General features: G+C 38.7%; 1 protein-coding gene and 1 non-coding gene across 8 annotated transcripts; one reads left to right on the top strand and one right to left on the bottom strand.

The window, feature by feature from the left end:
* Positions 1–6,064: 6,064 nt before the first annotated feature.
* On the bottom strand, positions 6,065–6,171 carry LOC135271919 (U6 spliceosomal RNA). The gene has a single exon (XR_010340041.1). It is a non-coding gene; the product is annotated as a U6 spliceosomal RNA (small nuclear RNA).
* Positions 6,172–18,855: 12,684 nt separating this feature from the next.
* CNGA1 (cyclic nucleotide gated channel subunit alpha 1) lies at positions 18,856–45,812 on the top strand. 7 transcript variants are annotated; one of them, XM_064366885.1, is made up of 12 exons: positions 18,856–19,120; positions 21,826–21,894; positions 23,767–23,854; positions 29,056–29,176; positions 30,286–30,402; positions 31,875–31,937; positions 38,375–38,416; positions 38,499–38,606; positions 39,596–39,703; positions 40,874–40,980; positions 43,956–43,978; positions 44,150–45,812. In XM_064366885.1, the coding sequence occupies exons 4-12, from the start codon at positions 29,058–29,060 to the stop codon at positions 45,362–45,364; spliced, it is 1,902 nt and encodes a 633-aa protein (XP_064222955.1). In that variant the 5' UTR covers positions 18,856–19,120; positions 21,826–21,894; positions 23,767–23,854; positions 29,056–29,057; the 3' UTR covers positions 45,365–45,812. The 7 variants fall into 7 exon arrangements, with proteins under 7 accessions (XP_064222955.1, XP_064222948.1, XP_021526051.1 ...); XM_064366878.1 differs by having other exon boundaries at positions 44,141–45,812; XM_021670376.2 differs by having other exon boundaries at positions 43,956–45,812.
* Positions 45,813–54,607: the final 8,795 nt, after the last annotated feature.

Genomic DNA, 54,607 nt, shown 5'->3' with positions numbered 1-54,607 from the left:
CTTTAAGACTTGTATGGCAGGTTGAGAGTATAATAGTTCTCTTTTATCTGCAGGGAATATGTTCTGAGACCTCCATTGGATCCCTGAAATCATGGATAGTACAAAATTTTATATACACTATGTATTTTTACCTATGACAAAGTTCAATTTATAAATTAAACATGGTAAGTGATTAACAACTGACAATAAAATAGAACAATTATAACAACATATTTTAATAAAAGTTATATGCATGTGGTCGCTCTCTCTCAAAATATCTTATTGTATTATATTCACCTTTCTTGTGATAATGTGAGATGATACAATGCCTATGTGATGAGATGAAGTGAAGTGAATGACTTGGCATTGTGAGATAGCATTAGGCTATATTGACCTTCTGATAATACATCAAACTTATGAATTGTTTATTTTTGGAATTTTGTATTAAATATTTTCAGACCATGCTCCACTACAAGTAAATAAAATTGTTGAAAGTGAAACCACAAATAAAGGGAAACTGTATTCTTTAACCTAGAGTTAGGTAAGCCCTGCTATTAAAGTGTAGTTTTTCGTGTGAGCATTATTATTTTTATTAATTAATTAGTTAATTTACTTTTAAGTCAGAGTCTTGCTCTGTCATTCAAGCCTGGTGTGCAGTGGCATGATTTTGGCTCACTGCAACTTCTACCTCCAAGGTTTAAGGGATTCTCCTGTCTCAGCCTCCTGAGTAGCTGGGACTACAGGCATATGCCTCCATGCCTGGCTAATTTTTTTGTATTTTTAGTAGAGACAGGGTTTTACCATGTTGGTCAAACTGGTCTTGAACTCCTGACCTCAAATGATCTGCCTGCCTTAGCCTCCCAAAATTCTGGGATTACAGGCATGAGCCACGGTGCCCAGCCCATGTGAGCATTATTAATGCCTGGGGTCCTCACTGAGTCTCTCCAGTCTACAGGTAGGAACTTGAATATCTCCAAAGTCTGTGTGAGTTCTAGGATTATTTAACTGTTAGTTATTTGCCAGTTATTCTTTGTCCAGTCTGTGGAGTTTTAGTTTATGCATGTCCAGACTAGCAATCCACGAAGACTGGAAAAGACCTCACTACAGATTTCCGGCTCCTTCTCTACATAGCTTCCTCTTCTCTTGTACTTTGCTCTGCAAATTCTAGCTGCTTTGATCTCCAAGATCATATTTCTGACTCTTTAACTAAACAAGACTGCTGAGCTGTGCTCGGTTTCCTTTTTCTAATGTCACAGATTAGAAATGGTCTCTGGACAGGGCTCAACTCATTTTTCCCCTTTTCTCTAGTGCCATACTTCTGCTTTTGTTATTTTGTACTTTTTGTCCAGTTTGAAGTCAAGCTACTTTTTCATGAGCAAAAATTTAGACTACAGTATACAGATGTTCCTCTACTTATGATGGTTCATCTTATAATTTTTCTACTTTATGGTGGGTGTATTGGGTATTAAACACATTTTCAACTTATGATATTTTCAATTTATGATAGGTTTATTGGGACATAATCACATTTTAAGTCAAGAAGCATCTATAGTTGATTTGTGGGAGCCCATTGCAATGTTTGAATATAATATTTAAAATTCATGATTTAGTTCTGAAGCTGTCTCATTTTATAAATTGTGTTGAGACAATGCAAAGTTTATACAAGTAGGAATTGATGAAAATGACTACAATCTACAATGACTCAAAGTGTTATGTAACAGCACTACCAACAAATAATTAAAATCTTGATTATCACAATATATTTAGTTATTTTTTTGAGAAGGCAGAAAAGTATATTATATAGAATACATAATAACTTACCATTTATGTATATCTCTATTTTATTACTAATATGAGTATCCCTGCCCCATCAACAGACCTAACCAGACATGTACAATAATAATTAAATCCAGTTGTCTTTGACATTTTGCTAAGTTTTATCATATCAAAATCATTGTTTTATAGATTACTGATTTTTTTTGTTATGAAGGTTTGTTTTTAAAGCTGAGGACAAAAACTCATTTTAATAGCTCATTAGCTTCATTTTAAATATTTATTATTGTAGCACACAGGTATCCATTTGTTTACTTGCCCCAGTTCTGTTAATGTTAGGGGAAGGTGTGTGGAAGAAGTGGCAGCAGCAACAAAAATTAGGAAGCTTGTATCATATAGATAGTCTGTCATGTCTGAGAAAGCTAAATCCAAAGCCAGTTTTAGAGAAGTGTAATAAGCAACAATATTTCCACTACAGACTCTGCAAAAGTCTCCAGGCATATTTAAGGCACAAAGTTATACAGTTTAGCATTATTTCATATTTACCTAAGGTGTTTTTTTTTTTTTTTTTTTCAATTTTTTGCCTTTTTTTTTGGGGGGGGGAAGTAGAGTCTCACTCTGTTGCCCAGGTTGGAGTGCAATGACACAATCTCAGTTCACTGCAACCTCCATTTCCTGTGTTCAAGTGATTCTCCTGCCTCAGCCTTCTGAGTAGCTGGGACTACAGACACGTGCCACCATGCCCGACTAATTTTTGTATTTTTTGTAGGGACTGCGTTTCACTATGTTGGCCAGGCTGATCTCAAAGTCCTGACCTCAGGTGATCCACTCACCTCGGCTTCCCAAAGTGCTAGGATTACAGGCATGAGCCACTGTCCCCAGCCCCTAAAAGATTTAAAATCTTAAAATTTTCTGGTACAACCATTCTCTCTTCCCCAATAATTTTTCCCCTACTCTGAATTTCTTTGAATCTTTTATATTTGATTATGTTATTTAACTAGAAATTTAATACAATTATGGTGAATTATTAATTTAATATAAGCTCCAGGGACTATCTCATAGGAAAATAATAACCTTAATATTCACTGTAATTGAGGACCCAATTTATGCCAGGCCTGGTGTGAAGTCTTATGTCAATCTTTTCTATTTACCATACCATGATTAGAAGAATCTGTTCCTATTATGCTGATGAAAAACAACAACAAGGTTCAGAGTGAAGTGGAAATTTTGCCCAGGATTTTGACAGCATGTAGTCAGCAATCATCCCTATTTTAAAACTGCCCCTATTTTTGTTAGTAACTGCCTCTTTCTGCTTCTGTATCTCAGCTTATTGCTTACTAACTGAAAAGCCTTAAGGAAAACTGCCGCGTTGTCTAAAACCTGCTGCGTTAACTAAAGTCCTGAGTTACTTCCCCTGCCCCTTTACTTATAAAAACTGTGTACTTTTCTTAGCCGGGGTCCAGACTTTTGGGTGTGAACCCTTCTGGGCCTGCTGGCTTAGTAATAAAGTGTGTTCCTCCGATCCCCTGAGTGCTGCTTGGGTTTCTTGTCAGGTAAGATTTTCCAGAACAAGGGAAGTTAAATAATTTTCCCAAGGCTATAATGCTGTCGGTAATTAGCAAGCCAGGATGCAAATCTAAATTAGTTTGACTCTTTTTTTTTTATTGCATTTTAGGTTTTGGGGTACATGTGAATAACATGCAAGGTTGTTGCATAGGTGCACACGTGGCAGTATGATTTGCTGCCTCCCTCCCCTTCACCTATATCTGGCATTTCTCCCCATGCTATCCCTCCCCAACTCCCCAACCCCCGCTGTCCCCCCCTCCCCGCCAACAGACCCCCGTGTATAGTGCTCCCCTCCCTGTGTCCATGTGTTCTCCTTGTTCAACACCCACCTATGAGTGAGAACATGTGGTGTTTGATTTTGTGTTCTTGTGTCAGTTTGCTGAGAATGATGTTTTCCAGGTTCATCCATGTCCCTACGAAGGATGTGAACTCCTCGTTTTTAATGGCTGCATAATATTCCATGGTGTATATGTGTCACATTTTTCCTGTCCAGTCTATCATCGATGGACATTTGGGCTGGTTCCAGGTCTTTGCTATTGTAAACTGTGCTGCAATGAACATTCGTGTGCATGTGTCCTTATAGTAGAACGATTTATAATCCTTTGGATATATGCCCAGTAATGGGATTGCTGGGTCAAATGGAATTTCTATTTCTAGGTCCTTGAGGAATCGCCACACTGTTTTCCACAGTGGTTGAACTAATTTACACTCCCACCAACAGTGTAAAAGTGTTCCTATTTCTCCACATCCTCTCCAGCATCTGTTTTCTCCAGATTTTTTAATGATCGCCATTCTAACTGGCGTGAGATGGTATCTCAATGTAGTTTTGATTTGCATTTCTCTAATGACCAGTGATGATGAGCATTTTTTCATATGTTTGTTGGCCTCATGTATGTCTTCTTTTGTAAAGCATCTGTTCATATCCTTCGCCCATTTTTGAATGGACTTGTTTGTTTTTTTCTTGTAAATCTTTTTTAGTTCATTGTAAATTCTGGATATCAGCCCTTTGTCAGATGGGTAGGCTGCAAAAATTTTTTCCCATTCTGTTGGTTGCCGATTCACTCTATTGACTGTTTCTTTTGCCATGCAAAAGCTGTGGAGTTTGATTAGGTCCCATTTGTCTATTTTGGCTTTTGTTGCCAATGCTTTTGGTGTTTTGGTCATAAAGTCCTTGCCTATGCCTATGTCCTGAATGGTTTTGCCTAGGTTTCCTTCTAGTGTTTTTATGGTGTTACGTCTTATGTTTAAGTCTTTAATCCATCTGGAGTCAATTTTAGTGTAAGGTGTCAGGAAGGGGTCCAGTTTCTGCTTTCTGCATATGGTTAGCCAGTTTTCCCAACACCACTTATTGAACAGGGAATCCTTTCCCCATTGATTGTTTTTTTCAGGTTTGTCAAAGATCAGGTGGTTGTAGATATGTTGTGTCGCCTCTGACGCCTCTGTTCTGTTCCATTGGTCTATATCTCTGTTTTGGTACCAGTACCATGCTGTTTTGATTACTGTAGCCTTGTAGTAGAGTTTGATGTCCGGTAGTGTGATGCCTCCCGCTTTGTTCTTTTTGCTTAGAATTGACTTGGCTATGCGGGCTCTCTTTTGGTTCCATATGAAGTTTAAGGTGGTTTTTTCCAGTTCTGTGAGGAAGGTCATTGGTAGCTTGATGGGGATAGCGTTGAATCTGTAAATTACTTTGGGCAGTATGGCCATTTTCACGATATTAATTCTTCCTAACCATGAACATGGAATGTTTCTCCATCTGTTTGTGTCCTCTCTTATTTCGTTGAGCAGTGATTTGTAGTTCTCCTTGAAGAGGTCCTTTACGTTCCTTGTTAGTTGTATTCCTAGGTATTTTATTCTCTTTGTAGCAATTGTGAATGGCAGTTCGTTCTTGATTTGGCTCTCTTTAAGTCTGTTATTGGTGTATAGGAACGCTTGTGATTTTTGCACATTGATTTTGTATCCTGAGACTTTGCTGAAGTTGCTTATCAGTTTCAGGAGATTTTGGGCTGAGGTGATAGGGTCTTCTAGATATACAATCATGTCGTCTGCAAATAGAGACAATTTGACTTCCTCCTTTCCTAATCAAATACCCTTTATTTCTTTTTCTTGCCTGATTGCTCTGGCTAGAACTTCCAGTACTATATTGAATAGGAGTGGTGAGAGAGGGCATCCTTGTCTAGTGCCTGATTTCAAAGGGAATGCTTCCAGTTTTTGCCCATTCAGTATGATATTGGCTGTCGGTTTGTCATAAATAGCTTTTATTATTTTGAGATACATTCCGTCGATACCTAGTTTATTGAGAGTTTTTAGCATAAAGGGCTGTTGAATTTTGTCAAAGGTCTTCTCTGCATCAGTTGAGATAATCATGTGGTTTTTGTTTTTGGTTCTGTTTATGTGGTGAATTACATTTATAGACTTGTGTATATTGAACCAGCCTTGCATCCCCGGGATGAATCCTACTTGATCATGGTGGTTAAGCTTTTTGATGTGCTGTTGTAGTTGGCTTGCCAGTATTTTATTGAAGATTTTTGCATCTATGTTCATCATGGATATTGGCCTGTAGTTTTCTTTTCTTGTTGAGTCTCTGCCGGGTTTTGGTATTAGGATGATGTTGGTCTCATAAGATGGTTTGGGAAGGATTCCCTCTTTTTGGATTATTTGTAATAGTTTCAGTAGGAATGGTACCAGTTCCTCTTTGTATGTCTGGTAGAATTCGGCTGTGAAACCATCTGGGCCTGGGCTTTTTTTGAAAAATATGGAACGCTTCACGAATTTGCGTGTCATCCTTGCTCAGGGGCCATGCTAATCTTCTCTGTATCGTTCCAATTTTAGTATATGTGCTGCCGAAGCGAGCACTAAATTAGTTTGACTCTTAAGTGCACTGAATTTCCTATATTCCAAGGAGCGATCAACATCAGGTGCGAGTCTCTGAGGCCAGCTCTGACCATGCTGAGGGCTGGAGGACTTACTCTCCAAGAGGAGGGATCTTGGTGGATGGGAGGCCGGACTGGATTGCAGCTCCAGCTCAGACAGACAGAGCAGTGTGTGGAGGCCTGTATCATGAATTTTTGCTCCAGAATGACTGCAGGAATAGATCAGAAAACCTGGGAGGACCCACTGACTCTCTGAAGGAAGCATATTGCTCCTGCAGCACCCAGGAAACTCTCCATACTGTGCTGGTATCCTCAGATGAGAGACCCACAGATGGTTCACATCACAGGACTCTGTGCAGACAACCCACCGTACCAGCCTAGAGCCTGGTAGACTTTCTGGGTATCTAGATCCAGAAGAGAGACAACGATCACATTGAAACAAAACCTCTTTAAAGCATAAGTCTCACAGAACCTATAAAAACAAAAATACAATTTAAAAAACAAAAAACCAAAGTGTACAGGCAACAGGTAGTACAATGGATAGAATGGTACCTCACATCTCAACACTAACATTGAATGCAAATGGCCGAAATGCTCCACTTAAAAGATAAAGAATTACAGAATGGATAAGAATTCACCAACCAACTCTCTTGATGCCTTCAAGAGACTCACCTAACACATAAGGACTCACATAAACTAAAGATAGAGGGGTGGTAAAAGATATTTCATGTAAAATGACACCAAAAGGAAGCAGGAGTAGCTATTCTTATATCAGAGAAAACAAACTTTAAAGCAACAGCATTTATAAAAGATAAAAAGGGGCATTATAATAATAAAAGGCCTTGTCCAAACAGGAAACTATCACAATCCTAAACATATATGTGCACATATATGTGCCTAACACTGGAGCTCCCAAATTTATAAAATAATTACTAATAGACCTAAGAAATGAGATAGACAGAAAAACAATAATAATTGGGGACTTCAATACTTCACTGACAGCACTAGACAAGTCATCAAGACAGAAAGTCAACAAAGAAACAATGGATTTAAACTACACTCTGGGACAAATGGACTTAACAGATGTATACAGAACATTTCATCCAACAACTACAGAATATATATTCTATTTGACAGCACATGGAACTTTCTCCAAGATAGATAATATGATAGGCCACAAAATGAGCCTAAATAAATTTAAGAAAATTGAAATTATATCAAGCACTCTCAGACTGCAGTGGTATAAAACTGGAAATCAACTCCAAAAGGAACCTTCAAAATCATGCAAATACATGAAAATTAAATAACCTGCTCCAGAGTGATCATTGGACCAAAAATGAAATCAAGATGGAAATTAAAAAATTCTTTGCACCGAAAGACAATAATGACACAATCAACGATTATCTCTAGGATACACCAAAGGCGATGCTAAGAGAAAATTCAAAGCCCTAAATCCTTACATCAAAAAGTCTGAAAGAGCATGAACAGACAATCTAAGGTCACACCTCAAGGAACCAGAGAAACAAGAAAAAAACCAAACCCAAACCCAGTAGAAGAAAGGAAATAACCAAGATCAGAGCATAAATAAATGAAATTGAAACCCACCCAAAAATACAAAAGATAAATGAAACAAAAAGCTGGTTCTTTGAGAAGATAAATAAAATTGATAGACTGTTAGCAAGATTAACCAAGAAAAGAAGGGAGAAAATCAAAATAAGCTCAATAAGAAATGAAATGAGAGATATTACAACCAACATCACAGAAATACAAAAGATTATTCAAGGCTACTATAAGCAGTTTTATATGCATAAACTAGAAAACTTAGAAGAGATGGATAAATTCCTGGAAAGATACAACCCTCCTAGCTTAAATCAGGAAGAATTAGATACCCTGAACAGACCAATAACAGGCAGCAAGATTGAAATGGTAACTTAAAAATTACCAACAACAAAAAAGTCCAGGACCGGACAGATTCACAGTAGAATTCTACCAGACATTCAAAGAATTGGTACCAATTCTACTGACACTATTCTACAAGATAGAGTAAGAGGGAGGGAACCCTTCCTAAATCATTCTATGAAGCCAGCATCACCCTAATACCAAAACCAGGAAAGGACAAAACCAAAAAAGAATACTACAGACCAATTTCCCTGATGAACTTTGATGCTGAAGTTAACAAAATACTAGCTAACTGAATTCAATAAAATACAAAAAAGATGATCCACACTGATCAAGTGGGTTTCATACCAGAGATGCAGGGATGGTTTAACATGTGCAAATCAATAAATGTGATACACCACATAAACAGAATTAAAAACAAAAATCACATGATCATTTCAATAGATGCAGAAAAAGCATTCGATGAAATCCAACATCCCTTTATGATTAAAACTCTCAGCAAAATTGGCATACAAAGGACATACCTCAATGTAATAAAAGCCATCTATGACAAACCCACAGCCAACATAATACTAAATGGGGAAAAGTTGAAAGTATTCCCTCAGAACTGGAACAAGACAAGGATGCCCACTCTCATCACTCCTCTTCAACATAGTACTGGAACTCCTAGCCAGAGCAATCAGACAAAAATAAACAAATAAAAGGTATCTGAATCAGTAAAGAGGAAGTCAAACTGTTGCTGTTTGCTGATGATATGATTGTTTACCTAGAAAAACCTAAAGGCTTCTCCAGAAAGCTTGTAGAACTGATAAAAGAATTCAGCAAAATTTCTGAATACAAAATTAAGGTACACAAATCAGTGTATCCCTAACCAAGGAGGTGAAAGAACTCTACAAGGAAAACTACAAAACACTGCTGAAAGAAATCACAGGCAACACAAACAAATGGAAACACATCCCATACTCTCGGATTGGTAGAATTAATATTGTGAAAATGACCATACTGCCAAAAGCAAGCTACAATTCAACTCAACTCCCATTAAAATACCGTCATTCTTCATAGAACTAGAAAAAACAATTCTAAAATTCATATGGAACTAAAAAAGAGCCCACATAGCCAAAGCAAGACTAAGCAAAAAGAACAAATCTGAAGGCATCACATTACCTGATTACAAACTATACCATAAAGCCATAGTCACCAAAACAGCATGGTACTGGTATAAAAATAGGCATATAGACCAATGGAACAGAATAGAGAATGCAGAAATAAGCCTAAATACTTGCAGCCAACTGATCTTCAACAAAGCAAACAAAAACATAAAGTGGGGAAAGGACACCCTTTTCAACAAATGATGCTGGGATAATTGGCTAGCCACAAGTAGGAGAATAAAACTGGATCCTCATCTCTCACCTTATACAAAAATCAACTCAAGATGGATTAAGGATTTAAACATAAGACATGAAAATATAAAAATTCTAGAAGATAACATTGGAAAAACCCTTCTAGACATTGGCTTAGGCAAGGATTTCATGACCAAGAACCCAAAGCAAGTGCAATAAAAACAAAGATAAATAGTTGGGACTCAATTAAACTAGGCAGCTTTTGCCTGGCAAAAGGAACAGTCAGCAGAGTAAACAGACAACACACAGAGTGGGACGAAATCTTCACAGTCTATACATCCGACAAAGGACTAATATCCAGAATCTACAATGAAGTCAAACAAATCAGCAAGAAAAAAACAAACAATTCCATCAAAAAGTGGGCTACGGACATGAATAGACAATTCTCAAAAGAAGATATACAAATGGCCAACAAACGTGAAAAAATGCCTAACATCACAAATGATCAGGGAAATGCAAATCAAAGCCACAATGCAATACCACCTTACTTCTGCAAGAATGACCATAATCAAAATATCAGAAAATAATAGATGTTTGTTATGGATGCAGTGAACAGGGAACACTTCTACACTGCTGGTGGGAATGTAAATTAGTACATCACTATGGAAAACAGTGTGAAGATTCCGTAAAGAAATAGTAGAACTGCCATTTCATTCCATAAAGAAATAGAACTGCCAGCAATCCCAGTACTGGGTACCTACTCAGAGGAAAAGAAGTCATTTTTATTAAAAATTATATATATATATATATATATATATATATATTTAAGAGACATATATATTGGCCAGGCTGGTCTCGAACTCCTGACCTCAGGTGATCTACCTGCCTCAGCCTCCCAAAGCGCTGGGATAACAGGCATGAGCCATCGTGCTTGGCCTGGAAGATAAGTCATTATACAAAAAGGATACTTGCACATGCATGCTTTTAGTAGCAAAATTTGCAATTGTAAAAACATGGAATCAGCCCAAATGCCCATTAATCAACGAGTGGATAAGAAAATTATTATATATATATGAATGATGGGATACCACTCAACCATAAAAAGGAATGAATGAATGGCATTTTCAGCGACCTGGATGAGATTGGAGATTAGTATTCTAAGTGAAGTAACTCAGGAATGGAAAACCAAATATCATATATTCTCACTTATAAGTGGGAGCTAAGCTATGAGGATGCAAAGGCATAAGAATGACACAATGGACTTGGGGACTCAGGGGGAAAGGGTGGGAGGGGTGAAGGAGAAAAGACTACAAATAGGGTGCCATGCATACTGCTCGGGTGATGGGTGCACCAAAATCTCACGAATCACCACTAAAGAACTTATGTAACCAAACACCACCTGCTCCCCCAATAACCTATGGAAAATTAAAAAACAATCAGGTGCTAAATTTTGATTATTTAACTTTTTCTAGATCTTTAAGAGTGACCAAAATTTTATCAGTTTTCAAGGTCAGTTAAATTCAGACACAATAGTAAATAGTTTACTTATTTTATAATGCCTAATAATTTATGGGGGGGTGCTTTAAATTTCAGTTGCCATAGAATGATGGTACCCTGGTAAGTGTACAGCTCCCAGAGGTAGAATTGTGTGGAATCGAAATTTTATTTTATTTACTTGTTCAGTGATGAAGGGATTCTGGGGACTGATTTCATATAAATGTAACTTTCAAGGGTCTCATTTTACAGATTGGATGCTCATGTTCTGTAACTAGTAAGCTTCCCTGTAAACAAATCTACCTGAGAAGCTGAATTATAATCAAGGTAGTTTGCTCATCAGCAGAAATCTAGCCATAGATGGAGCACCTCGTTTTTGGCAGACAGTTTACACATTAGGTTGATCATTTAATTACGAAATCACAAAGTGATGTAACTTGACCTAGGTAACACAGCTAAGCAAGCAGAAAATTTGAGATTCGAGATTTTAACCAAAGTTTGTCTAGTGTCCCAAGGTGATCCTCTTGACTATGCAAATTGCTTTTCACAGTAGGTAATCTAATGAATACTCCCTTGTCCAGTGTCTAGCATGTAATATCCTTTTCTTTTTAAACTAAGAACAATAGCATTTTCTTAATCTTGTACATTCTATTTACAGTTGACTCTTGAACAACTTGGGCTTGGACTGTGTGGGTCCACTTATATGTGGATTTTTTTTCAACCTAACCAATCTCCAAGTATACCGAGGGATGACTGTACTGTGGACTCAAATTGAGGTTTCTAAAAGAGGAAGAGCTAATAGTTACTAAATGTACATTGAATGAATGAATATATTGACTCACATTAGCTATTTTGAGGAGGGAATTTGATGAATTTTCTCAGAAAAGAACACATTTGTATATAATTACTAAATTATGATATTATACTAAATTACAATATGACACTAAGTATAGTATCATTGAGTCCTGGACCCCCAGACTCTGCCAATGAATTCTGTATGAGAACCTTTGCACTCAAAGGGCTGTGGAAGGCAGTTTTGTTTATTTCATTATTGTTATTTTTTTCCTCATTCTATTTAATGTGGAGTTTATCTCATTATTAATGTTGCTACTCTGAGAGCTGTACAGCCTCCATTTCCTCTTGTTTGGAATCCTAAGTACAAAAAAAAAATACAGAAATGTTTCATTCATTCATTCCAATGAATATTACTGAGGCACTGACATATACACTGTCTTATTTCCCTCTTCCTTCTTTTTTGTGTGAGGAAAAAAAGCATACAATGCTTTATTTTTCAAACAGAACTCCTAATTCTCCTCTACCCCAAGCCTGCTTTTCTTTGTGTCCTTCCTGTCTCATCAAATTGCAACCTCTTTTTTAGTAGCTTTAAGTCAGAAAATCTACAGTCATCCTTGACTTCCCTCTTTCACGCACACCCCGCAAGCAATCAATCACCAAATCTGACTGCCTCTGTCTTACAAATATATCCAGAATCTGACCTGTTCTCAACTTTCTGCTTGTACCAACCTGGTCTGAACCATGGTCACCTCTTACTGAATGAATTACTACAGTTGCCTCCTGACTATTCTCTACCTGATCTGTCTTCTAAGACCTTAACTCCTTAAATCCCTCTTCTTGCTTTCTCTGCCTTAGCCACAGTAGTGTCTCTGCTTTTCGTTAAACACTCCAACACAGTCCTGTCTTTGCACGTGTTGTTTTCTTGCTGGGCAAACTCTTCCCCTAGAAGTGGGCATGGCTACCTCTGTGTCTATATTCAGGTTTCTGCTAAACGAGGCCTTCCCTGAAAACCCCATCTAAGATAGTCCTTGGCAACCCATATCATTTTCTATTTCTTTACCTTGTTTTCTTCTTTATCATATCAATAATCAATATCTGACTGCTTATATATTTATTACTTTATTTATTATCTTTCCCACCTTATTAGAGTGTATGCTCCACAAGGGCAGAAACTTAGTTTTATTACCTATTGACTCTGCAATGCTTAGAAGAAAGCCTGTCACTTAATAGTCACATATTTGTTGAATGAATGACTATGCATGGTATCAAACTGCATGCTAGAGATACGGTAATGGACAACATAGACACAGTTTCTGATCTCATGACATTTACAATTCCTGCAGGGAACATAGATATTAAACTATGAATTATAAAACATTTAATTATTATGGTTATAAACATGAAGAAGACATCGTTGACCACTCTGGCTGAAGGTCTTGGTGTGTAGCAAGACTATCAAATATTTAATAACTTAGGGTCAAGAGCCAGAATCCCTCAAATCATATAATTTTTTGAAATAAAAATACAGAGAATCAGTGTCATGCAAATGAGCTTCTATAGTTAGAGGCAGTTTAAATAGGATTGTAAAGATTTAGAGGGAGCTGACAAAGCGAGACAGGGAACAAGATTAAAAGTAGCCCACTAAATAGATAATCCAATGCAGCTGTGTTCTTTCTATCAGTCAAGGTTACTGCAGGTACCAGGAAAAGAAATCCAGTGATAGGTAGACAGGGGCAAGCTAATTGTACTTTGGAGGGGAAAACACAACGCAATACAACTCAACATGACACAGTACTCTTACTCTTTTAAACTTAGAGATATCAGAAAAATATTGTAGTATGTAAGTTTTATATACGCACATGAAATTCCTACTTACCTTCAATTTCAGCAAAAAGACGATCTTCCCAAAGCCTTCCAGTTCAGTTCCTTTCCTCCCCAAATTTTTGGGCTTCTTGTATGTAACCTCTCAGCTCTTTATCACACTGTTTTATGATCATCTCTCTCTCTCTCTCTTTTTTTCTTTTTGCCTGTGTCCTTCCTCTGAGGGAGGAACTTCTGTTTATGCCTCGTAGAAGAGTGCCCAGCACACTGTAGATACTAAGAATTACATGTGAAATGAATGCGCAAACATTTGAGCAAATTTTTTACCTTTATGAAGGATTATTATTTTGCATCGTTAAACAGTCTACACACATGAAAACACAGATTTTCATTTAAAAAATGAAATTACTGAATAAAAATTGAAATTATTTCACCTGGTTATATTTTGCTAGAATTATATAATAAATTACTTAGAAACAAGGTATAAAAAAGACACCTTTGTGTGTGGGTTTTTTTTTTGGGGGGGGGGGACAGAGTCTCACTCTGTCACCCAGGCTGGCAGTGGCACAATCTTAGCTTACTGCAACTCCGCCCCTGGGTTTAAGCCATTCTCCTGCCTCAGCCTTCCAAGTAGCTGGGATTATGGGCAGGTACAATCATGCCCAGTTCATATTTGTATTTTAGTAGAGATGGGGTTTCACTATAGTGACCAGGCTGGTCTCGAACTCCTGACCTCAAGTGATCTGCCCACCTCTGCTTCCCAAGGTGATTATAGGTATGAGCCACCACACCTGGCATAATTTAGTTACTTAACAGCCACAGGTATTTGCTTATGAAAACTCCCATTACAGCATATTGGGTACAGCTAAGATCTCAGCAGTATGCTGCAAAGCTCCAGTTTAGGTGCTCCACAGTTGGAAGGAAGGAAAAGGGGGAGAGAACACAATTATGAAGTGTCCTCTTTGTATTCTGACAGTGTGTGAAATGCTAAATCCATTTAAGTCTCATACAAACCTAATGAAGTAGGTGTTATTATTTCAATTTTACAAATAAGAAAATTAAGCTTCTAAAAAGCTAAGTAATTTTCTCAACTAATACACATGATCCCAGGAATCCAGAATACTCAGTTGGCTGGAGGAAGAAAGGTTTACTAGAATCATTGCCCTTTATTTAATTCATTAAAGTCATTTAAGAAAGTTTCAAAAAACAAGCAAACCATGAGAAAAATGAACATTAATGACTACCTATGGCATGAATTCTGGATCTTGTTATTTTGATTTCTTTTTAGATATGTTTATTGCAATTACATCATCTGTGTATGAGGTAGGTAGGACTGCAAGCAGAATGCTCTAATTAATGCCGGCATATTTTCTTTTCTTTTTTCTTTTTTTTTTGTTTTTGAGACGGAGTCTTGCTCTGTCACCCAGGCTGGAGTGCAGTGGTGAGATCTCAGCTCACTGCAACCTCTGCCTCCAAGATTCAAGCAAATCTCCTGCCTCAGCCTCCTGAGTAGCTGGGATTACAGGTGTGCACCATCACACTTGGCTAATTTTTGTATTTTTAGTAGGGATGGGGTTTCACCACGTTGGCCAGGCTGGTCTCGAACTCCTGACCTCATGATCTGCCTGCCTCAGCCTCCCAAAGTGCTGGTATTACAGGCATGAGCCACTGCCACCAGCCAACGCTGGTATATTTTCTAACCAGAAAATATATCTTCAACTTTAAAAAGAAACCATATAATTTAATAAAGACAATGCAATTATTGTAAAACAAAGTTTAACTTTGATAATTGTCTTTTTAAAATTATGATAGCCACTTCTAAAGTATTTACAATGCTTTAGGAACCAGAATAAATGCTTCATATTACTATGTCTCATTTTAATCATCACAACAAACCTACTAGATATTATTATGCTCATTACATGAAAACTGCCACTGAGGCCCAACAGTTCATTGTCATGCTCCAAATCCCAGAGCTAGCGAACAGCAAAGCTGAGATTCAAACTCAGGCCTGGGACTCCAAAACCCATATATTTAAGTCCAGTGTGGTATCTCAGAAAACTCCCCCAAAGCGCGTAATAACAGGTGGCATTGGAGAGGCTGAAGTAAAGTGAACACTGAATCTAAGAACAAAAAGGTCTTTCACATACAACAACAGGCAGTGATTTTCTAAAGGCCTCAACTCCGCAAGAAGCAAAATCAAGTTGAAAATATTAAGAAGATCCACAGAAGTCTAAGTACTTTCATGAATGCTAGATGTAAATTGGGTGATTAAAAAACATTTATTAGATGTGAGGGAAAATTATATATATTATATATATGTATACATATGTGTGTGTGTGTATATATATACATTTTTTTTTGAGGCGGAGTCTCAATGCCTTGCCCAGGCTGGAGTGCTGCAGTAGCACGATCTTGGCTCTCTGCAACCTTTGCCTCCTGGGTTCAAGTAATTCTCCTGCCCCAGCCTCCTGAATAGCTGGGATTACAGATGTGTGCCACCACGCCTGCCTAATTTTTGTATTTTTAGTAGAGATGGGATTTCACCATGTTGACCAGGCTGGTCTTGAACTCCTGACCTTATGTGATCCGCTGGCTTCCGCCTCCCAAAATGCTGGGACTACAAGCATGAGCCACCGCATGGAGCCTCAAGGATAATAATGGGCATTATCAGATTTTGCATTTATTTGAGGTGAAGTGCTAAGGGGTTTAAGGTGCATTCAAAAGTGAAGATGAGGAAATTGAATTACAGTTGGTGAAAAAAATTTTTCTGTACAAGTATTCTTTGCTATCACTGTTAGAAGCAATTTCTTGAAATAGGCGACTTGACTCATTTTCCATGTTTTTACCTTCCAGATGGCAAAAGTAGTGTGGTGCCCTGAAGTCAGACAGGCCTAGACGTAGAGGTGTCAGATTAAAAAGCAGAATACCCAGTTTAATTCGAATTTCAGATAAAGACCATTTTTTAAAAATAGGTTTGTCTCACGCAATATTTGATATATACTTACACTGCGTTTTTAGTTGCCAAATCTAGTAACCCTGTCTGGGTGTGAATTCCAGCTAACTCTGATATGGTGGTAGCCATTGTGACACTGGGCAAATGACCTAATCTCCCAGCCTTCATTTTTTTCTTCAAAAGACAAAGTAGATGCCTTATCTACTTCACAGGATTGTTTTAGGATTTAAGGAAAGTTAAGTTCGTTCTCTTCTTGAGAATTTCTTGATGTGTCTGTTGATTACTTCATGGGTTTCCAAATAGTTACCATTAATTTCATAGAGATAGATTTAAGAGACTGCCATGGTATTCAAGGCAAGGGGCTTATTTTCTTAAGCAGATTATGTAGCTTAGAAGCATAATATAAAGGGACAGACACAATAACATTTTAGCATAAAGCTAAATTGTGACACGAGAGGCCACATGTTAATTTGGGAATTTTTTTTTTTTTTTTGAGACAGAGTCTCACTCTAATTTGGGAACTTTTATAACAGAAATGGATTTATCAAAAACATGCATTCTAGGTGCTTAAAGGGTATCTGTTTAAGTACAAGATTGCAAAAAATTAGAGAGAAATGATATATTTGGTAAATTTTGATTTACCAAATTTACAATTAATTTCATAGAGATAGGTTTAAGACACTGCCATGTGAGTTGAAAGAAGGCAATAAAATACAAATGCTGGTGATTTATTTAACTTTATAAAGTCAAACAGTGGTAAACATAAATTTTCTGGAAGTTATATTAACAATATTAATTTACAGTCATAAAAATGTTAATACACTTTAATCCAGTGATCTAATTTTTAAGTAAACACTAAATAATCACAGAGGTACATAATAAAGAATAAGAATACTCACTTTGAGGCTGGGGCGCAGTGATTTACGCCTGTAATCCCAGCAGTTTGGGAGGCCCAGGTGGGCGGATCACTTGAGGCCGGGAGTTCAAGACCAATCTGACCAACATAGTGAAACCCATCTCTACTAAAAGTACAAAAATTGCTGGGTGTGGTAGTGAACATCTCTAATCCCAGCTACTTGGGAGGCTGGGGCAGGAGAATGGCTTGAACCTGGGAGGTGGAGGCTGCAGTGAGCCGAAATGGCACCACTGCACTACAGTCTGGGTGACAGACCAAGACTCCATCTCAAAAAAAAAAAAAGAAATTTTTTAGACCAGAGGATAAAATACCCAATAATAAGAAAATCAATTAATGAATTATGCTGTAATGAAATATGATAGATTATGTAATCTTAAAAAGAACACATTAGATAGATATTTAGCAATATAAAATTATCATAATATAATATAACATAAAGTCAGAATAATTTTAATTTAAAAAATATAATGGTAGATATAAGAAAAATGTTTATTATATTGGTGATCCAAAAATGGTAAGACTATGTTTTCATTTTCTTTTCTTTCTTTCTGTAATATCTTCTTATGAAGCATGTTTTATATCATAATTAGAAATAGAAATTTATTTTTAAAATTCTGGAACTCAGAAGTCAATCTTCCCAAGGTACACAGTACTCCTCTCATTTTCTCGGTTAGGAATCTTGGGGTGTCTCCTCTCTTGAGAGCCTCCTCCCTCACTGGGAGCTGAAACCATTCAACTGAGGCAGTAAGTGTTACTGGGCTTTTCATTGCTCAGCAGAAAACATATTGTAAGTATTGGAGAATGCATGATGTGTTTTTGGAGCTAACAGATGGAAATAAAGGTAATTTTGCTAAATGAAGACAGTATTTATTTAATGTCATTCTGACTTTCAGCTATAAGCAAAAGTTTTGTGTGTATGTAGCCCATCACGTATTGCATAAAACAGTTCTTAGGAAAATTTACTTTTAGGTCATTAGAGTAACATTGAGACACTAACTGAAATATTGTGATGATTTTTGTACATCTTAAGTATGAATTATTCTTTCAGGCAAGCTCAACTTTTTCCTATTTTATTTCTTGACCAGACGTATATCAAATATGCAATTCCTCCATAAAATACACAATAAAAAGATCAATGAATAAGGAAGGGCACCCTATTTATATTTTAAACAGCTTTTAATATCATGGCATTATATTTGAAAATGTAATTATACTTTGTAAAAAACCTAGACGCTTTTTTCAAAATTGTGACCCTGGGTGAAGTTGGAAGTATAAGTTTAATAAAATTCATCAGACAATATTACCTTTGGTTTACTTGCAAGTTTGTTGAGAGGTGTAGCTTCGAGAACCCCTCTTTTATTCCTAACTCTTATGCATATTAATAGGCTCAGGCTCAAGCAAAGGATAATGATGATTTGGTTGCTGTTATTTTCATCCATGTGTAAATCCACAAATCCAATGCCTGGTCATGAAAATCCTACTTTGACCATGTCACGGAACGGTTTCTTTCCCTGGGAAATATTTTGAAAACTAGCCATTTGTGTATCTTTTAAGGAAAGGGAAAAAAATCAATCAGCACATTTATTATTTTTTAAAATTAGGGCCTGGATTTTGACAATGTCAAGATTTACAGTATATCCCTGTTTGTTTTGGATACACCAGTGACTTCTACTTCTAGAAGACAAAAGATATATTACTTAAACAACCAAAGGTAAGAACCCAGTGATATTTAGAGTTATATTTTTCACAAATGCTTATACCTCTGTTTTGATTCATTAAAATATCAGCTTTTGCTTTGCTTTTCATGTGATGTGCTTTCTTGATACAGCCGATGATTGTATTTTTATTAACTTGTCTGTCTTTTTGACAGATAAGTGAATACTCCACCTGGCAAGATGATTCTGCTAATCTGAATATCACAACATAGTGATTTGCTTTTCACAAAGTTTAGTTTTATTTTTAGAAGTCAAAAACAATACCTTTGGCAAGTATGCTTTTCTCCAAAAGGAAGTATCGTATACTGATTTTTCTTCCTAAAATATTTGGAGATAGGACACTATCAAACTCATGTAAATCTTAAAGAACCCCTAAAAATAAGAGCTCCAACTCAGTGGGAACTTAAGTATCAGCTACTTTATCAACATCATTATAACAACCTGTATATCTCCTTTTAGAGATGAATAAGTGGTCTGAAGAGATTAAGTGCCTCACCCAAGGACACAGTAGAATTTAAATCACCTTGCCTTCTTTTAAATAACTCTCTGTGATAAGTGTGTGTATTTTAATCAGAAAAAAAACTGTTATTGGCTGGGCCTGGTAGGTAATCTCAGCACTCTGGGAGGCCAGAGTGGGTGGATCCTTGAGCCCAGGAGTTCGAGACCAGCCTGGGCAACATGACAAAACTCCATCTCTACAAAAAAGGCAAAAATTAGTCAGGTGTGGTGGTGTGTGTCTGTAGTCCCAGCTACTCAGGAGGCTGAGATGGGAGGATCACTTGAGCCCAGAATGTCGAGGTTGCAGTGAGCTGAGATCACACTACTGCACTCCAGCCTGGGTGAAACAGAGAGACTCTGTATCAAAAACAAAAACAAAAACAAAAACAAAAACAAAAACAAAAACAAAAAAAAAAAGAAAGAAAGAAAAAGAAAAAAGAAAAAACTGTTATGAATTACTGTCATGTTTTTCTTTAATTAAAAAATGAGTACTGCATTTATCATATAATAAGATTACATGTTTTAAAATATCAGTGATTTCATTCTATATTGGAAAGCTGAACATTCTTAAACCAACATTTTAAAATGTTTCTATCAATAGAGATACATGTTATAACTGGCTTTTTACATTTTGACCTTTCTGTTTATATATCCTTTAATCAATTTGTTCAATTACACTCATTCTTTCACTTGGATAACATCCATAAACACCAATCACTCATTTCATTGTCATTTTCCCATTCAGCAAATAAAAGAGGGTGGGGAGTGAAGTATGAGGGTGTCAATGAAATTAAAAGGCCTATTATTTACCTGTTATATCTTATGTCCCATAGAGAATATACCCTCTTTTCTCCACTCTGGGAACATTAACAAACATTGTTAATGAAAATAATCTCATAAAGCAAAAAATTATACAGGCCACAGTCAAAGTTAGTGTTTTGTGCAATACAATAATTTAAAAAAAATTGTTGCTTTTTATGAACCTGTATAAGGCACTGTATAAGGTGCTGGAGACCTTAAATTAACTCTAATAAAAATTAGAGCTCACTGTGACCTGTCCTCAAGTCTGGGGGAGAGACACTGACATAAATGGATCATGATAAAATAATGGGTCAGTTCACTGATGATAAGCTGTTTATATTATGTGAGTGTTGAGGAGGAACCACCAGCACTCAGACATCCTAATTCCAACTATATTAGTCTGCTAGGGCTGCCATAACAGAAGATTGCAGACTGGTGGTCAACAGAAATTTATTTCTCTCGCTTTTGGAGGCTGAAGTCCAAAATCAAGGTGCCAGCAGTTTTGGTTTCTTCTGAGGCCTCTCTCCTTAGCTTGCAGATTGTCATCTTTTCACTCTGTCCTCGAATATTCATTCCTTTGTGCACATGATCCCTCCTGTCTCTTTGCATGCCCACATTTCCTCTTCTTACAAGGACACCAGTCAGATTGGATCAAGTCCACCCTAATCAAATGGCCTCACTTTGGCTTAAGCATCTCTTTAAAGGCCCCGTCTCCAAAAATTGTCACATTCTGAGATATTAGGAGTTAGAGCTTCAGCGTATGGATTTTGGCGGGGACACAATTCAATTCGATTGATTTTATGGACTTTTTTTTAGACTTTTCAAAACACCTGAATTTCTAGAGAAATTCCATTGTGAAACAGATATTGGGGTGAGGAACCCTAAGATAAAAGGCAGAGACTACTTCAGTTCATCAACATTTACTAATTTTTATAATGAAATATTCAGAATTCTGAATATTTTCTGAGTCAGTGGAGGTGGAGAAGTGGGAAGAATAACACATTAAGTCTCCAGTCATTGTGCAAAGTCTTTGTTCTTACTCTTGATTGTATAACATATTGGTTTTAAGGAAAACTTTCTTTGATGACAGAGGATCTTGTGATGTCCCAGGATCATAATTAATAGATATGATTTTATAGTTATAATCAATTTTTTATGTTTTTCAACCAATACTTATTGACAAATATTCCCATTTCTAGATACTGGGATTATAATAGGGCACAAAACCAGAATCCTTGCTCTTATTATACTTACATGTTCTGGTGTTTAAAACACTCTTATATTACTCTGTGTTCTTATAAAATATTTTGCTTAAAGAAAGGAGTATTGGAAAATATATTGGGTTATTTGATGGTTTCAGTTAATTGACTTTTGATTAATTGAGCTTTTTGTTTTATAATAGATACTACTTTAACATTTTCTGTGAATTGTGAAGATGATGATCACGATTATGATAACAATGATCTCTTTGGTAAAATTGTTTCTTCCTGAGCAAGTATTGGATTTTCTTTATATGTTGATAACAATTTGACTTACCAAGTGTGGCAGATCCCTGTGTTTGCTGGGCCAACATAGCAACAGTGTTTTGTCAGCTCTGTTTTCGTTTTTCATGAGAATAACAGCTGGCTTAGGAGCCTATAAGGACAATTATTATTTTCTTTATTAGTTGCTTTGACGATTTTAAAGTCTCAAAGTGATGTTTCAGGGGAAGAGATTAAAGAAAGATTAATCATTTTAAGTTTGTCCCTTTAAAAAAGTTGATGGTTCTCTCTCTCTTTCCAAACTTAGAGATCATATAAGAATATCATCAGCTAGTATTTATTAACTTTTCACAGCCTTCAATATTGCTTTACACATATTTTTCATTTCCTCCCCCTAGAGACTTATTACAATAGGCAGGGCAGGTTTTATTATTTCCACTTTACAGAAAAGAAGACCCTGAAACTCAGAAAGATTTTTTTTGTCAGGGTTTCACAGGTAATTTGCTAAAGAGCTAGGGCTAGAAACTAAGTCCTTATGGAAGAAGTGATTGCTATTTTCAGACACTGGCTGTTTCTCTTTTGCAGAGCAGGCAAAGCCCAATCTAGAAGTTATACAACTCCCTGAACATTGTTAAATGTCAAAAAACACAAACTTAGTTCTGCAATTAAATACTGAGATGGAACAAGTGAGATGAAAAACATTATTATGGAAATTGTTTATTTTTTATTTATTTTTACCATGTTATACAACAGATCCCTAGACCTTATTCCTCCTAACGGAAACATTGTGCCCTTTGACCAACATGTACCCTACCCAATAATGGAAAACATTATTTTAAAGCAAAGGTACTGACACAAATGATTTTTAATATTAAATAGATCCCTGTTTTAATTTTAAAAATGTGACTTTTTCATGAAGAAATATATTAGTAGAAAATACAGATAAACACAAAGAAGAAAACAAAAATACTGATGATCCCACACTAAAAACTTATTGTTTAACATTAAGATGCTTATTATTTCTATATACATATACACACTTTTAAAATAAAATGGTATGATACTATAAATATTACTTCACAATTTGCTTTTTCTTTTTTTAATTTTTAAATTTTAGTTTTAAATTTTTATCTATCTATCTATCTATCTATCTATCTATCTATCTATCTATCTATCTATCTTCTATCAGCTACCTATCTATCTGAGACCAGGTTATGAGACTGGCTACTTTTTGTGTCTTTTGTAGAGATGGGGTTTCCCCATGTTGCCCAGGCTGCTCTTGAACTCTTGGGCTCTAGAGATCCACCTGCCTCAACCTCCCAAAGCACTGGGATTATAGGTGTGAGCCACTGCACCAGGCGACAATTTGCTTTTTCTACTTAGCAATACATCATGAACATTTCTTCAAGTTGTGCAGAAGAATATGAGAAAAAATACCAGGTGCAGTGGCTCACGCCTGTAATCCCAGCACTTTGGGAGGCTGAGGCAGGCTGATCACTTGAGGTCAGGGGTTCGAGACCAGCCTGGCCAATATGGTGAAACCCCATCTTTACTAAAAATACAAAAATTAGCTGGGCGTGGTGGGGGACACCTGTAGTCTTAGCTACTCGGGAGGCTGAGGCAGGAGAATCACTTGAACCCAGGAGGTGGAGGTTGCAGTGAGCTGAGATTAAACCACTGCACTCCAGCCTGGGCAACAAAGTGAGACTCTGTCTAAAAAAAAAGGAAGAGATAGATATGATTTTATTATAAAATTAATATGTTCATTCTGCAAAATTAATATAAAACAGAAGTATATAATCCCACTGTCCAGAGGTTGCTATATAGTTTAATGCCTACTCTTCTGCACTTTTTTTATGAAGCCTGAAGTTAACTGGTTGATGGATTAGCATGCTTTCTTTGGAAAAAGTTTGAACAAATCAAGAAGGGAGCATCATTTATTTTACAAAGGTATATATTTACTTTAAATTTCAATATAGCAAATTATATGTAAATAACAAATACATCATTTGTAACAATCTTTAGGGGCATTCACACAAAATACTACTCTGGAAACCACCAGCATACAGGAAGGCTTCTACATGTTGAAAAATCTTTGGCCATCTTCAGCGGTGTGTGAGTGCTCTGAACTGCATACTATATAATTGTCCTTGTTTATAGATGGTGCTTTAGGCCGGATGCGGTGGCTCATGCCTGTAATCCCAGCACTTTGGGAGGCTGTGGCGGTTGGATCACCTGATGTCAGGAGTTTGAGAACAGCCTGACCAACATGGTGAAACCCTATCTCTACAAAAATATAAAAATTAGCAGGGCATGACTGTGGATGCCTGTAATCCCAGCTACTTGGGAGGCTGAGGTGAGAGAATCACTTAAACCTGGGAGGCAGAGGTTGCAGTGAGCTGAGATCACGCAACTGCACCGCAACCTGGGCGACAGAGCAAGACTCCTTCCCAAAAAGAAAAAGAAAAAAAAAGATTGTGCTTTAAAGTCTGTGTACTATATCAGCCTTTCAAACTGGATTCCTCAATTCAGTTTGTAATTTTATCCAGAAGTAGTTCACTGCTTGGGTGATGTAATACAGCCTATATGTGAGCAATAAACTGGTAAACAAATACTCATTGTGAAATGACTTACGGGGTTTACAGATTAGTACGTTTACAGATTAAATTACTATTAACTGCAATTTAATTTTACCTTTCTGAAGCATAAAATCCTGCCATCTGCTAAAGTCATTTGTGTATGACTTTAGCAGATGGCAGGATTGTGTATGATTTTAGTAGATGGCAGGATTTTATGCTTCAGAAAGGTAAAATTAAATTGCAGTTAAGAGTCAGAGAACCATAGTCAGAGGTACATAGTTACTTGTGGGACAATATGAATGCTTGACACCTACTAGGCATTTCTTAAATATGTGTTAAAATATTGAATGGATTAAAAAACTCAAATCAAAAAAGCAGACCAAGAATATAAACACGTAATTCACAGAGAAGAAATCCAAATGACTAATAAACACATGATTGTTCGTCTAACTTCACTAGTAAATGTGAAGACCAAACCATAGTGTAAAAAATGTTCACTCATAGAATTGAGGAAAACTTTAAAATCTGACAATATTAAATGTCGGTCAGGGTATGGGAAAAAATGATGTACTTCTATGGGTCTAGTAGAATGTAAAATGATAAAGTAACTTTGGGCAGCAATCTGGTTGGCTCTGGTGAACTGAAACTAGAACTAGCAGTTCCACTTCTGGAAACATACATGAGAACCACTCTTGCACATGTTCTACAGCACTTCATGTATCAAAAATCAAGAAAAGAATTTGTTCATTTGCAGAAACCGAATTGTACTCTGGCCTTTTTCAATAGAAAGAGCTTTAATTCGTGGAAATAGATGCTCACAGTCATTAGAAGGGCTGGGGCAATAGGCTCTAGGCTGAACCACAGGCACGACCCCAGAACAACATCCCAGAATTAGCCAGCAGGGAAGTTTCTTCCTCTCTTGTAATCTGAAAGTGGGCAGTGAGGAAGCTCCCACTGGAACTGTCAAGAATGTACCCCCTTAACTGTGAGCCACTTCCGTTGCAACCAGGCACAAGTCACCCTACTCCTGATAGATGCATTCCAGCATAAACTGGATGCCCTTCCTTTGACATCAGGAAAACTATTGACCAGTTGGGGATAGCTGCCTCAGAATACCCAATGTGTCCCTTCCCGTTCTTGCTGGCAGCCATAGCAGAAATGGAAGAACCGTTGTCTTCACGTCACTTACACCTTTCAAATCTCATACAAATGCACTTAATTGACTAAACCTGAGCACCGTAAGTGCCATCCAGAATCTGAGCTGCAAAGCAGACTGGGTAATGTAGACTTTTAGCTCTTCCAGTTTTTGCAGATCATGAAAGCATACTAGAAGGAGAGAAGAATGGATGATGTGGGCCAGTTCACCACATCTGTCACCCTAAGAACCATTTCAAAGTCATTGTAAATTCAGTGAGTTTTCACGACTTCTAATGAAATGTTTTGTGAGTATAGTTTTTAAAACACAAAGCAAAATTTGTTCATTCCGTAAGCATTTCTTAAGTACCCATTATGTGCAAGCACTCTATGGTTACAAAAGTCTCTGTCCTAGAGGAGGTTGTAGCCTTGTGAAGACAGAGTGTGTAACAATTTAGCTAGTGGAAAATAATTGAAATGTGGACAAAATGCAGTGGCAGAGAAGAGAAGGAAGCAATTACCTAGGTCAAAGGTGAGGAGTCAGTGGCTTGGACTTGAGCAATGGATAACACCTATTTGGACTCAAGAGAAGTGGGCTTTTGAAGCCCAAGGAGAGCACATGCAAAGGCACAGAGGCGTGAAACAGCATGGCTCAGGCAGGAAACTGCAGCTGGAGCACCACTTCGTAGCTTAGTAATAATCTGTTCTCATAGCATAGCGCAAGCATTAAAAAAATTGTTATATGGGTAGGCACAGTGGCTCACGCCTGTAATCCCAGCACTTTGGGAGGCTGAGAGGGAGGGCGGATCACCTGAGGTCAGGAGGTCGAGAACAGCCTGATCAACATGGTGAAACCTCGTCTCTAGTAAAAATACAAAAATTAGCTGGGCGTGGTGGCAGATGCATGTAATTCCAGCTACTTGGGAGGCTGAGACAGAAGAATTGCTTGAACCCAAGAGGCAGAGGTTGCAGTGAGCCAAGCGTGCGCCACTGTACTCCAGCCTGGGTGATAGAGTAAGACTCTGTCAAAAAGAAAGAGAGAGAGAGAGAGAGAGAAAGAAAGAAAAAAATTTTATTGGATTCCAAGAATTCATATCTTAATTGAGTCACTGAGGCATGTACACAAAACCGTTAAGTAATAAAATTAGGAAAAAGTGATACTAAAATATTTAACAACTATTACAGTTGTTGAGTACTTACCGATCAGAAAAGGATAGTTATAAAGGATGGTTATAAACAACTGGTCTAGCTGTATTGGTGGGTACCTTAAAATAGCAGCCCTGTTTGAATATAACCTAAAGCTTCCTGGGCCCATGGAATCTTTGGATTCAAATAAATTTGCGTAGTCATCAATGGCACATAATTCTGGCTCCACTTACACCCAGAGGGCCCCGAGCCTTACCCGCTCAAAGAGGCTGGCAAGGTTTTCCAGGGAATCCCTCAAGGGATGCCTCACATGTCTCCTATGTTCAAGTGGCTGGCTCTTTTAACAGCAGATATCGAACTCCAGGCCTAGCTGATCAAGGCCAGTAGGAATTAAGGGGAGGAACATTCTCAACTCTGCAGTCAGAACCATTCTGGCACCGAGTATTGGAAGCCAAGGGAGCAGCAGGCGATGGCATCTTTCACGTGGTTATGAAGTGGGAAGGTTCCCTGATTCCCCTTGCGGGACGTGTGGCAGGGGTGTGGCTCGCCTGTTCGGTCGCCCCGCTGCTCAAACCCCAGAGGGAAGGGGAAGCACCCAGACCGACAGGTGCCGGAGCCCAAGTGGGCACGTGTTAGCGTGCTCCTTTAGCCTTGCTCTCCCGGGACAGCTGTGTTCACTTACCCCCGCTCCCGCCCCATCCTTTTCCTGAGTCCTGGACAAATCAGGTCACACGAACTGTTTGAAAGGTGATGAATGCGGAGACTTTGTTGAACATTCGAGGTGACTTTCAGCGGATGGGGAGCTGGAGTGGGAAGGTGGAGGGGGGATAATCTACCCCTGGAGTTCCGCCATTCTCGATGGAACTCCTCTTGATGTTCAAACGCCACTTCCCTGTGCCGTGCCGTGCCGCCCTGCTGCTCTCCGCCACTCTGCGCCGCTCTCTGCCACTCTGTTCCTCTGCTCCTCTCGACATTCAGCCGCTTGTGTGTGTGCCCGCTAGGGTCTCAGGTTTATACGGGCACAGAATCTGGGGCCAGAGTGGTCTCTCGGAAAAGGCAACATTGGGACAAAAACAGGAGTGCCTGTTTTCACTTAGGTCCGAGGGCCCAGACCTGAGTGTGGAGCCCTCGCCAGGGACCCCGCCCTTCTCAACCCAGTGCTTCCCTGCCCCCACCTCCCGTAGCTGTTACTGGCATTCTCAAGGTGGGTACCCTCAAACAGGAGAGGGGATCCTCCCTGAGGACCATGAACAGAAATCACAGACAGTAGGAAACTGAAGCCAGTGAAGAAAGCAAAGTCTCAGACAGCAGCCAAAGAAGCATGGCGTGCGCTAGAGCAGCTGGAAAGGGAATTGAATTCCACCGGGCCTCCTCTACCTTCACTGAGGAAATAATACGCCCTGACTAGAGTTTAGGCCAGTGTTTCTAGTAAGTTGCTTGGGTATACATGCATTTAATAATTTAGGGGACTTGCTGAAAATGTGATCAAGTTTATCTTTATTTCCTCTAAAGTTTGAATACCACTCAAGACGATTTTGTCTAAATGTCTATAGAAATTCACAGCTGATTGCCTCCATTACATCTGCTATTTACTGTTAGTTAATTGCTTGATGGGTATGTGAGGTCCCTATGGTTTTGTTCTACAGTTACATTGCTTGAATATTTTGAAACTGGGATCAATCCAAATTTTTAAATGTTTTAAACCTCTTGTACATTCTTAAATTTAAAAAAATTTACAAAAAACTGGTCAATGGAAATTAGGGGAATAGGTCATGCCTGTATTCTATTAAAGAATAATTCCTATGTAAAACTGCAAATAGCTGCTATTATAGTCTAAGAAAAATGTCGGGGTTGATATGGTTTGGCTGTGTGGCCACCCAAATCTCATCTTGAACTGTGGCTCCCATAATCCCCATGTGTCATGGGAGGAACTCAGTGGGTGGTAGTTGAATCATGGGGCCAGGTTTTCCCATGCTATTCTCATGATAGTGACTAAGTCTCATGAGATCTGATCGTTTTATAAAGGGGAGTTCCGCTGCACAAGCTCTCTTGCCTACTGCCATATAAGATGTGACTTTGCTTCTCCTTTGCCCTCTGCCATGATTGTGAGGCCCTCTCAGCCATGTGGAATTGTGAGTCCATTAAACTTCTTTCCATTATAAATTACCCAGTCTCAGGTATGTCTTTATTAGCAGCATGAGAATGGACTAATACACAGGATGAAACTTTTGATTATATATATATAAATATATAAAAATAGTCTTCCCACTAATAAGACTTCTTTCTTCTCAGATATGAAACTAACCATGAAGAAAAATATTATCAATACACAGAGGTCCTTTGTAAACATGCCCAATGTGATTGTACCAGATATTGAAAAGGAAATACGAAGGATGGAAAATGGAGCATGCAGGTAAATGCAAATATTTTCCCATGCATTTTTAATGTTAGCCACAGTTCTCTAATTATCTAGGTTTAATTTCAATTTAGCTTTATAATTTGTAATCTTGAACTTTGTAGTATATTTAATTTAGCAAATTTATTTATACTTTGGAACAGCATGACTTGTCTAACAAATGAGCATAGATTTTATTTATTTATTTATTTATTTATTTATTTTGAGGAGGAGTTTTACTCTGTTACCAGGGCTGGAGTGTTAGTGGCCCGATCTCGGCTCACTGCAACCTCTGTTTTCTGGGTTCAAGCGATTCTCCTGCCTCAGCCTCCCAGATAGCTGGGACTACAAGTGCATACCACCACACCTGGCTAAAAATTTTTTTGTGCTTTTAGTAGAGGCAGGTTTTTGCTGTATTGACCAGGCTGGTCTTGAACTTCTGACCTCAAGTAATCTGCCGACCTCAGCCTCCCAAAGTACTGGGATTACAAGCATGAGCCACCATTCCCGGCCTCAACATAGATATTCTTGTGGTCACTTTTTTGGAAGCACGTATTAAGTACCTATGCCAAATATTTCTTTAGTCACTGGCAGGGCTTTTCCTCATGGGACATTTAGAATCTAAGCAGATGACATTGCCATAGGTACATATAAAAAGTATGCAGAGTATGAAAGGCTGGCAATGTGATTTAAAAGTATAATTTAAAGTGCTTATCCTATAAAAGAATATAATATATATGAATACGGTTGAATTTACTTTCAGTGGGAGGAAACATTAGTTAGAAAACAAGTTAGTTCACACAACTGTGTAATATGATCTAAGTCGCAGATATCACACTTGCTATTTGATAAATATTAACATCAACCAATGCATCAAACAATAGGAATGTGGAAATCTAGAAAGCAGTTTCTTTGTTAAATGTGTTTTACTGAATTATGCATACGTTCTATATAATTCTATGTATTCTGTGTAGTTCTAACTTCACACTAACTAAAAATTGTTACGTGTGTTAGTTTGAGAAGAAAAGAAAAGAGGTGAGGTAATGATCCCCCTAGTGAGGAATGTTGCTCCTCCCCAGTGGTTGAAAACATTAACTCATCTCTCTCTGCTGCCTGTTGAACTGTAGCTCCTTTTCTGATGATGATGACAGTGCCTCTATATGTGAAGAATCAGAGAACGAAAACCCTCACACAAGGGGTTCCTCTAGTTATAAGTCACACAGAAAGGGAGGACCGTCACAGAGGTGAGCAATATGATCCATCTCTCAGTACTTGTCTTTAACCATTTATGCCTAAAGTTGCAGTGTTTTAATTTTTTGCAATCAAACCATGGCAATGACCTTGAGCAGTAGGATAGAAATAACACCCATGTGCTTGGCGTTCTAATAATCGCACACTAGGCATAAATGAGTTTGTAAAGTGTTGTTTAGATAAAAGGTCTTTTACTTCTTCCACAGAGCAAGCTTGGCAAATGCCTCTATTATCTAGACACGATGTGGGATCTCAGCAGAAGTTACTTCTGTTCCTTACCCATGCTCTCTAGGGAAATATTGCCACTGCCTGATGATTATTCACGACTGTGGGGTTCCAAGTCGTACACACTCTTGCTTCATTTTTCCTGAGACTGATGTCTGTTCCTTAAGAAACCCAGTCCTCTCTGATTTCTTGTTTCTCTCTGATTTTTCTTTCAGGATCCGGAAGCAAGTACATGTGAGAGGGTTGGCTGTTATTCTCTAAAATGCTCCATCCCATTTGGTCCTACTTTTAGGAAATAGAGCACTGGAGAGAGGTGCTAGAAGTAAAAAGCAAAAAATCCTTAGTAGGAAATAAAGAAGTTGCAAAAACCTCAGATATCGCACTTGAGATTGCAGAAGGGGTGTGGTGTGGTGTTTGTGTGGAGCAAGGGTTCCCACTCTATTTGACATAATTACTTTTTCTTTGCTTTTTTCCTCCCCTCTTTTTCCTCTTTCCTATTTTTCTTCCCACTGACTACATCCAGCCTTCCCATTGTTTTTATTTATCTTTTCTCCTCATTTTATTTTCTCTGACAGGTTTCTTATTGGAAGTTATTGGCATTGAGGTTGGTTCACTTAAGCTAATTCTTGGTATGAACATTGACTGATATGCATTTACTAATCATGTGTATTATAGTCCATTTTCATACTGCTGAGACTGGTAATTTATAAAGAAAAAGAGGCTTAATGGACTCACAGTTCCACATGGCTGGGGAGGCCTCACAATCGTGGTGGAAGGCCAAGGAGGAACAAAGTCATGTCTTACATGGCGGCAGGCAAGAGAGCACGTGCCGAGGAACTACTCTTTATAAAACCATCAGATCTCGTGAGACTTATTTACTAGCACAAGAATGGCACGGGAAAAGCCCACTCCTATAATTCAATTACTTCCTATCGGGTTCCTCCCATGAAATGAGGAGATTATGGGAGCTATAATTCAAGATGAGATTTGGGTGGGGACACAGTCAAACCATATCACCATGTTTGTTCAAGACACTGGTATTTGGCAAGTCATACTTCATGGAGGCTTACGACATATTTTTCTGTTTTACGCTTCATGATATGTTTTTGAAATATCATCTAGACAGTCTTTAGTAATGAGTAGAAACTGAAAAGAATTGTTCTTTCGGACCATTTGCTTACCATGGACATTATACAGATGGTGACTGTTGTGATTTCACTGCATGTTTTTCATTCCCCAGGGAGCAGTACCTGCCTGGTGCTATTGCACTTTTCAATGTGAACAACAGCAGCAATAAGGACCAGTAAGTACATTGACAATAGAAAACCAAAGCTTTGGTTTAAAGAAAACCAGTAAAAAGATGGGAATATATCTGAATCTGTTATAGAGCAAATATTTATTAAGCAAATGATCTAATACAATGGCAATGATAGTCTACCATTTTGTTGTTTGGTTATCTATGTTGGAAAAATTCAGCTACCCATGTTAAAAGTAGTATTTATCTATTTGTTCATTTAGTTGAATACATGTGGAAAAGTCTTGTCTATAATGTATGTGCAGTTGGCTTTCTTTGTGGATAGAGTGACTGACAAAAATAAGTGGAACATATTACTCCTTTCCAGTTTGAGCCAATGTGTCTTAGATGAAGTTCCTCAGGAGACAGTTTCTGAGATGAAGGCTCATATACAGAGGTTTGTTGGAAATGGTCTTGGGAACAATATCTGGAAGAGACTTGGGAGTCTGTATTGGGCAGAGGGAGAAGTTGAACTTCAGAGAATAGGGCTGATGTACAATGTGATTCTATAGGGAACTCTCGAGCAGGGATGACCTTTTAGAGTTGTCCCATATTTAGGTAATAGATTTGGGCCTTTATACTCATGCACAGTTATTGGAAAAAGGTTGGCCCTAGAAGATGGAGCATAACCTTGAGCATGGTGGTTTCCTTCAGTCAAGGCCAGCCAGGGGAGAGGAAAAACTGTGAGCTGCCAGCAACCAACACTCTTGGCAAGTGGGGAATGAGTGCCTGGATTTTGTGCACCACCTGCATAGCCACTATACAGCCCACCTGTGTGCTGCTCAGATCCATTTTGTTTATATAGAAAATTCATCCCATCTGGGAATACCTACTCCAGGATCCTGGTTATTCCTTTTTCCTGAGAAAGCTTATAAGAGGAAAGTTAATGGGATTAAACTAAGGTCTCTGATAGCTCCAGGTGGTTTTGTGGCCGCAGCTGAAATTCTTCACCCTGTCCTCTTCTACTTCTTTTAGAGTCCTCTCACTCTTGGCCAGCATGTTTGCTGTTCTAGATGACTTAGCTGGTGGAACAATACAGACACAATCCCTGAAGGACTTGAGTCCTGGGTCACCATGCCTTTCTTGAGTCATGGCTACAGTACTTGCCCATTTACCACCAAAACTGGGCTGGAACATACCAAAATACACCACAGTGGACCACCGGGGTGCAAATACATCTCCCCTTCCTGCATTGTATAACAGCAGCACTGCCTGCTTCTGATGATCAAGGTCAATAACTTTTGCCAGTGAGGTGACTCTCTTCCGTGCCTATTGGTTTCTTGGCATGAGGGGCCCAAAGTGGCTGGGGAGTAGCCATAGCTTAATGTTTAATGGAACTCTGGCATTCCCTGGCAGATGCATCAGTCTTCTGGAAACCAGGACCTCTAGACCCACAGATCCTTAAGTTGCAGAAATGGGAAGCAAACCTTTCCTACATTTGTCAGTCCTCCTTAGACCTCTTAATTCCCAGACCAATGCATTCTCTATAAGCATAGAGAACCATACAATGATCATTGTTTTAGCATATATACAGTATCCTAGAGGATGGCATCTTATCTTTCTAGAGTATACACTTTATGATAGCACCTCAGCTGTGCCTTCAAAAGGTCACTCCTTAACTATCATGTCAGTAGCTGATAAACAGTGTGCAGCAGTTGATAGGACCATTGGATCCCATACTCAGGGTCTAATGCCACATTTCCTTTGCCTTAAAGTGGGTCATTGGTCCAAAGTGATCTTAAGTAATGTTTCCTATTAGTGATCATGCTTCATATGCCCCTAAATAACGGAACTGGTCAAAGTCTTGTGGCAGAAAAGCACATAAATAGCCATACATATGTCAATTCATATCAATATGTTTAATGCATCTTCTGTGGTGTCAGGAGTCCAATTTAGTTAACTTGCCATCAAGTGACTGATTACTTTCTTCAATAGAAAGGACTGTATTGGAGTCATAGCATTGATCTCTGTAACTGGCAGGTTCACTAAGAGCAAAAAACAAACAAACAAAAACAAAGATTTTCAAACTTTGTGCTGATACTCATAATATGTTCATTCAGTCCGCCTCTTCTCCAGAAATATTTTCCCTGATCTTTCCACCATTTCCCATCCAGGTCCCTGACCACCAGTCAGGGCATTTGTGACTGCACATGAATCCTTGTATATTCTTAATTTGGACTATTTCTTTTTCCTTTTTTTTTTTTTTTTGGAGAAAGGGTCTCATTTTTTTGCCCATGCTGGAGTGCAGTGGTGCGATCTCGGCTCAATGCAACCTCAGCCTCCCGGGCTCAAGTGATCCTCTTGCCTCAGCTTCTTGAGTAGCTGGGAATATAGGCGTGCTCCACCACACCTAGCTAATATTTGTATTTTTAGTGATGGGGTTTCGCCATGTTAGCCAGGCTGGTCTCCAACTCCTGGCCTCAAGTGATCCTCCCACCTCAGTGTTCTAAAATGCTAGGATTACGGGCATCAACCACTGCACCCAACCTGGGCTATTTCTTTTTCCATACAAACCAGATGACTGTATACTGCTTGAAGCTGGAGAAATTAACCTCATATTATCTTCTAAGACCACCTCTAAGTGAGGCTGTGGTGCAGATACAGCCCATTCTGGCTTGCATCCACATGCTAAACTGACCCTTCTATGCAACATGCTGTATCAGCTGCTACTAAAGAACCCCACATATGGCCACAGGTGGGAGCTGAGAAATAGGTGATGAGTGGAAAGTGACATAGTGGAAAATGAATGGAAACTTCCAACAGTGGAAAGTGACATAAAAAAGGTCACTGAAGTTTGGGCATGGTGGCTCACACCTGTAATCCCAGCACTTTTGGAGGCTGAGGCAGGCAGATCACCTAAGGCTAGGGGTCGAGACCAGCCTGGCCAACCAACATGGTGAAACCCCATCTTTACTAAAAATACAGATATTAACCAGGTGTGGTGGCACATGCCTATAGTTCTAGCCACTTGGGAGGCTGAGGCAAGAGAATTGCTTGAACCCAGGAGGCAGAGGTTGCAGTAAGCCGAGATTGTGCCACTGCATTCCAGCCTGGATGACAGAGGGAGACTCCTCAAAAAAAAAAAAAAAAAAAAAAAAAAAAAAAAAAAGAAGGATACTGAGCCACCTGCCTGGGTAGCTTACTTATTCCCTCTGGTTCATGCTCAATCTCAGAGAGCTTACTTCATCATATGATGGATTGCTACCTTATGACTTGTTGCTGACAGAATCCATGTCATGATGGGCATTCATTTTATGTCCATGGTTAGGTACTCCTATTTCAGGGTCTGATTAACAGAATGCCATTGATACAGATATAGTGGACTAATGTGTTGCTCTGAGAAATGTCCATATGATCCAGGTTGCTCAAGGCTGTCATGACAGTAGGAAGGAGAATTAATAGAGCCTTGGAAAAGAGTGGAGATGTGTATAGTTTTTCATCCCATGTGAGTGTGAGTTATTTCTATCCTCTTTCCTGAGAGTAATGAAAAATGACATCACATGACTGACCCAGAATCTCAGGCATGCAGTGTATATCAGGTGAATGCATTATTTTCCACATAACACAGCAGCTGCAATTGGGGCTACTACTTGGTTGATTTTTGCAATAGTCTACTGCTGTCTGTTAGGATCCATTTGGTTTTTGCAGGGATCTGATGATGAATTATGTGGGGAAATGAAGAGGGATCACCACCCTGCATGCATTAGGTCTTTAAGGATGACTTTGTTTTTTCTCCCCAGGATGCAATGTTGCTATTGGCCAGAGGGTGGGAAGCAGCTTAAGGGCTTCTACTTGGTCTTATCCCTCTTTCCTCACAAGCCAAGGAACTAGTGGGGGTAGGGGTGGGAGTTCTGCCCATGAGCAATTATATACATTTCCCTTTTGTATTCAGGAATTATGAACATCTCACTTTTACATTTAGGAACTGGAAAAATGATCAGAGTGGGTCTTTGTGTTATTTTCCACATAGGACACGGCAGCTGCAATTGGGGCTACTACTTGGTTGATTTTGCAATAGTCTACTGCCATCCACTAGGATCTATTTGGTTTTTGCAAGAGTCAGATGATAAATTACATGGGAAAATTAAGAGGGACCGGCACTCCTGCATACATAATTTTATACAATTATATACATTTCCCTTTTATATTTAGGAACTTATATACATTCTACTTTTATATTCAATAATTACGTACATTTCACTTTTACATTTAGGAATTGGAGAAATGATGACATAGTAGTGGGTCTGTGGACCCAGTGGAAACACCATAAGTCTCCTCCAGGAATCTATTATTACCAGGACATCATATGCCCCTCAAGTTTAACTGGTCCCTAGGTCTGATGATGCTTCAGTCCCTAGGTCTTAACATCTGCTTGGATCCTGTGCCAAACAGTCTTCCATGTATCTATGTTTTCTTTTTTTTTCTCCCAGAGTACAGTGATCTAAGTAATGGCCATAGGTTCTTTAGGAGAAAGACTAGGGAAATCATTACTGAATATATTTGTCATAGTGTTGCAGAGTCTTTTTTCATGGGGTCTTGGCTTCTCCTCTAGTCAGTGATTTTAGGTCTAAGTACTGGCTTAGGTCTGGAAACTGTTCAAAGGATTCTGATTACTTTTTAACTTAAATTTTAATTAATCAATTTAGTTTTTGAGATGTGGATCTTGCTATGTTGCCCAGGCTGGTCTTGAATTCCTGGGCTCAAGTGATCCTCCCACCTCGACCCCCCAAAGTTTTGGGATAACAGGTGTGAACCACAGTGCCCTGCCAGGATTCTGATTTTTTTTGATGGAATAAGTTGCCCTCAACCTCCTAATTATTCATTCCTGGTTTGTTTTGGTTGTATGCATTAAACAACACCCTAACTAGCTAACAGGCTTCCCATCTGTCTAGGAATACTGTATTCTATTAACCTCTTCCATAGCTGTCTATGGGTTAAGCCCTTTGGTTGCCATACCTACCTTAATGCTCAATATAGTTACTGGACCATCCTTACCTTTGATGGGTAAGCACTGACATTAGTCTCAGTTATTTCTAGATCCTATTACCCCTATTGCTCTCAGAGGACCCAGTTCTGTAACGGCATCTCCCACCATCAAGCCTGGCCTACAGAGGATGGCACCACTGAGCTTCTCAAAGCTGCTAGTGCCCCTCTCACCAGCACATTCCACGTTACTTTTGCATCCTTTAAGCTCCCTTTGGGAATAACCAGCTGGTAGGCTATCTTCCAAATACAGTGTGTCCACTTCAAGATGCCACTTTTCTGGGTCTTTTGATACCTTCCCCCACCATCTGCCATGGTGTTGTTTAATGTTTATTTCATCTTGTGTGGGCCATTATCTTTTCCAGGCTTCCAAGAGCCATTTGTGTAGTGTGTCAACATCATCCTTCAGAATCCATTCTAGGCTGTCAAATGTTGATTCATAGACATGTACTCCCACAATAGTAAATTCTCCCTTATCCAATTTTATGGTCTGTCCCTGTTTGTACATGACCATCTTAGATGTTAAGCCTCACCTCACTTGTCAATCTTATCTTCCATTTCTTCTCAATAGTGGCTTTCCAGTTCTGCCGGTCATTCTGACCCAGATTAAATGTATTGCACTTAGACATTTTCCTGCTCTAACATCCTCTCTCTTCTTCTCAACTTCTCGAACTCTTACTCATACTTCGAGGCCTAGCTTTAGACCTACCTCCCTTTAAAACCCTTCTCTGACTATCCTAGTGGTAAGAAGATACCTATTCATTCATGTCTGGATAATGAAATTTCCTAAGACATCTAAGCTGACAGTGGCAGCCTGATATAACCCTAAGTCTATCTGACTTCAGAATTCATTCCCCTGCTGACAGAGAAAGCTAAGTGTGGAAAGAGGCACTAGTTACACAATCTCCACTCAAGAAGAAATTGTATATAGAGAAAGGTGGTCTTAAATCCAGTGAATTGTTCTAATAATTGAGACTCCACCATATTATCGGAGAGCGTGTTGATTACTCATGAAAAATGGCTTCAGTCAGGGTTATCTCCTCTAAAGAAAATTGATGGTATTTTCTTAAAATTCTCAGTGACTTTATTCAAGGATAAATGTAAATGATGTCAAGAAGCTTAAATTTTAAATATTATTTTTAATATATGAACACTTTTGAAGAACACTCTTTGGTGGGCTGTTATTTCTTAGATTTTTCTACTTGATTTTATGCCTTTATTCATCTCCATTTTCTTCTATTTCCCACATCTGTTAACTTAGAAGTTTTGGTTTATTATCTGGATAATTGCCCTCCTTTTTTTTTTTTTTGGTAGAAATCTCCAGCAAGAGACCAGAATTCTGGGTTTTGAATGCTGGGGCAGGTCTTTGAACGTGAGACTGAGATTTTTGCTCGATGAAAAAGAAAGTAAGTAGGAGTGGAAGACTGTGATTATGTAACAGATGTATTATTATTTTTCTTCAGAGAACCAGAAGAAAAAAAGAAAAAGAAGAAAGAAAAGAAGAGGTAAGACTTTGGCATGAATTACCCCGCATTTTTCTGCCCATAACATTTCTGTATTTTAATACTACTTGCTTAACTTTTTCAGCAAGTCAGGTGATAAAAATGAAAACACAAAGGACCCAGAGAAGAAAAAGAAGAAAAAGGACACAGAGAAGAAAAAGAAAGAGGAGAAAAGCAAAGATAAGAAAGAAGAGTAAGCACTTTTATTGGCATTGAAATAGAATGAGATTGTGATAGGTTTTAGATGCAGGGATGATTTTCCATAATACAAAGTGGAAAGAAACTTTATAGTGAAGAGCTCTGTGTAAAGACTAAATGTCTTTAAACATTGAAAAATAAACATTTAACATAAATTATGAGAAGTGAATTAAAACTTTTTCTAATTTCCCTAAAATTAGCAATGGTGGCATTATTCTTAATTGTCTCAAGAATTTTCACTGCTGTGGTTAATTTTCTTCCCTAAGCATTGGTAAAGATAACTTATTGCTGAGAAATCTTTAGGTTCTAAGGAGGATTAGGTTTATAGGATCCTACCATCATTTAAAAAAAGAAATAAAAATTTAATTTTTATTTAAATTACATTCTTATAAGGAGCGTGCAACCCAGATTTTTTTGCACGCACAGATCACAATAGGGTTTGCTCCTATGAAAATCTAATGCTGCTGCTGATTTGACAGGAGGCAGAGGAGCTCAGTTGATAATGCTCGCTGGCCCTGCAGCTCACCTCCTGCTGTGTGGCCCACCCGGTTCCTAACAGGCCACAGACCAGCACCGGCCCATAGTCTGGGGGTTGGGGACCCCGATCTATGCCACTACTCCATGTCATGGCTGAAGTATACAACTGACTGCAGCATCGCAGGGTTGGGGACCCCGATCTATGCCACTATTCCCTCTCAGTGGCTGAAGTACACAACTGACTGCAGCTTTGCAGTGAAACCAGGGCTCTGGTAAAAACCTAATATATGCTTTCATATAAGACTAGTCATTTCGTTTTCTATCCACCCCTTACTAACCACTTTCTTACGACTAGTGCTCTTATGCCATGCTTATCTTCCCACTGCAGAATGAGCTTCTCTGGCTTACTTCCATTTCATTAATTGTGGGCATAACGATGTTTAATATGGTAAATAAAAATGTTCTTGTATCTCAGTAACTATCCCCTTTATTTCTAATTGCTGCTAGGGAGAAGAAAGAAGTTACGGTTATTGATCCCTCGGGAAACACATATTACAACTGGCTGTTTTGCATCACCTTACCTGTAATGTACAACTGGACAATGATTATTGCAAGGTGTCTATATATTTTTTTTTGTGTGTGGATCTCAGTCCACTTCTAGTTTCCAAGTTCACTGACTAAACAATTTGACTTAGAGCCTTTTAGGACACACCTTCTTTCTCTACCACAGGTGGTAAGGAGAGGCTAGATTATTCTCAGTGTGTTTTCCTGGGATCAGGAGGAGATGCTTCAGTTCTCAATATAATTGGGTCTCCAGTACTGGGATGGGTGGAGGGGTGAGGGGGAGACTTTTATTTTTTAAATTTTTTAACTTTTATTTTAGGTTCTGGGGTACATGTGCAGGCTTATTACATAGGTAAACTCATGTCATGGGGGTTTGGTGCACAGATTATTTCCTCACCCAGGTATTAAGCCCAGTACCCAAGAGTTATTTTTTCTGCTTCTCTCCCTTCTCCCACCCTCCACTCTCAAATAGACCCCAGTGTCTGTTGTTGGAGGGGAAGATTTTTAAACTTTTGGTTGTATAATAACTTAATTAGAACATCAGGAGAAACTATTTTCTTTGACCTATGAGAAAAAAAATGTTCCCAAATAGTGGAAAAAGATCAAGGATTCCCTGCCTTTTATATGGTAAACATCTCACTCATCCAAGATCAAGCACAATTTCCTAATGCATTTTGGGTACAGATGGTCAGTTATGAACCTAGTGATCAACGTGTTTCACCCAACATATTTTGATTTTAGTTTTAGGCCACTTATTTTTTTAATTGATTTAAATATTTTTTATTTGTACAAGTGTATAGGGTACATATGAAATGTTGTTACTCGTAGATAGTGCATAGTGATAAAGTCAGGATATTTAGGGTGTCCATTACCCGAGTCCAATACATTTTTGTTAAGTATAGTCTGCTATCAAACATTGAACTCATTCCTTCTGTCTTGCTGTTTACTTGTCCCCTTCAACCCACTTATTCTTATTGGATGTTTTTACAAAGCTGATTAGTGTTACGGAAACGATGTTGGAATTCAGAAGTGTGAGGATCGAAATCCAACCACTCAGGGAAAGTTTCGGAAAAGCCATGGTTGGTTAAAGGACTCTAAGGTCCTCTCCTAGCCATAGCGTGCTGTGCTTTTCATCATGATAAAGAAAAGATACAAAGAGAACTTTTACTTAAATTGGCCCTCATTTCTTTTCTGTTTATACAAGTGTTTCTTTTTTTACAGAGCATGTTTTGATGAGCTTCAATCTGATTACCTAGAATACTGGATCATTTTGGATTACGTATCAGACATAGTCTATTTGATGGATATGTTTGTACGAATAAGGACAGGTAAATATGTTTGGTTTTGAATATTTTAAAATTTCATGCTTTTATCTCTAGCATTGTAGTTTGATATTTTCTAATCCAAGTATTCCTCAAAGTAAACTCACAAAAGTCTGTTCTAGAGAAAAAGGCACAGGTGAAAGGAAGAGTCACGATGTATATACTCACAGGCATTGGCTACTCCAGCTGATTCAGAGAAAGTTACCAGGCAACATTTTGACTGTAGATGTGGCTTTCCTCCATTATCCTGTTCATTGGTTTTGTGCCAGGTGAGAGGAATAGAGACAGCAGAAATATTCTGCCAGCTATAGTGGGGAGAGTAAGTGCTACCTAACAGGGAGATAATTTAGAGTCATGGGGAAAAATGTCATTGTCCTCAGCACAGCCATACTCGAAATTTTTAAAAAGGCAGGAAAAATGCACTTAACTCACCTTTGGTTTGTGGTGAGATATTATTGACCAGAGGGAATAGCTTTCTCCTTGAGGTATTTCTGTTAAATAGGTAGAAGCTCGTTGTTTCTACCCTGCTCTCTACATGCCAATGTAACTGGTATACATAGACTATAACCTATTAAGAATCATTACATAAAATCAAACATTCTCTAAATACTGGTATCCTGGAACAGTGCCCCACTTGCTCTGTCATATTTGTAGCTCTGTTAGCTAGTTTAGGAGAAGGAGCAAATCCCTTTCCTAATGTAACATATCAGAGGGCTGAAATCCTGGGTTTAAAACACACGAGGCCCATGGTAATAGCACAGAAGGGAAGATCCCAAGTGTCTAAGGCAGCAAGAATGAGAGATGAAAATGCAGACTCAAGGACACTGCTGTTTCATCTGAAGGGGTAAGGCAAGAATATGAAAAACAGATAGCACAGGGCAAGTATCCAAGTGTCCAGGGGAGGGCTGGGATTCTGATAAGCCAGTGGCATGGGCTATTAGGCACATTGCTAGCGTGTTCAGGAAACCTTCTATGAGCTGTCTATGGTGGGGAAGAAAACAGCAACCCATTGTATGTTCCTACACTCTCCATACAACACAATTCTGGTCACCAATATGTGTGTGGCGTTTCCTCTACACACCAAGCAATTCTGTAACACCAGCTGGGTTAAAGTTTAACTGAATTCAGATGCTAAGGGAGTTAGAACAGGCCCCACAGGTTAAGGGCGGGCTCAGTCTCCCAAGATGGTTCCCCACTTCGATTGCCAACTGTAAGCCTCAGGTTGTGGCTTGTGCTTCTGACTAACCAGCTATAAATTGGGGTTTCCACCCCGCTCTTGTGGGTCCAATCATTTGCTAGCACAACTTACAGAACTTAGGAAAACACTGATGTTTACTGCTTTATTATATTAGTAAAGGGTATGATCATGGTTACAGATGAAGAGCCAGATGAAGAGATACATAGGGCAAAGTCAGCAACAGTCATGAGAACAGGGGCTTCTGTCCCCATGGAACTGGGGTGTGGCACCCTCCTAGTTTGTAGATGTGTTCACCAACCTGATAGTCCTCCAAATCCCATAGTTCAGGGATTTTTATAGAGCCTTCATCATGGAAGCAAGATGGACTATTAACTCAGTCTCCAGTGCTTCTCCTTTTCCTGGATGAAGGGGGTTAGGGCTAAAAGTTCCAAGCTTCTAAATATAACTTAGCCTTTCAGGTGACCAGCCTCCAACACTACTCACCAAGAGCTGCCTCATTAGAACAAAAGATCAAAAGACACTTTTGCTTTCTTTCTTTCTCCTTTTTCTTTCTTTTTCTTTCCTTTTTTCTTTCTTTTCTTCCTTCCTTCTCCTTCCCTCCTTCCCTTCTTCCTTTCCTTCCTTCCTTCTTTCCTCCTTTCTTTCTCTTTCTTTCTTTCTCTCTCTCTTTCTTTCTTTCTCTTTCTGTTTTGCTTCTTTCCTTCTTCTTCTCTTAAAAATAATATGGAGTTACCCAGGCTGGTCTCAAACTCCTGGACTCAAGGGATCCTCCTGCCTCAGCCTTCCAAAGTGCTGAGATTACAGGTGTGAGCCACCACACCTGGCCAGAACAAAAGACAATTCTATCACCCAGGAAATATCAAGAGATTAGGAACTCTGTTTCAGGAACTGGGGTCAAGAACCAAATACCAGAACAAAAGACGCACTTAGGGTCAGGCACAGTGGCTCATGCCTGTAATCCCAGCCCTTTAGGAGGCCAAGGTGGGCAGATCACGATGTCAGGAGTTTGAGACCAGCCTGGCCAATACGGTGAAACCCCATTTCTACTAAAAATACAAAAATTAGCCGGGCATGGCAGTGTGCACCTGTAGTCCCAGTTACTCAGGAGGCTGAGGCAGGAGAATCGCTTGAACCCAGGAGGTGGAGGTTGCAGCAAGCCGAGATTGTGCCACTGCACTCCAGCCTGGGCCACAGGGTGAGACTTCGTCTCAAAAAAAGAGATGCACTTCGTATCCGTATTGCTTAGCAAATTACAAGAGTTTTAAGAGTTCTGTGCCAGAGACCAAATATATGTATATTTCTCACAATATCAGAAGAACGCTACTCGTAAGAGGAATGGCTTCACCTGGATGAAGATGATAGACCTTAAGAAATTTGTACACTCTCACTTTTGCACTTACAAAATTTTACTTTTTCTTTCTTTTTTCTTTTTGTTTTGGAAAGAGGGTCTCGCTATTGCCTAGGCTGGAATGCAGTAGTGCTATCATGGCTCACAGAAGCCTTGAACTCCTGGGCTCAAGTGATACTCTGTCTCAGCCTCCCAAAGCACTGCGATTACAGACATGAGCTGTCTGGCTAAAATTTTCCTTTGATTTCCACCACAGAATATTTTCTACAGCCATAGGTTGATTGGTATTTGTATTTTATTACATTGTTAAAGGTATATTTATTGAAAATAAATTTTTCTTTTGACCTCAACAAAATTAATTCACAGTTACTTCACAAAAATTCATAATGGCATAAAAAGGAGAAACACTGAATTGACTTTTTTTTTCTATTTTAGGTTACCTAGAACAAGGACTGCTGGTAAGGGAAGAACTTAAACTCATAAATAAATATAAATCCAACTTGCAATTTAAACTTGATGTTCTGTCACTGATACCAACTGATTTGCTGTATTTTAAGTTAGGGTGGAACTATCCAGAAATTAGATTAAACAGGCTGTTAAGGATCTCTCGTATGTTTGAGTTCTTCCAGAGAACAGAAACAAGGACAAATTATCCAAACATCTTCAGGATTTCCAACCTTGTTATGTATATCGTCATCATTATCCACTGGAATGCATGTGTGTTCTATTCTATTTCTAAAGCTATTGGATTTGGAAGTGATACATGGGTCTACCCTGATATTAATGATCCTGAATTTGGCCGTTTGGCTAGAAAATATGTGTACAGCCTCTACTGGTCTACACTGACTTTGACGACCATTGGTGAAACACCCCCTCCTGTGAGGGATTCTGAGTATGTCTTTGTGGTGGTTGATTTCCTAATTGGAGTGCTAATTTTTGCTACCATTGTTGGTAACATAGGTTCTATGATTTCCAACATGAATGCAGCCAGAGCAGAATTTCAAGCAAGAATTGATGCTATCAAGCAATATATGCATTTTCGAAATGTAAGCAAAGATATGGAAAAGAGGGTTATTAAATGGTTTGACTACCTCTGGACCAACAAAAAAACAGTCGATGAGAAAGAAGTCTTAAAGTATCTGCCTGATAAACTGAGAGCAGAAATTGCCATCAACGTTCACTTAGACACATTAAAAAAGGTACGCATTTTTGCTGATTGTGAAGCTGGTCTGTTGGTGGAGTTGGTCTTGAAATTGCAACCCCAAGTCTACAGTCCTGGAGATTATATTTGCAAGAAAGGGGATATCGGACGAGAGATGTACATTATCAAGGAAGGCAAACTCGCTGTGGTGGCAGATGATGGAGTCACTCAGTTTGTGGTATTGAGCGATGGCAGCTACTTTGGTGAGATCAGCATTCTTAACATTAAAGGAAGCAAAGCCGGCAATCGAAGAACGGCCAATATTAAAAGTATTGGCTACTCAGACCTTTTCTGTCTCTCAAAAGATGACCTCATGGAAGCTCTAACTGAGTACCCAGATGCCAAAACGATGCTGGAAGAGAAGGGGAGGCAGATTCTGATGAAAGATGGTCTACTGGATCTAAACATTGCAAATGCTGGCAGTGATCCAAAAGATCTTGAAGAGAAGGTTACTCGAATGGAGGGGTCAGTAGGCCTCCTGCAAACAAGGTTTGCCCGAATTTTGGCTGAGTATGAGTCCATGCAGCAGAAACTGAAACAAAGATTAACCAAGGTTGAGAAATTTCTGAAACCGCTTATTGACACAGAATTTTCAAGTATTGAGGGACCTGGAGCAGACAGTGGGCCCATTGACTCTACATAGAACTGAAAAGCTGGTCATTAACAGGGACACGCCTCATGATCCTTTTGATTTGGTGACTGACATCAACTATAATTTAAAAGAAGAAGAAGACTCAGTTGGGAAATTTTTCCATGAGGAAAATGTGCTTTTGTGCAAGGTACAAGGCCCACACCCTCTCTGGGAGCTACTATGATTAAAAAAGCTTTTTATCTTGGAATTTTTCACAACTGATAATGTGCAAAGATATAAACTGATTAACTTGTCAGTATCTATATCTTCTGAGTTTTTCACACATGCTCCTTTTAAGTTATAATCTTCATAAAAATGAATAAGTATCCCTCACTTTATGCCATTTGCATTGTTGAGTGAAATGTATTTGAAGTAACTGAGAATTACCATGTATATCATGTTTGGGATGGCATTTTAAAAAATTAGACTGTAATAAAGTAAAATTAATTATGCAACTGTAGTGAATATGAGTTATTTGATAATTTAGCAGGGAGTTTAGGATCTTGCAGAGAACTTCAGGGTCATTTTAAGGAAAATAAATCGTGTAGTCTAGGAAGAGTGTTGAGAGAAGCTTTCTACCAATAAAAGCATGATAAATCAGACTTTATGAACATATACATACACATAAATATACAGATATATCACAATGAAAGTAATAACATATTTTAGGAATCTTTTATATTAAATTTTAAAAGTTTTCTGATGATTAAGACCTGACAGCAGTGGCTACTGTCTTACTTCTCTGCCTGGCCAGCAGTAAGAAAAAGGAATAAAGTGATAATATTTCTGGGTGATTACCAAGGGAAATTGTCATAATGTTAAAAAAGGAGACCTGACAGTTCTGTGGACCAGCATGAGCATCACTTGGGAATTTCTCAGAAATGCAGAATCCTTGGCTCTACCCCTGCCTACTGCATCTGAATCTGCATTTTAGCTAGTGTTTCATATCCATGTTGAAGTTTGAATAGCATGCGTGTAGAGAAACAGGAAGTACTTAATGGTAGGATGGTTCTAGAAAATAAAAATAAACTATCTGGAAAGTGTGTGGATGTGGAAAACATTGCTAATCAGTCAGCCAGCTTCTGCTGAACCCAAGATGTGGTTCAAAAAAAATCTTTCTTAACACAGGTTACTAGAATTTCTATCCTTATCTATAATGACATGACTAAAGATGGCTTCTTGTTAATTTGACATTTTAGATACTTCAATGGCCCCTAATCAGGGCATATTTTATTCTATTGTACCAGTAGAACATCTATTGAACTATACATTATGTCTTTGAAGTCCTATGTTTCCATTCATCTTGGCTGTTCCTTCAGTATCAGCTGGCAAATATTTCTTCACCATAGAAGTGTCTAGTCCTGGAGTGGATGCATTGTATATAATACCATAACATATTTCTGCCTGACACAACTTCTTCCTTTTCCTCTCTTTTCCTTCTTGTTCTTGTTATTACTTCTCTATCTGCATTTTGTTCTTTTTCTTTGTGCCATTTCTTGCCTGTTGTAAAAACCTCTAAGACACTGTAAAGAGGCTTGCTGGCTACTCATATCAGGCAGATATGGTAAGATAGGGAGAATAAGGGTTACATATGTGGCTCATAGCTGGCTCCCAGGAAGAAGCACCTCTAATTACAGCATCCAGTACTGGGGTGAATACTTTGACTCTCATCTGGGTTAGAGATACAGCCAAGGGTTCTCATTTGGTGATCCCTGACCCAAGCTCTATAGTCTTGCTGATGCTTACCTTGGACAGGTGGCTGATTCTTGGCATGAAGACTTTGGGTAAGGAGAGTTTAGCCAACTATTTTTTTTTTCATGACTTCTCCATGTAGAGAGGGAGCTGATGTGCTGAAATGGCACTGAGGGCTTTAGTTTACAGACACCTGGGGTGCAATGCAGAGGTTCATAATTGGATTTCAGTTTCATCAGGGAATTTTTCTTTTAAAGACAGGAAACATGTAGCTTTAGGGGAATTCATAGTAAGAGTGCTGATTTGGGTACATGTGGATGCCAACGCAGGAACTCATCTTTTAGCAACCCAGACATCAGCCACATTCCAAGTTGATTCTAGACTCCAATTGGTTGTCTGGAACTAGCCTCTTAACAGAACAGGTTTGGCATAAGGACAGAAGTGAAGGTAGGGAGGTAAATAAGATAAAATCTGAAGATCTTTAATACCTGTATCTGAGAGGAGCTGGGACTCAGAGATGGTAGATCAGAAAGAGAATAAAAATTCAATCTCTAGTCTTGCCAATATGTTTGGTGAGTGATTACCCTGCTCTTCTGCCAACTCTATATAATGTTCTCGTAGGAAGATACTGCTTTAACGTTTTACGTGCATTAAAAAAAAACAAAAAAAAACCCGTTTCCAACTTAAAATATGATGTGATTAAGCTTCCTACCATTAGGTGGCAATGTAGGTCTACAATTATAACCTTCAAAGCACAGAGCTGTTTAGAATACAAGTGGTATAAATCAGTGCTCTTTGGCAATAAAGAGTAATATTTCTCTGACACAAATATTTCCAGAAGATCTTAGTATAGCAAAATATATACCAGCATGAACTGAAAACATGATCAAACAAAATTTAAACTGTGAATTCAGTGGATAAAGTAAAAAGATATATTGAAGCATTTGAGTGTTTCTTAATTTCTGGAAGTTCACTAAGGGAATAATAATAATTGTATTACAAAAAGCTTACAGATGTTTAAGACATGTTGTAGAGATAAGCAAAAGGGGGCAAAATGGAGCGAACGGCATTTATATTAAATTAAGTTTACATTTTTATTTTTTAAAAGTCCATTGCTTTAAAAAGTCTGAAAACTACTGATTTGTTTTAACAGTGTTGGAAGTAAGCCTGCTTAGGACACTGTAAATTTAGTTAATGTTCTTCCTCATGTTAACGGAAACTGTGTTATTGGACACCCAAGTTTATAGACCATTCAGAATATATATATATAAAACAACAGCTGTGTAGACTCAGAAGAAACAGTTTGATATTCCCTGAACTAGTTTATCTCTAGGTGAAGAAGAAAGTGGAGCATTCAAGGAAAGGGAACGGAGAATGTAGAAAGGCCTCAGAGATCATTCAGTCCACCCCTCCTCGTTTTAAAAAGACAAAAATGATGGCCAGGCAACAGTAAGATTGTTGAGAATGCAGACTATTAGGAACTTTGAGTGAGAGTTTTTTTTTTTTTTTTTTTGAGACAGAGTCTCACTGAGGGCAGCAGAAGGCAGCCAAATGCCTAGGCAGATAGGGGCAGGTCCCCGGTGAAACCCCACCTCCAAGCCAAAGATAGTTTAAAGCCTGAAAGCCAAGCCACAAGTTAAATCCTCAGACTGGATTGAGAACTTGCCTTTCCATTTGGCATGCTTTTTTCTGATTGGACCTCACCCTTCACCTACTTTACATATACCTACTCTTTTCTATTGGTTTTCTATACTGTTGTGCCCACCTTTGAGTGGTGCCTTCACTTTAATCTTTTCTGCATACTCACAAACCAATTAACATGCACTTCCTATTCTGAGTCCATAAAAGCCTCCAAGATCAGCCATATGAGGGGACTTTTTCCGGCCTTCAGGTAGAGGAACCACTCCCACCACTCCGTATCCTCTCTTTACTGAGAGTTTTCCTTTCGCTTAATAAATTCTACTCCACTCACTCTCCAGTCTCCATGTCCCTAATTCTTTCTGGTTGTGAGACAAGAACTTGGACCTACCTGAGCTAAGAAGCAGAAAGCCCACAACATCACTTCATCATCCAGGCTGAAGTGCAGTGGTATGATCTCGGCTCACTGCAGCCTCAACCTCCCAGGTTCAAGGGATTCTCCTGCTTCAGCCAGTGGAGTAGCTGGGATTACAGGTACAGGCCACCATCCCTGGCTAATTTTTGTATTTTTAGTAGAGACAGGGCTTCACCATGTTGCCCAGGCTGGTCTTGAACTCCTCAGCTCAAGCAATCTGCCTGCCTTGGCCTCCCAAAGTGCTGGGATTACAGGCATGAGCCACTGTGCCCAGCCAAGAGTGGGAGTTTTTACCATACTTTTCAGAGTAATATGTTAATATCTGGTAGAGCCAAAGTTGGAAATGACCCAAACCCAGTAATTTTATTCTTAGATATAGTCACTAGAGAAAATGTGCCAGATATGCACAAGGAGACATGTTTAAGAACATACATAATAGTAAAAATTGGGCACAACCTATCTATCAAAAGGAGACTGGATAAATAAATTGAAATGCATTTATACAATGGAATACTATACAACATTTGAATAGTAACAGATAATATTCAGGTAGCGCTTGGTTTGTACCAGGCATTGTCCCAAATGCTTTCTAGATGTCAATGCATTTAATCCTGAAAACAACTTACAGGTTTCACTATGTTTCTTGTTTAACAGATGAGGAAACAGAGGCACAGAGAGGTTAAGTAATTTGCACAAGAGCTACAGAAAGTAAGTGGCACTACTGCTATTTGAACCCAGACAGCATGGCTCCAGTCTCTCTTCTCCTCTGCTGCTGACCCTGTCATTTGTGCTGTTTCCCCCCACTCCAGCCCCCGGGATAGAATCTTACTCTGTCACCCAGGCTGGAGTGCAGTGGTATGATCTAGGCTCACTGCAACCTCTGCCTTCCAGGTTCAAGTAATTCCCCTGCCTCAGCCTCCTGAGTAGCTGGAATTCCAGGCATGCACCACCATGCTGGGCTGCTGACTTTTGTATTTTTAGTGAAGATGGAGTTTCACCATCTTGGCCAGTGATCTTGATCTCCTGACCTCATGATCCACCCACCTCAGCCTCCCAATGTGCTGGGATTACAGGCGTGAGCCACCATGCCCAGCCTTTTTTTTTTTTTTTTTTTTTTTGAGATAGGGTTTACTCCCCACACCCAGGCTGTAATGCAATGTCTATGATCTCGTCTCACTGCAACCTCTGACTCCTGGTTTAAAACGATCCTCCTGCCTCAGCCTCCTGAGTAACTGGGACTACAGACAGGCACATGCCCCCAGGCCCAGCTAACTTTTGTATATTTTGTAGAGTTGGAGTTTCACCATGTTGCCCAGGCTGGTCTTAACTCCTGAGCTCAAGTGATCTGCCCGCCTCTGCCTCCCAAAGTGCTGGGATTACAGGCGTGAGCCACCACGCCTGGCCAGTGTTGACTTTTATATGTACACACAATATCACCTATACAAAATTTACAAACAAATAACACAGTATTAAATCATGTTTATGGATCTGTACATATGATGTAGAAGTTTAATATCAGCCACGAGAGTGGCAGAAATCAGAATAGTGCTTACTTCTGTGAGGGATGAAGGACAATGAGATGGGAGGGAGGGTGAGAAATACCAAGCACTTCAGCTGTCTGTGCTGTTTCATATCTTTTAAAACAGTCTGAAACAAATGGATCCAAATGTTAAGGTATAATAAAGCTAGGTACAGATATCTGTATATTGCTGTCTATAATTTTTGGTATGTTTGAACTATTTCAAAAAAATAAAAAGAGGAGTAGAGGAGTTTAGTATAAATTCTCACAGTTAGTTCAGTGGCAAAGACTGGACTTTTGACCCTCGGTTCAGTGTTGACTTCACTATGACGTTGGACTTGATTGCTTTCTACACAGACCAAGTTGAATGCCTTATGGGGTTCTACTTGGTGATAACATGCCTGTTATCCATATGTTTCTACTTTAAGCTGGCCAGAGTAAATGTTGAGCGAATTCAGGACAATGCTTTCTAGAATTACATTTCATGTCTGGCTCTTGATTTCCTGGCTAGTTAGAGATGAAAGGATGCATTTTTCATCAATGTTTCCCTTTGGGATTCTGAAAATAGCAATTTACCACAAAATTACTCACCAGCCTGACAATGTTGGTTCTTAAAAAGAGTTGATATTGGATTTCTTGTCAGATTGCCAATTTCTCCTCTTTCCAATTAGGTTCATTTTTGTTTTATCTGGGGTGAGCTTCAACCAGCCTTGGACTTGGTCCAATGAGCTACTTGGGTTTTTTCTTCAGATAGCAGGGGGCCTGTTTCCTGGGTTTCTCACAAAGCTCCCAGCTTCTCCTCTTTCCAATCAGGTTCATTTTTGTTTTATCTGGGCTGAGCTTCAGGCAGCCTTGTACTTGGTCCAGAGAGCTACTTGAGTTATTTCTTCAGAGAGCAGGAAGCCTGTTTCCTGGATTTGTCACAAAGATTCATGATACCAAGGAGTTCAGGTACCTTGGTGGCACCAAAGTCCATGGTGTTCCATGATCTCCCCCAGTGGTATCATTGCTTACTCTCCACAGAAAGAATGACAGATGAGTCACCCAGTGGCAATCAAGGAATGAACATTTGCCCACTATTATTATGGGATCTCAGGATAGGAATATAATTTTCCCCACTTATTTTAAAATTTAATAAATCACTTCCAGCTCCTCTTTTGGCAAAAAAAGAGACCCTGATAATTAATTGATATACATTACCAGTATTTCCATTGTTCTATTCACATGTAATTTCACAATGCCTAAAGGGGAAAAATAACCAGTGGATGGGCTTTACTTACTATGGATATACTCCCTTGGATAAATTCAGTATAAATAAATTCCACTGGAGTATATTTAATATAGAGTAATTCAAATTATACTTTAAAAAGGATTGGCTCTAAGAAATCAAATGCAATTGAGGCCTACATAAGGAGTTTTGTAACCAGTAAGGAATTGCAAAAATATCCCAAAGAGGTTTGGTTTCATTAGGAAGAACTTTTAAGAAATATTTTCTTGCATTGGTAGAAAATCATGGGGCGTCTGAACTTTGACAGCTGTATGAACTTCTGCTTCATGAACCCTGAACATATTTTATCGGGAGGTGAATAACGAAAAAGCTGATAGAATTGCCACATGTGAATAAATAGTGATGGGGAGGGGACACGGGACTCCAGTCCGGAAACACAAAGGCTAAAAGAAATATGCTTAAAAAATGAACAGTATCAACAAAATCCACAAGTAAATCGACATGATTATGAAGAGAATGGAAAAAGAACATTCCGTAATTCACCACACTCTGCCATTCCACCTATAAAGTTGCCTTGAAAACTGAAAAAAACCCAGACCTATCTTTGATAACTAAGAGAAAAGGAACACAGAGTACAAAGAAACTTTAAAGCTCATCCAATCCTAAAGCCAAATGCGGGATGAGTACAGTGATCCGGTTATCCCTGAGTTTGCTTTACTCTTTGGACTTTACTGTTTACTGCAGTTCTAAGACAACACAACAGAGATATGGTCCAAAAACTCCAGGAAGGCTGTTCACACTGGGGACGAAATGCTTCTGAGGACTGAGACCATGCGCCATAATGAAGGTAACTGCTTTTAGGGCAGCCTCATTAAAACTTCCTTGATTATGACCCACAGTAGAAGATGCATTTTGTATTGTGATCTGCAAAAACACAGCTGTAACAAACCTTTCAGAAAAGAATATTTACTGGTATAACATGGGATGCATTTGGGAACATTCTATTTTCTCTATCCCGTTTTAGTTCTTCTAAAAAGTGCTTGTTGCAAGCCGCTAAATTGATTTCATGATTAATTAATGGGGCACTACTATCAGTTAAAAAAAAAACAAAAACTATCTTTCAGAGAATGGTAAGCAGAATTGCCAAGAAGAGAAACGACTTTCGCTTAGGTAGGAGATGAGGAAAATTATGTAATGGGGGAAGGGAGTGAAAAATGCACAATAGTAAAAGTTCTGGAAGCCTCTTCATAAAAAACATCAAGACAGTATTTTCTCACATTGCTACTGTTAGGAATGAAACATACCTCATTTAGAGTGGTGCCTGTTATTTCCTGAGACCATACCCTACTAATGAATTCAGATATCCCACTTCCAGATAGTTCTATTTTTTTTAAAGTGATATATGAATGTCAACCTCATTTGCAGGGGGTTCTCTTCTAATTTAGGGGTTTTTTTCAACACATTCAGAGAAACAGTGAGTCTCTTATTAGAGCACAGATAAATGGAAAGCATGTTTTACAGGGTGCATTGAATTTACTCAGAAATAGTATTTGTTAGATTTGTTTTTCTCGCCAACAGAATATAGTAATTGCAGAAATAAATGCACCTAATAACTTTAGGAGCAGTAGGTGCTGTTTAGGGCACTGCCACTCCATAGTAAGAACCCTCAAGTTTCTAGCACCATATTTTGATATAAACTCTGGAAAAGTAAGCTCAACAGAATAATGTGTTATTACAAGCCTGGAAAAGATCTCCAAGATTGGTTTAACTATTGCTGAGCTCACCTGAATAATACCAGATGAAATGATATCTAACCAGTTTTAAAGGCCTCAAGAAATCAAACATTTCTCACTTTTTGTCATCTACTAGCAGAGAATAGCTGTCTACTCTACGACAGTCATGTCATTCCTTTTGGAATAATTTTCTTAAATGAAAGTTGATTATAGGTTCTTATTATAAAATTTATTAAAGTTGAATTATTAATTTTCTTCCTTCCTCAAAACTACATTATTTGGATATTGTATTAACTTAGCATTTTAGGTTCAGCTGCCACCCCAAGATAACAATGGCTTAGTAAATTTCAGTAACCATGGTTTAAACACAATAGATTCTACATTTATTTCTCATGCTAGAGTCCATATGTAGGCAGACAAGATCTGTCACAGCATTTTGTTCAATGCAATCCTCAGAGATACAGCTCCTTCTGTCTGGTTGCTTCAACATATCTGGCCTGCATTCCCTGTGCCTGCACTTCCAACCAAGCTGATCTCATGCGCTTGATCGCTAATTCAGCTCCTGCCATCCCATTCACTCTTAAGGCATTAGGAAAAAGAAATGCAGGAAGAAGAGCATTCTGTCTCCATGTCAGGACCCCCTGCAAAATCATACAACACAGTTTTATTTATAGCCCGGAGACAAAAATTTAGTTGAGTGGCTATACCTAGCAGCAAGAGAGGTTGGAATGATGTAGATTTTATTATGTGGACTATATAATAGATGTAGTATAGCATATGGGATACATGCCTAGATAAATCCATGGATCCTATTAGTAAAGAAAGAAGACAGATACTTCTGGTAGACTTTAATTCTGGGATGGGAAAAGGAAAAATCTGTTGGTGCTGTCCCAGAGCAGCACCCCTTAGAATGTAGCAGTCCTTCACAGGGGACAGCCAGGTAGAACACTGGGAAGGCTGGACCCCAGACCTCAAGTTTTCAGTTTCCAAAAGAGTCTCATGCCCAAAACACATCCCTGAACAGAGAGGC

Source organism: Aotus nancymaae, unplaced genomic scaffold (assembly GCF_030222135.1).
Source record: "Aotus nancymaae isolate 86718 unplaced genomic scaffold, 86718_ANA_hifiasm-v0.15.2.pri h1tg000006l, whole genome shotgun sequence".
Classification (NCBI taxonomy): Eukaryota; Metazoa; Chordata; class Mammalia; order Primates; family Aotidae; genus Aotus; species Aotus nancymaae.
The sequence above is the reverse complement of the archived record's forward strand: the minus strand, read 5'-3'. Positions and strand labels throughout refer to the sequence as shown.

What these genes read in the sequence shown, in the direction of transcription:
- CNGA1 (XM_064366877.1), top strand. Translation starts at nt 29,058, where the DNA reads ATGAAACTAACCATGAAGAAAAATATTATCAATACACAGAGGTCCTTT. An exon ending in AACAGCAGCAATAAGGACCA is followed by an intron (nt 31,938 to 38,374) that starts GTAAGTACATTG and finishes ATTTTTCTTCAG; the next exon opens with AGAACCAGAAGAAAAAAAGA. An exon ending in TGGACAATGATTATTGCAAG is followed by an intron (nt 39,704 to 40,873) that starts GTGTCTATATAT and finishes CTTTTTTTACAG; the next exon opens with AGCATGTTTTGATGAGCTTC.